This window comes from Hevea brasiliensis, chromosome 9, assembly GCF_030052815.1.
Source record: "Hevea brasiliensis isolate MT/VB/25A 57/8 chromosome 9, ASM3005281v1, whole genome shotgun sequence".
NCBI lineage: Eukaryota > Viridiplantae > Streptophyta > Magnoliopsida > Malpighiales > Euphorbiaceae > Hevea > Hevea brasiliensis.
In genome coordinates, this window is record NC_079501.1 from 16,536,057 (window position 1) to 16,597,004 (window position 60,948).

Below are 60,948 nucleotides of genomic sequence, written 5' to 3' on the forward strand. Positions count from 1 at the left end.
AATAATTTTTTGTAAGTTTAACAGTAATTTTTTTTATTATTGTTGTTAAATAATAATTTTATAAAAAAAATTACTGTTATATAATTTTTTGTAGCACTCTAATCTCCTTCTCTCTCTCTATTTTTCTATCAATATCTCTTTCTCTCAGCCTGTAGTGAAAGTAAATTCTAGTGCATTTTGATGTATTTTTTTAATTATTGATGCCATATTACAAATTGTTGTACTATAATTTTTTATGACACTTTAATCTCTCTCTCTCTCTCTCTCTCTCTCTCTCTCTCTCTCTCTCTCTCTCTCTCTCTCTCTCTCTCTCTCTCTCTCTCTCTCTCTCTCTCTCTCTCTCTCTGTGCCTATAGAGAAATTAAGGTGCAGTGAATGTTGAGATAAATTTTATTTTGAGCTAATTTTTTTTTATGTTGTGGAGAAATTGTAACTCTAATAAAATTTTTCTAATCATATAAATTTACCTCATATTTACTTTAAGTACTCTATAAATTTTTCTTAAAAAAATACGTAATATATTATCTATATTTTACCTAATTAGTTTTATCAAAAAATATAATACACATTAAAAAAAAATTACCTCAACAATTTTTTTTAGTTTTTATACTTTTAATTTTTTTCATTATTTACAACTTTTCAACTACATTTTATATTATTTTCACCTAATTTTTTTTCCCTTAGAAAATTTATGAATAATATTCAAAATAATAATATAATTTTTTTATTTTTTTATTATTTTATTACCTTCTTTACACATAAAATCATATTCTAAACATAATAATTTTTCAAATTTAAATTTTATTATTAATATTTTTTATTTTAACTAATACAAATTATTAACTACAATATTATATAATTATATAATATTTAATTTCACTACAAAATTTTAAAAATATTTTACTAATACATAAATTATTTTCTTTAATATGAAATTTATCATTACATATCATTCAAAAAAAAAAAAACACATAAATATATACAGTACAAATACCTTCAAATGTTGGAGAGAGCCGGTACTTCAAATGGTTGCTCAAAATATTATACAGTGAATAGTGCCGATGCATAAAACCAATGCAGAAAATAAGAAGAGTTGGGTTGGTATAAATAGTGCCACTAGATGCTATAATATTTAGAGACTGCCTGTCATTTAACTGACATTGTGATGGGGTGTTGACGCTCAGCAGCTAAGCGCTACCATTGGCAGGACCCAGCTGCTTGCCTCTTCTTTTTCAACAAGTGTGGAGATTCTTTAATATTCACTGTAGTTAGACTCTATCATAAGTAGCACCCAGTTGCCTGCTATCCACACTTTTCGAAAAGCAGGAGAATTTGGAATGTTCACATGGCAGCTAGACACTACCATGGGTAGCACCAAGCTGCCACACTTCTTTTTTTTTTTTTTTGGCATTTTTATTTTTTCTTAAAACGATACGCCTTTTTCACAAAACTAGAGAATCTACACTGTTCATTGCAGGTAGACTCTACTATGAGTAACACCTGGCTCCTCTGCCAAAAGAAAGTTTTTTATTACAAGTCAGTCCCTAGTCATTACTCATGATTAAGTCTGTCTATCTCTCTCCTCCACGTCATCAAAAATACCCCATTTTTTTTTTTGGCATTTTTATTTTTTCTTAAAACGATACGCCTTTTTCACAAAACTAGAGAATCTACACTGTTCATTGCAGGTAGACTCTACTATGAGTAACACCTGGCTCCTCTGCCAAAAGAAAGTTTTTTATTACAAGTCAGTCCCTAGTCATTACTCATGATTAAGTCTGTCTATCTCTCTCCTCCACGTCATCAAAAATACCCCATTTTGGTAAATAAATTTTCCCTCACCCCATTTTAGTAATTTAGTTTTTAAATCACACCCTCTAGGTAATTTCCCCATTTTATTTTTATTTACATAAGTTTTTACCAACACATTTTACTAAATAATATGAAAATCATAAAATAAATTTCATTTAAGATTAAAACATTACTATCTTAAAATTTCAAAATGCTAATAAGTTTTTTAAGAATTTATAATATAAATTCTTTTGAATTTATATATATTTTTAATAAAAATTAAATTTATATTACTTAAATTTGATTTTTACTTAGGTGACGTTTGATTGAACTTTTTAGAATAGTTGATAATTGTTATATATCCAACAATTATTCCATATGTATTTGATGAGATTTATGAATGTTGATAGCTGATTTTAGTATCAATTAGTTGTTTTTTTTGAGCTTTTTCTCTCCCATTGGTGTCTGATTTAGTTTTATTTTTATTAGATTGTATTACTCTTTTAAAATTTATTAATTATAAAATTTGTGTTCTTAAATTAATTTTTTATATCAATAAATTATTTAAATTATAAAAAATAATAGGTAAATTAAAAATATTATAAATAATAATTAAAGTTAATTTTTATATGATAAAAATATATATACATAAAAAATAATTCTATTTAGAATAATTATTTTTTAATATATTATATAATAAATTAATACTTATACGCCTGTTTTAATAATAAGATAATATATTATTTTTATTAATTATTTTTTAGGCTTTCTTTAAAAAAAAAAAAAAACATATAGGCGCTTTTTTTTTTTAAAAAAATCTGATCCATCGTTGATTTCCGCTTAACTGATTCGATGGTCGACCTCCGGCGGGTTTGAAAACCTCTGAAATATGAAATGGGCCATGCAAAATACCCGAATAACCCGTCTACAACTTAGCTTAGCATTGCTATGCTCAGGATCGCAGGCAGCCAACGAAACCATCCACTTCTGCATCATCACCATTGTTCTTTTAAGACTGATATACCACACAGTGAATAAAACAGATTTCTTGTTCTTACATTTTTTGCCTGCACTCTTGAAAGCGCTACTGCTTTCTTTATGGAAGTTTTGAACTATAAAGGTAGGATTTGAACTGATCTTCTTCATGATCTGTATTGAACATAAAATTAAAGTGGCATCGTATTGTTTAGCTTTGTATAAATTGAAGGCAAGACTAGTTAAAGTTTTGGTACTCCTTTATGACTCAAAGGTCACAAGTTTAAGTCATAGTAACAGTTTTTCTGCCAAAAAGCAGTGGTAATGACTCCTATAGCAGACGACTGTCACCTATCCCTCATAAAGCAGAAATGCCCGTGTATTGGGACACGCGTTGTTTATAAGGATGTGAATTATATTTACCAAACATCTAAGATTCATGAATCAGTTCAGGAAAAACTATTTAACCCAGTGTGTTAATTAACCACACTAGGAACTGATATATAGTGTCACAAGATGTGGCTTGAAAGCTTGGAATTTCCATGTTCAAGTGCTAACAAGTGAGGTTGGGGGTGTTGCCTGCATTTATAGCTCATATCCCAGCTTACTGCAAAATAGGATTGTTAATGTGAGAAGATTATGCATCTAATCAATCCCAGAATTTTTTTTGCTTTGAACTTAACCACGTTAAGTTAATACAGATGTTCTTATCATTGAGATTTTTAACTTCTGTCAAAACTATTTGATTTTGCTTCTTTATGCTTTATGTTCTTTGCGTAATCAACATGCACTATAGCAATTACCGGCCATATTTTACTGGCCATAGTGCCATCTGCTTGTAAGCATTAAGTATAGCCCATTTAATTAGCATAAGAGTGTCATCCTTTACAAGTTTATATGATTCTCCATGTTAGCATAATTACAGTAATTAGCATGATTATAGGAGATTTGTGTAGCATAATTATAGCAATTATTATTCTTATCTAAATTAGCTCATATTCTCATGTATAAATAGATGTAATATCTCTGTAAATAATACACAGACAAATACACAATCCTTTACTTCATTACTTGTATTCTTTCTTCTAACATGGTATCAGAGCCGTAAAACTTTTATTTCTAGTTTCTGGAGTCTCTTTTCTCTCTCTACAACCTGTTCTGGTTCATTCTTTCATTCCTATTATTATACCATTTTTTTTTCTCCTCATCTTGTTATCAATGGAGTTCTGGTTCATTCTTTCATTCCTATTATTATACCATTTTTTTTTCTCCTCATCTTGTTATCAATGGAGAAATATGATATTTCAAAACCTATTGCAACTGCTCTTGCAACTACTCGATCCTCACATCAGAAATCTGGCAATCAACTCTGTAAGAATTGTAATCAAATTGGTCATACTTTTGTATATTGTCCTACTATAGAATGCATATATTGTCATGGTTATGGTCATATTCTTGCACATTGTCCCACATGCCCTCCAAGATTAAAAGGAGGGCATTCTAAATTCAAAAATGTCTTAAAGCCTGGATCTTTCTCTGTCATTGCTGTTGTTGCTACTGAGTCTTCTACTGCCATCATCATGAGTGATCTTGAGGTACTATTCAAACTGGTTATCTCTTCTAATTCTCCTGCTGCCATGTCTGCCACTCCGGGTAATTCTTATTGGCTTTTTGACTCTCCATATTCTAATCATATGACCACTAATCTTAAATTCTTGTCTTCTGCAAAACCTGTACCTTCCTTACCACCAATCCATACTGCAAATGGTACTAAAATGAACATCACACATACTGGTCATGTGTCTATCTCAAAACTTCATCTCCTTGACAACTATTATATCCCTAATTTGGCACTCAATCTTATTTCTGTTGATCAGTTGTGTGAAAAAGGACTAAATGTTATTTTTTCTCCCCATGATGTCCAGGTACAGGATCCACAAACAGGACAGATTCTTGGGGAGGGTCGTAGAGTGGGTCGATTATTTGAGCTTGCATCTTTACATCTTCCTCAGATATTTGTGTCTGCAGCTACAATCCCTAATTCCTCCATTCATCAATGGCATCTTCGTCTTGGTCATGCTTCTGCCAGTAAAATTCAACCTTTAATTTCTCGTGGATTATTAGGATTTATTAAGTTTGAGTCATTTAATTGTTTAAATTGTCAGCTTGCAAAATAACCTACATTATCTTTTTCTCATAATAATACTACTTCAGACACTCATTTTGGTTTAATTCATTCTGACATTTGGGGTCCTTCCCCTATTTCTTTAATGAATATTTTTCGTTATTTTGTGATATTTATTGATGATTATTCTCGGTTTACTTGGATATATTTTTTGAAACATCGATCTAAGTTATCATAAATTTACATCACATTTGCAAAAATGATTAAAACTCAGTTCTCTTGTGACATTAAAATTCTTCGAACAGACAATGCCATGGAATATCGGGATTCTTCTTTACTTAAGTTTCTTAGTCAACAAGGCACCATTGTTCAACGTTCTTGTCCTCAGACCTCTCAATAGAATGGGCGAGCCGAACGCAAGCATCACCATATTCTTGATTCTGTATGTACTCTTCTTCTTTCTGCCTCATGTCCAGAAAAATTTTGGGGAGAAGCAGCTCTTCATGCTGTTTATACTATTAACCGTCTTCCTACCTTGGTTCTTCATAATTTATCTCCTTTTGAAAAGTTGTTTGGACAACATCCTGACTATTCCATACTTAAACCTTTTGGATGTGTTTCTTTTGTTCTTTTACAACCTCATGAACATAACAAATTAAAACCCCGTGCTTGTCTATGTTGTTTTTTTGGTTATGGTATTGAACACAAAGGTATCGTTGTTGGGATCCTCTTTCTAATAAGTTACGCATCTCTCGTCATGTTACCTTTTGGGATAATACTATGTTTTCTTCTCTTTCCAAATTTCATCACTCTGTTAATACTGACTCTCTATTTTTCACTGACTCCTCCAAAGAGCTGTTTCCAAGTCCTGATCCAAGTGATTGTGATGTGCTTAATATTAGCCTAACTACACCTGCCCCTGTTGAATCTGCACCAGTTGTTGATCCAGTACCTGCGCCTGCATCTCCTCCTAACACTACTCTTCGTCATTCTACTCGTGTAAGAGAAATTCCTCATTATCTTTCTGATTTTCACTGTTACTCTACTATTGCAACCCTTCATGAGCCTCGTTCTTATCGTGAGGCAAGTACTGACCCTCTTTAGCAGCAAGCTATGACTGCCGAACTTCAGGCTTTAGAGAAAACTCATACTTGGGATTTAGTTGATCTTCCACCAAACAAGACCCCTATTGGTTGCAAATGGATTTACAAAATCAAGACCCGTTCTGATGGAACTATTGAACGCTACAAAGCTCACTTAGTAGCCAAAGGGTACACTCAAGAGTATGGTATCGACTATGAAGAAACTTTTGCTTCAGTGGCTCGATTAACATCTATTCGCAGTCTCTTAGCTATTGCTGCAGTTCGTAAATGGAAACTTTTCCAGATGGATGTCAAAAATGCTTTTCTTCATGATGATTAACAGAAGAGGTCTATATGCATCCTCCTCCTGGTTATAATTCTCCTCATAAGGTTTGCAAACTTCGGCGAGCCTTATATGGATTAAAACAAGCTCCCAGGGCCTGGTTTGCTAAATTTAGTTCCACTCTTGCTCAACTTGGTTTTCTCTCTAGTCCACATGATTCTGTATTATTCACTCCCCGAACTGACAGTGGTATTATTATTCTGTTGCTTTATGTTGATGATATGATAATAACAGGAGATGATTCATCTGGTATTTCAGAGTTATAACATTATATCAATCAGCATTTTGAAATAAAAGACTTGGGTTCTCTCAGCTATTTTTTGGGTCTTGAAGTTTCTCAAAATTCTAATGGCTATTATCTATCTCAAGCCAAGTATGTATCTGACTTACTTTCTCGAGCAGGCATCACTGATAGCAAAACAATATCAACCCCATTGGAGCTTAATTGCAAACTTACACCTCTTAAAGGCACTCTTCTTAATGATCCTACTTTATATCGACAGCTTGTCGGGAGTTTTGTTTATTTCATAGTTACTCGACCTGATATTTCATATGTTGTTCATCTGGTCAGCCAGTTTATGTCTGCTTCTCGCTCAACTCATTTCTCTGCAGTACTTCGAATCCTTCGTTATATCAAAGACACTCTTTTTCATGGTTTGCACTTTTCTGCTACCTCCTCCCTAGTATTATCTGGCTACTCTGATGCTAATTGGGCTGGTGATCTGACAGATCGTCGCTCTATAACTGGTTATTATTTCTTCTTGGGTAATTCTCTTATCTCTTGGCATAGTAAAAAGCAAACTGTTGCTGCACGTTCTAGCACAGAATCTGAATATCATGCTCTTGCTGATGCTACATCTGAATTACTTTGGTTACGGTGGTTATTAACTGATTTGGGTGTCACTTATTCTTCTGCCACAATGCTTCATTGCGATAATAGAAGTGCCATACAGATTTCTCATAATGATGTATTTCATGAGCGTACCAAACACATCGAAATTGATTGTCATTTTGTATGTCATCATGTTGCTCATAGCACCATATGTTTGATTCCTGTCTCCTCTGTCAGCCAAACCGCTGATATATTTACCAAAATGCATCCTCCCGCTCGCTTTCAGGATCTCTTAAGCAAACTCAAGTTGGCACATGTGCTACCACCTTGAGTTTGAGGGGGGGGGGGGATGTTAGCATAATTACAACAATTAGCATGATTATAGGAGATTTGTGTAGCATAATTATAGCAATTATTATTCTTGTCTAAATTAGCTCATATTCTCATGTATAAATAGATGTAATATCTCTGTAAATAATACACAGATAAGTACACAATCATTTCCTTCATTACTTGTATTCTTTCTTCTAACACCCCATTTGTCTGATTTTCTCAAGACATTCTGAATGCGAAGCCGACATCTTGGTTTTGAATGTCACCAGTCAGAGGCAAAGAAGCGGAAAGCCCAGTTGCAGGAGGCTAAAGGAAAGAAAATTATCAAGAGAGTAGAGCACAAGATAGCTGCAGTGGCAAGAGAGAGAGCTTGGGCCCAAAGACTGGCAGAGCTACAGCAGCTCGAGGAAGAGAAGAAAAAATCAACGTTTTAGTTCTTTTTTGCTAGATTTAATATGCGTAAGCTAATGATGCTTTTCCCATTTTTAGTCTTAGCTTTTGTAAGTTTCTGATTTGGTTGTTTTTTCTCGACTATTGATCGGGTTAACAAGTAGTGATCTCAATGGTATTGTCTCAAATGAATTTGATTGCATTTCTTTGTGCACAATAAGTCTTGAACTTAGGCAGGAGTACAGGATTAGGAAAGCGCATTTTGCATCGATGGAGGTGCACTGGGTGAGTTTTTACTGGTTCCCTGTTCACCTCGTCTTCACAAAGTTAATGTAAACAAGATACGTTGCTACTTTCTTGGCAAAATGAATTTTTGTTATTTTGGCACTCACTGATTTGTGTCTTATTTGGATTTCTTTGTTGAATAAAAAAGAATGTCAATAATTTTGATTCAACAATTAACCTTTATTTATTTTTTTTTACTTACTTTAAAGGTAGAAAAGAATCAAAGGATTTTCATGTAATATTTGAAAACTCTGAAAATGGGAATTTGCCTTGTTTTCACCTACAGCAATTGAGTGTTTGCATTCAGGTATAAACCAAATTCTTTATTTATAGAAGGAAAAGAAATTGCAAATTGGCCTAGCAATAGTACAAGAGTTGACCGCTAAGCCCAACATATAATTGAAAGTTATTGCATGAGGGCGCAAGAGTACATTTCCTCTTTTTCCTCCATCTCCATCTAATAACAAAGCAAAGTGACCCTCCTTACTGCTTCAAACAAGCACAAATGTTAGATACAAATCATCCCCACTTGCAGTCAATTCTCATTTCTGTATACGCAGTGGCCTCCTACCTCATCTTCTGTATAGCCTTGTCCATCGTTTCGTTTCATTTCCTTTATATTCCCAATTCTACAAGGGTTAATCATCATCATCATTGGTGGTGGTTGAGTTTCTGCAGCTTTTGACTTTTATGGGAAGCTTCCTACTCATCTTCACCGTTGGAAAGTAGATAATGTTGTCCTTTTCAGCTGCCCATCTGCATAATTGACAAGCATATAATGACCAAAACTTGGTTTCAAATTTCAGAAATAATAGCTACCTGGTTTAATTCAGAGAGGAAAAATAAAGAAAAAATTTACTGGTATGTAGTGACTAGATGGTGAAGGAAGATTGATATTTCAAGCCTGGATAGTTCTAGTCCAGGGCACAGCCTCTGTCCTCCACCAAAAGGTGTAAAGCAGTTGTTGTTAACCGCTGCTCCTGTTTTCTGCAATGGAATGGTGTGAAAGTGAGTGATATAGTTCAACATTTATTGGATTAAATAAGGATAATTATGTTAATTTTTATTCACTCAAATCAACATTCAGTCAAAGATAGAGTTTTGGTAATGTCATTATCTTGGCTGAATTGCAAAATATGGCCAAAAACCAAGTCAATTGATCAATATAGAAGTAAATGATAATGACTAATTTAACTTAGGGTTTAGCGCACTGCAGACTTAATGAGTGTAGTGGTAAATATATCTATCAGTGTACGTAACCCAGATCCAAGTTCACATATACTGTTATAAAAAAAAAAAAAAAAATACTTTGAACACTTTGCTAGATAAGGACAATATAATTTTTTTTAACATAAAATTATTAACCTCCAATTGAATTCTAACTTGATACTTAATAAATTTTTAAGTAATCAATAAAAGGGTAGTTCAACACATGAGACATTTTCAATTTATAAATTTAAAAAAAAAAAGATGTACATAATTTTACCCATATTTTGTAAAGAGACTGTTTCCATAATAAATTTATAAGCAATTGATGTTAAAATATTTATAAAAGTTACCTCCCATCTCCAAGGATCAAAGTGAAAGGGGTTCTCATAATTTTCTTTGTCCATATGAACAGAAGTAAATGATGCTAAGACACACCATCCTTGTGGAATCAAATTGCCTGCAAAATCAACCACAAATAAGTTCTGTTTAATAAAAAAGAAAAGATCTGGTAAAATCTCTCAAGTCTCTCTCTTCTTCTTAATTACAGCAACTCAAAAAACATGAAATCAAGATTTGCTTTTCCATGCAGTTAAAGAAATAAAATCACATGTGAATTGGGTTAATTCTTGGAGTCTGTCTAGGAGCACGTATTAAAAAGAAAGAAAATGGTCCTAATTATTTTATATGTTATGAGTCAAACTCCATAAAATAAAAATAAATTGACACACACCTTTGATTTCTACATCCTTGAGAGCTTTCCTCCAAACCCCATTAATTATATTTGCCATTCTAAGAGTTTCACTGATCACCTAATACGTCAAAAATAATAACTAAGAAATCTATACACTTTTTTTTATTAAAAAAAAAAAAGCATGAAATGTTGAGATTTTGTACTTTAATAAATAATACCCTAATTTTCATCTTAATTATTAATTCACTTCTCACGTTTGAAGTGAAGACTTACATTTTGGGTAAATCGCACGAACATGTAGTCTGCCCAATCATAATCATCCCCAGATTCAGTCTTCTGCCTCTTCAATTCCATGTTCTCCTCCTGCATATATCATTAATAAATAAATAAAAATTCCATTTAGAAAAATTATTTAATATCAGATATTTCTTTCATGAATATGGTTAAATCATTTCTAAAATCATCAAATTACAAATTTTAAATCCTCAAATATGTATGTGTGTAAATTCTCGAAGGTAATACAAGTGATGGCGATGACACACGATGGCTACAGTGGTTTCAACCCTCACGACACGGAGTTAATGGGTGGTCCTCTGCCGACTGCCGCTCACATCCTAAATCGTACGCACAACTAAAGATCTATTTAATATTATTGTTAAAATTATTATTAAAAAAATTATTTTTTTTAAATATATTAATTAATAAATATTAAAAAATAATTTAAAATTAAATTTAATAAAATTTAAACATAAAAATATTAAAATAATAAAATTATTTTTTTTAATTATTCTTTTCAATAATATTTAAAATTACAACGATAATTTTAGACAACAGGCATTAAGTGGGGTTAATTATTCTTTTACACGTACTCATGTGTGCATGAAGAAAGCAACTTGTTGGAAAAAGTCAAATACTCTCACCATGTGTAATGGAGAGGACGTCCACACTGTCCCTTGTTCAAAATAATCCTAGCGGTTGGACAAAAGAAGCATAAAGCTTAATCGCGTGATGGATGGATAAATTACACCGACAGTATCCAAACTTATGGTATGCAATAATAAAGTACCTTTCCTTAATTTATAACAAAAAAATCTCATAATCTTTAATTTCCTCAACATAAAATTCCTCATAACTTATAATAACTAGTTTTCAAGTAGGAGTAAGCACTATTTGATTTGAACTGAATAAATCAAATTAAATTATCTTAATTCAGTAATTCAATTTGATTTTTAAGATAATTCAGTTTGGTTCGGTTCGATTTGATTTTGAAGAGAAAAAAATTAATTAAACCGAATCGAATCAAATTACTTTATTAATTTTTAAATTGATTTATTTTTATAGAAAATTTATGAATTATATGTAATTTTTTATATATAAATTATTTGATTTTATTGAATAATAGTTATTAGGTTCAAACTAAGGTCAAAATCATATCAAATAACTTAAAAATCAAATCTAAATTAAAAAATACATTAAAACTAAAAAACTGATCGGTTCAAACCGAACTGAATCGAAATAGAGTGATTCGGCTAGGTTTGATTTTTCATTTATTTCGATTCTGTTCGGTTTCTGAAATGTAGTAATTTAATTAATTCAGTTTTGATGATTCGATTCGATTCGATTAAATTCGGTTTGAATCGAATACTCAATCCTATTTCCTGGTAATCTTTACTTATGTGGCATTTGTTTTATTAAAAAATTATATTCTCTTTCTTAATTTGATGCTTATTAAAACAATTTTAAAAAAATTTAAAATATTATTTTATAATTAATTTCTCTCTCTACATTCTTTCTTTTTTGTTATTCTTTACCTTCTCTCTCACACTTATTCTCCTCATTTATCCCTCCTCTCTTGCAACTACTCACTTCCATAGAACCCATCTCAAAGATGAACCCACGCAAACTTGTTTTCACACAAAACACGAATGGCTCTTCAAGTGCCTAATGGCTCTTCAAGTGCCTCTTGGCACTCTCAATTATCCTAAGCACAAATAAAGAAAAACCCTCAAAGTTCTTTTTCAATCTCTCCATACTTGGTAAAGAAAGGCAGAACGCCAAGAGCACAAAATGCAATTCGCATGCTTCACACAAAGCCCAAGAGTACAGAATCACATCTTTAAGTTCTTTCTACAAGAGCATTGAAAGTTATCCTGTAACATAATCAAACTTTCACTTTATGCTTTTCCTCCTCTCTCCCCCAATCGCAAATTCAAGATTTCAATATCAAAATACTATTCTGATTGGGTCTCAGAAATGAAAAATTACTCCTTATGCCATTTTTACACTCCTAATCTCAAGTCCAAATTTCTTGCCCAAATACTCCAAACAACCTATGTACAGGCCATGTCTCTAATCTCAACAAGCTGTTGTTTTGTAGATTATTTTATATTGGTATCACTGTTAGTTGATTCAGTATTGAGGGGGCTGGATGGGTGTGAGTTGGTGAGGGACATGAGAGGTGAAAGAGGCAGCAAGCTAGATTGAAGATGAAGTTAGGTTGTGAAGGTTAGCCAAGGGTGCTATTTGGTCTTGGCACAAGTTGGTGAGAGTGGTCAGTGTTGAGGGAGCTGAGTAAGGTTTAAAACGTGTAAAGGGTTTTTGTGTAGGGGAAGAGGAGAGGCTGGATGTAACCGGAAAGGGAGAGGCATTTGGGAGAAAAAGAATAAGGGAGGACAGAGAGAAAGTGGAGAGAAATTAACTATAAAATATTTTTTCTAATAAATTAATTTTTAGTATCAAATTTAGAAAGTATAATTTTTTAATAAAATAAATGTCATGTGAACCAAAAATTATTAGAAAACAGGTTATGGGGGTTTTATATTAATAAAATTAAAAATCAAGTGATTTTCTATTATAAATTAAAGATGAGGTACCTTACTATTACAAATCCTTAAATTCGGGTTGGATCAGTATAATTTACCCTTTGATGGATAGATGACTTACTATGATTTGTTTTAGAGCGACGGGACAGTCACTGAGGAATTTCACAGCTAGGGTCATTGCCATGGGTACAGTCTCTTCTCCTGGGATCATCATCTCTACGATATTGTCGCAGATGGAGTCCAACGGTAGAGATTGTTTCTCATTTGTTTCACCATAGTCACGCAAAAGCAAGTCCACAGTATCTTTAATGTTACCCTTGTCATCTGATCTTTCCATGGCTATTTTCCTTTCCTCTACGATCTTCTTCACCATCTTCAATAACTTCTCCCTGGCCTGCATCACCAAACGAGCAATCCATTACAAAAACATAGCTAAATGGCACTCCGGGATTCAGGGTATTAAACCCTGAGTTCTTGCGCAACAAGAAGTTACCTTTAAAGATTTATACAGTCTAGTTCCCGGGAATTTGACTGGTAAACAGATTAACGCTTTGATGAATTCTTCGAATTCTTTCTTTAGAAATTCTAAATCATGGCCTGGACCAACGCTCATTAATACCTTAACCAAAACTTGGAAGGTAATCTGAGAAAATCCAAGAAAGCAAAAACTTGATTAGAGTTTATAATATAAATCATTTAAATGGATATAGGAATGGAGATAAAGATGGGGAGAGAGAGACCTTTTTCGTTTCTTCTTGGACGAGTATAATATCCAGGTCCTGCCAAGAAGACAAGGTGAGTTTGACAGCGTTTTCAATGTCTTTGGTAATTCTGGATTTGAACTGCGGCGATCTCAAGAAGCCGCCGATAAGTGCATGAAGTTTCTTGTGCAGATTTCCATTCATTTGAAGTATAGAAAACTCTCCAAGCAAATCCCTGACTGTTTTAGGATAAGCAGGGATGAACACATTGCCATGGTTTTGTAAAACCACTTTGTTCACTTCCGGATCTGTGGACACTATGATGGGTGTTCCAAGAATATGAGTTTTAAACACCTTCCCATATCTGTGAAAAAGAGAAAAAAATTCAGCCTTTTCATTGAATGAAAGAAAAAGGAAAATGTCATTTCAAGTAGGGAAGCTGATGAGAACAATGGAGATATATAAGGACTGTGGTTACTGACTGCCCAAGCAATTAGCCCTAGAGTTGCGGTGAGCAAGTAACCTAAATATGGCCTAGTCAGGTCAGGCCAGGCTTTACTTTGTTTTCTTTCTTTAACGGCTCAATTCTGTTTAAAAAATTTTTCTGAATTTAACATACAAATATATGAATTTTATATATTTAATAAATAAATTTTATATTTTGATTTACGGTAGACTGAGACATATCCATCGAGCGTTCAAGTTTTTGCTATGCATATATTGTCACATTCGTTTCTGATCAGCAGTAAATTAAAAAAAAATCATTTTCTTCTGGAAAACGTGGATCTTTATAAGGTAGGTTGGCTGCTTGCTAACAACTGCCTTGGAATATCAAGTTAATTATGTCTACCGTCTAAAATACTAGTTATGTCAATTAAATACAGTTACAGAAATTTAATACGACGATAAATGCATTTAAAAATATAAAATTATTATATTGTGATCGGTTTTGTTTCAACTATCAACATGGAGATTTGGTGCAATGGCTATATAATATATACACTAGTGAACAACTATGGCTAAACATGTTGGTCAAATATAACAGGAAAAATACCATTAATATCTGTGCATGACTAGTCTTATAAGTATAAAGATCTCATTCTCACTTCTTGACCAGCTAAGTGATTATCGAGATCCAGCAACCACATATATCTGCGGTAGATATAGAAGATAGAGATGCTTGAGCGTCAATTCTTTTACCTAACTGACTCCCCAAGACAATAATGTTGAAAATGAAGTATATAATAATCAAGCAATTTAATTAATTAATAATGACCTATACTCAAGTTAAATAAGCTTGAAAAACTTAGAACCTTAATTAATATTTACATATTTAAGAAAAATTAATTTCTTCATTGCACCATGCATGCGCATGGATCTACTAATTTATCTTAATATAATGACCATATCATCAACATTACCACGATCATTGATCTGTTCGATTAAATAACAAAAATAATGATCATATAAAACATTGATTAATTAATGATGATCAAAGTAATGCTGGTGATTGGTAATATATACATCCCATGTTTTGATATGAGAAAGAGAGGGAAAAGATAGCGAGCAATAGATGAAGAAGAAGAAGATTATGAGATCTTGGAAGGCCCAAAAGCAGAAGAAATTATTTAAAATGAGAGATAAACTTACAGTGATTTTCGTTTGTCCATGAAAGTAACAGGCTGAGAGGTGTAACCACAGGCAATAAACTCCAGAGTTTCACCAAGAAAAGGCCAACCCAAGTTTCCCTTTGGAATAATAGCTTGACATTTCTTTTCTATTTTCTTCTTCTCCTTGACGAAGAACCACCAACACCACCATCCCACGAGTAAAAGAAAACACATGAAAACCCAGGAATCCATATCTTTATTCTCATCTGAAAACCCTAGCAAAGACATGGATGAAGCAGAAACACCATGCAGGTGCAAAGAGATATGAGGGAAGAGAGGAAAAGTAAATAATTTCCTTGGAGGCTAGAGAAAAATAAAGAGGAGGGGAGACAGAAATCTAGAGTGGATCTGGAGCTTCAAAGTATCAGAGCTTTAATCTTCACACTGTTCATGCCTCAATCTTTATCAATTACCTGCCAAAGTGCCAATGTCAACTCCTAAATTTTTTTTTTTTTATTATATAACAAAAACTTAAAAGAGACTGAAATTACAAACAAGAGAGAAACAAAAGCTATATTTTGCAAAGCTTGAAAATAAAACAAAGAAATATGACTAGAGTCATGTCTAAGAATCTATCTCCACCACCTTAATTTGGAACTAGAGGCTACAACAGATTGTTTGAGAGACTTGGTTTCAGCCATGAAAGGAAGCGCACCTCAAACACCAAATATAATCGAGCAAATTTCAATAAGATCAAAAATTTTGAGTGAGCAGAAGTCAAGAATTATAGAAACCTAGCTTTGATATCATGAAATCAAAGTGTTTCTTTTTTTTTTTTTTTTCTGTTCTGTATTCTTTCTCTGATTTTTCAGAGTTCATATATTTAAGGTAAAATCTTGATTTTGACAGCTAGTTTAATCACCATACATAATTCTAACATTAATAAAAATTACCAACAGATTAGGAAGGTAAATGAACCATTTTCCCAACACAGATGAGCATATTACGTATATATACTTTCATTAGAACTTTTTCTTTTTAAATAACTCTGTCCTTCAGATTTTTTAATAACTCTAAACTTCATCAATTAAATTAATTTTTCACTTGCCTATTATTTTTTGAATTGAATCAAAATTGGCCCTTGGTTTAATTAAATTATGATAAATTTAGACATTATTTTATTTTAATTTCTAATAAAAAAAAATAAAGGATCTAATACAAATTTTTTAAAAAAGAAAAAATAATTTTTGAATCATGTCGATTTCAATACAGGTTTAAGGGGTTAGAACTCGTCCTTATACCCTAGTTCTGAACTAATTCACGAACCTTGATTTGACCTTGTTCACAATTCGGATCAACCGTAATTGGGTTTACTTTGTTTAATTAATAATTAGTTAAAAAATAAAGCTTAATTATATATAGTAATCATTTTTTTTTAGAAAATAATTATTTTCTTTATCGGTAGATTTCTTATCTTTAATTTTCTTATCCATCCTTTTACTAGATATGCCAATTATTAGGTGATAATAACAAATTTTCTTTAAGTAGCTATTAAAATTATAGAATTTCATTTTTAAAATTAGAAATTGTAATTTATAATTAATAGTAAACTTTCTATTAATTGCCAAGTTATTATTTGAATGAATGATATATAGAAATCATTTATTCTATCATAAAATATTAAACTATTAAGGAAATTTTTGGGAGGACCACCCATTTTTATTTCTATTTTTAGTTTTTAAATTTATAATTTTAAACAATTTATCAAACACTATTACTGAGGCATTCATTGCACACAATATTAGCAATGAAACCTGAAATTCATGTAAGTTATTGTAAATAAATTTGAATTAAATAAAAAAAATATTTCAATAAACTTATGTAGAAAGCTATTAATTACCCACCTTCAATGCATAGTGTAGTGTAGTATTAAATGGTTGACGTCCAAATATTCTTGAATCTCTAGAGCTGAAATAAATCAAATCAATAAAAGAATTAATGAGATTTTGAAGAATTTAACTAATTATTATATGACTTATTCAATATTCAACAAATGAGACTGAATAATTCATATTCACAGTATATATAATTATTTAAATAATATAGTATTTATGTTTACCTGCAATTACAAATCTTTTTTTTTTCTTTATTTCTCCTTACTTCTCCAATTACGTTTACACTTACATTTGTTTTTAGTTGGCTATTTAAGATTTCTTTTTTCATTTTATTTATCATAATTATACATTTCTATACTTGGTTAGTATAATTCTAATTACGTTAGGGTTTCCTTATATATAAATGACTGTTTAACGTTTTTACGTATATTTGATATATATGGTTACTGAAAAACAAGATACATTTGGATTTTCCATATATAGATATAAGTGTTTAAATGTTTCCATAATAATAATAATAATAATAATCTTACAAATAATCTTACTTATGCTATCTATAGATGGGAGTGAATATTAAAGAAATTAAAGGAAGGACAATAGAGATAATAAAATTCTTAATTATTTTATTTTTTAATTTTATTTATTTATTTTTTCACTTGCGCCTTCTTCATCTGCATGAAACTCGTTCATATTTCATTCCATGTTTTCGACGTCTCTGTAGTGACTCATCTGCTGGATGGATACCATTTGCTATGGCTGCACTTAAAAGGATTGTGGTCCTTTGCTTTCAATTATTGTGAATTTGTTGTATTATGTTGATCATGATTCATGAGGCAATCAACAAGAGGATCCCATGATAGAGACACAATGTGCTAGTGCTAAATTTTAAATTTTTCTTTAACTACTTCTAGTCACACATATAACTCCGCCTAAGTAGTTTGCGCTTAGCCGGTCCCAAGCCCGGATAAAGGAGGAGGGTTGCGGTAGGTGACAACCAGCGTAAAAATTTCGTCACACCCTATGATATGGATTCAAATGATATAAACGTTGGGGTGTCCTCTACTAACGACGCGCTACATCGGAGCCCGGGTGTAGTGATAAATATGCAAGGGTGTAGGGCGTTCAGAAAGCGGCAGCGCCATGCAGCGCCGGGTGTGGTGTTAAGTGAGCAAGGGTTCCCACATCATGGGCGGGTGTGGGTAAAGAAGTTAGTCCATAAGGCGGATAATAGAACAAATAGTGGAGCAGAACACAAGATAGACATAGAAAATAATAGAAGTTATCATAGAAGGAGACCCATTAGGAAGGATCAGGAGAGGAGGAGGATCTGGGTTGGTACTTGGATTGTTGGATCACTTACATGAAAATTAATGGAGCGTGTGGATACCTTGGAAAGGAGAAGGGTGAAAATTGCTTGCATTCAGGGAGACTAAATGGGTAGGAGAGAAAAGTAAGGAAGTGGGTAATTCAGGGTACAAATTGTGGTTTACCTGAAAGGAGAGAAACAAGAACTGAGTGGGTATAATCATAGACAGGACATTGAAAGACGCAGAGTAATGAAAAGAGTAGGAGATAGAATTATACTAGTAAAGCTAGTACTAGACGGAGAAACAACAAATATAGTTAGTGCTTATGCCCCACAAATAGGACTAGACGGTGAGAGTAAACAAAGGTTTTGGGAAGATATGGATGATTTAATGCAAAGCATACGAATGAAGAGAATGTTTTCATTGGTGGAGATTTGAATGGACATGTAAGTGATAGGTAAGGTTATGAGAATGTTCATGGAGGTTTTGGTTTTGTGATCGAAATGAGGAGGGAAAAAGCATCCTGGATTTTCTATGGCATACGACCTAATACTAGCAAATACCTACTTTATAAAAGAGAGTCACATTTAGTGACTTTCAAAAGTGGGCAACATAGAAGCCAAATTGACTTCCTCTTAACCGGAAGACAAATGAGCTCTATGCAAGGATTGCAAGGTCATTCCAGGAGAGGCCTTAACAAGTCAACATAGGTTGGTGGTCTTGGATGTCAAGTTTAGGAACAATTCAAGTAAGGTCAGAAGAAATAGTGTAGCTCGAACAAAGTGGTGGGAGTTCAAAGGAGTAAAGCAAGTGAAGTTCAAAATGAGCTTCTTGAGTCCAAGTATGGAAGCTAGATATGGAGGCCAATGATATGTGGATACAAATGGCATCAAAGATTAGAGAAGTAGCTAGAAAAGTACTTGGGAGTCTAAGGACATGGACCACCCTCAAAAGAGATGGTGGTGGAATGAGGAAGTACAAAAGCGTTGAAGAGAAAAAGGGAATGGTATAAGAAATTACCTAAATGTGACAATAATGAGGCATATGAACAGTACAAGATAGCAAAGAAAGAGGCAAAAAAGGCAGTTAGCCAAGCAATAGCACAGGCCTTTGAAAAGTTATATGAGAAACTTGGAACTAAAGAAGGGGAGAAAGATATTTATAGATTAGCAAGGAGTAGAGAAAGGAAATGTCAAGCTCTCAATCAAGTTAGGTGCATTAAGGATAAAGAAGGAAAAGTGTTGGTGAAAGATGAGGACATTAAAGAAAGATGGAGAAATTATTTTAATGATCTCTTTAATAATAGTCAAAATAGAAATAGTGTGAATATAGATTATATAACAATAGAAAAGAATATAAATTATACTAGAAGGATTAGATCTTTAGAAGTAAAGGAAGCATTTAAGAGAATGAAAGTAGGTAAAGCTGTGGACAGATGAAATACCAATTGAAGTGTGGAAGTATTTGGGAGATATGGGAGTGGCATGGTTAACTAAATTATTTAATAAGATTCTAAACTCAAAGAAAATGCGATGAATGGAGGAAGAGTATTTTAGTACCTATTTTTAAAAATAAGGAGACATACGAGTTGCTCAAACTATAGGGAATTAAACTCATGAGCCATACTATGAAGTTGTGGGAGAGAGTTGTGGAGCATCGACTACGTCATGATACTTCTATCTCTCTCAATCAATTTGGTTTCATGCACAGTCGTTCAACTATGGAAGCGATCTTTCTCATTAGAAGCTTGATGGAGAAATATAGAGATGGGAAGAAAGATCTACACATGGTTTTTATTGATTTGGAGAAGGCTTATGATAGTGTTCCAAGAGAGGTCTTATGGAATGCGTTAGAACAAAGAGGGTATCTATTAGGTATATACAAGTATTGAAAGATATGTATGAAGGAGCAACTACTATTGTGCGCACAGGGAGGGGACACAAGAGATTTTCCGATCTCAATTGGATTACACCAAGGATCGACCATAAGCCCTTACCTTTTTACATTAGTTTTAGATGAACTGAAACATATACAAGAGAGTATTCCTTGGTGCATGATGTTTGCGGATGATATTGTTCGATAGATGAGACACGAGAAGGAGTCAATAGGAAGCTAGAACTTTGGAGAAGTACTCTAGAGTCAAAGGGTTTTAAGTTAAGTAGAACGAAGGCAGAATACATGCATTGCAAGTTCGGTGAAGGCCAAGCGGTGATAGAGAAGGATTTAGTTTGAATAGAGTGGTACTGTCCAAAAGTAATCACTTTAAATATCTAGGCTCAGTCCTTCAAGTAGATGGGGGATGTGAGGAGGATGTTAGTCATAAGATTAAAGCCGGATGGTTGAAGTGGAGACGTGCCACGGGAGTTTTATGTGATCGTAAGATTCCCAATAAATTAAAAGGAAAATTTTACCGTCTGACCATACGATCGGCTATGCTATATGGTAGTGAGTGTTGGGCACTGAAAGAGTCGTATGCATCTAAGATAAGAGTTGCAGAGATGAGAATGTTAAGGTGGATGAGTGGCCATACTAGACTAGATAAAGTCCGTAATGAAAGTATTAGAGAAAAGGTAGGAGTGGTGCCAATTGAAGATAAGTTGAGAGAAGGGAGATTGAGGTGGTTTGGTCATGTGAAGCGTAGACATACGGAGGCTCCAGTTAGACAAGTAGAGCACATTAGGCTAGAGGATAGAAAGAAAAAAAGGGGTAAACCTAAATTGACTTAGAGGAGAGTAGTACAGCATGACTTAGAAGCATTACACATTTCTGAGGATTTAACCCAAAATCGTTCAGAGTGGAAAAAGCGAATCCATATAGCCGACCCCAAATTTTTGGGATAAAGGCTTAGTTGAGTTGAGTTGAGTTACTTCTAGTCACACATATCAAATGAAATTAATATTTAGGATCGTCATATTAGTTATTTCTTCTTATATATACATGAATTTCACTTGCAAATCATGCAAAATGAAGTGTCTGAATCGTACGGCTGTCGTTCCTAATAACGGAGAATTCGCAAGTCCAGCAAAATTCAATGCCTTAAGCAAGTACGTGAAAGATGAGGTAAAACCAATATGCTCTCCAACCAGAGGAAAGGGATATAAAAGAAATTCTGCATTACTCAATTCTAACTTATGTGTCCACATATCTCTCAACCACTACTAAAGTTTATGCCCTTAATAGGTCATCAAGTTCTGGTTTCCCCAGAGATGCAAGTAATCAGCTCCAGGAAACAACATAGTAATTCCTTTGTTGTCAATGGAGCTCCTAGTAAAAACAATTACTCAAAAAGAATATGAAGATAGATAAATTTACACTTACAAAAACTCTTGAGAAGGATTATATTCTTGAGAGCATTGAAAATTTTGCAGATGAAGCTAAAATACAAAAACTGTTTTGACTCTAAGCCATTCTGAAGATGCAGACGGTAGCCGGAATCTCAGAACTCATCTTTATTGCATGCTTTCACACCCGAATCATTTTCATGGCAAGTCCAACCTAACACATTACTCCCTCTCCAATCAGGTTAGGACTGCATGCAAAAGTTTGAATCTCCCAATATGAAATATAAATACCAAGCTAGAAGAAGCCATCTTCTGATATTTTCACTGAAAATGGAAAATAGCATGCTATGTTCACATGCAGCTAGGTTTTCATCAACTTGCACAGGCAACAGCATCTTGATCTACACTGTTGTAAAATAAGCTCAATTTACTGATAGCAAGAGCTTCCCCAAAAAGTGATGCACGCGTAGATTTCAATATACGAACTTCCACGTAATCTCCAATGATCGGATTCTGCTTGTTATTCAAATCCTCATTTCGATTTGGCACTGGCAGATTGGAAAATGAAACTCTATGGCCTCTATCACTCTTGCCAATGAGTTCTGTATCTGGAGCTCTTTTGTTCAGCCCTTCCACTAACACTAGTTGGATAGTTCCAATCTGGGAGTCGTAACACTGACCAGTACTCTCACGGAAAGCCTCGATAAGTTCAGTAAGCCTCCTTTGCTTGACTTCATCGGGAACATCATCAACATAGTTCCTGTGGGCATGGGTCTTCTCCCTCATGCTATATGCGAACATGTATGCCATATCATAGCCAACAGCCCTAATGAGACTTAGTGTGTCTTTGTGTTCCTCTTCTGTTTCTCCACAGAAACCTGTAAAAAGGAATCTAAGTATTAAGAAGGCAATATCAAAACAAAGATCCAACTCCACTTGAAATGCAAGGCCCATGTATGATATAGATTGCAAATGTAGGAGCAATTCTCATGTACATCTAAAATCTAAATCAAAATTGAAAAGCTGAAATGAATGTTGATGAACAAGGAAGACAGTTAAAATTGAGGATATTTTAGCTTCTCATCACATATTATATTAGTTGAGGTAGTTAACATAAACATGTGGGCATGGATAGACCCAGCCAAGGGCCGGTTTAGAACCAAAACGGAACCGGACAAGAACCAGTCAAACTCGTCTTTGACTCAAACCATAAATGAACCAAACCGGAATTGAACCAAAATCAAACCGGATGATTTTGGGCCGAACCGCCTTTTTTCATTTAAAAAATTAAAAAATTATCTGGAAAATGGACTGTTCGATTTGGATCTTGATCAAACCAGAACCGTGGGGGGTTCACGGTTCCGGTTCTGGTTCACCCTTTAAGGTGAACAGGAACTGGCCCAGTGGCCGGGTCTAGGCATGGACGGACACAAAGCACACAACAATACGATCACTAAGTAGAACTGCATGTAAAAAATAGCACATAAATATGAAGCATGCCTAGGGAAATAAATAAAACCTATAAGATCCCTGCAGGAACAGGTATGAATGACATTACTATGTGGGATGAAGACAAAATCAACACCAGATGTTTCAAAAGATCATTAGGTCATTATTACACGTTCACTAGAAAGCAAATCTGGAAATTTATCCCAGAAATTTCAAGTTAAAGAAAGAAGCAAAAGTAAAAAATTGAGGTCAATTATACTATTAAAATTGAATTACTTATTCCTTTGAACTTTTAAGTAAAACAACAAAAATTACACTGTTTTTGACTTTTATTCTTTTCAAGCCAGTCTCTCCATCATCTCTCTTTTTCTCTCTCTCTCTCTGTTTATCTTTGAAAGAGAGAAATCCTTCATTCTTGAACACCAGTTTCGTCTTATGTTTATTATCAGCTCTATATTTTTAATCTAAAACATGGATAAAATAGGCACAGAAGTATAGAAGAGGCAATATCTAAACAGTAACTGGGTCATGCATGCTTGATTCTAACATCCATAACCTGAAAATGGTAACCCGATGTTAGTGACATTGATTCCAACATCACAGATGAAAGTGGAACCAGTTATGGGGTTTGAAGGTAAAGAGTGCATGAAAGAATATACGGCATTGAGTGTGTAGATCTATCAGTGCCCAAAAAGTAGGAGTCAACAATGTCGTTTGATAAGATTTCGCAGGCAACAAATACTAGGTCTAAAACTGTCCCATCAGAGGAATTTATGTCTCGATACCCAGATCATCGAACATGAGAAACCTCAAGATTGGGAGATCAGAGTAAAAGGAATAGGCTAAAGAATCAGATATCACAGTGATAAAGGAGCATGATAGATTTGATGGGTGTGTGTGAGGCAGATTTCTCTCAGAGCTCCAAGCTGGACCAAATTGGGTCACCACTTGTTCTAGTAGCTTGGAAAGGAGAATAAGTCCAAAACACTGCTATTTGGGGCCTACCAAGAAATTTTCTGCCTCATTTTTTTACCCGCCAGCGTGCCACATGGACAACACATCAAGAATGGCACATACCCTCAATTTTTGTTAAAATTATTACCAAATCAAAAGTATAGGGAGGAACTTGAAAACAATTTTTAAAATTGGGTATGAAAAATTAGAAAAAGTTCATGATAAATAGGATGATTAGGCTTTTTGTATGTAACTATCTAGGCATACAAGCAATGCAAAACATAGATTCCAGTTTAAGATTAAGAGCAAATCAAAATTTGTATACGTATATATGATCTCTCTTACCACATATGAAATCACTGCTTATCCCAACATCTGGCATGATTCTTCTTATCTTTTGCACAAGATCTAAGTATACCTCTCTAGTATATCCCCGACGCATTCTCTCAAGTACTGTGCTACTCCCAGTTTGTGCAGGTAAATGAATATATTTGCAGATATTATATCTGTCTCGCATAACATACAATAAGTCATCTGGGAAGTCTTTAGGGTGGGGTGATGTGTATCTGAACCGCATCTCAGGAAATTCAGTGGAAAGCCGATCCAATAGATCGGAAAAACGCAACCCCACCTTCTTCACCTTGCACATGCTGGAAAAGCCTTCACTAAATTTCCAATTTGATCCTGGTTCAGCTTCTTTGTCAATCCCAGATGTATCATTATAGCTGTTCACATTCTGACCAAGAAGAGTTACCTCTTTCACTCCTTCCTTCCAGAGTTCTGCCACCTCCTTCACTATTGAATCCACTGGACGTGACCGCTCTCTGCCTCTAGTAAATGGAACAATGCAAAACGAGCACATATTATTGCAACCCCTCATCACTGAGACAAAAGCACTAATTGAATTCTTGGAGATTCGAACTGGACTAATATCAGCATAAGTCTCTTCAAGTGAAAGTAGAGTATTGATCCCCTTTTGGCCATAGTCTACCTCCTCCAGTAATCGTGGTAAATCTCTGTAGGCATCAGGTCCACAAACCACATCAACCATCTTATCTGCATCAAGTATCTTGTCCTTCAACCTCTCAGCCATACATCCCAAAACAACCACCTTTGGAGGACTAAGTGACTGTGACCTTCCAATAGCAACGTTGCTCTTCCAATGTCTCTTTAGAAACCAAAAGTAATTAAGTCTCTGCCACACTTTGTGCTCAGCATTGTCCCTTATAGCACAAGTATTGATGAATATGATCTCAGCATTTTCAGGAACATCTACAACTTCACTATATCCAGCATCCTTCATAATAGATAGGACAATCTCCATATCATTGATATTCATCTGACATCCATAAGTCTCATGATAAATACGGCCTCTTGGATGAATTTCAGACTCTGGAGAAACTTCTGCAGCTGGTACAAGGCTAGACAGAAGAAAAAAAGAAAGAAAAGTTAGGATATGAGTTCTAATTCACACAACGCACCGCATTACTGTTATAAAATGAAATTTTGGTCAGAGAACATTAAAAATCCAGCATATAAACCTTTCAGAGCATTATTAATTACAGTAGACGATCATGACAGAGGAAATACCTGGAAAGAGGGAGCCATTAATCTTGAAAAAAAATCAAACCCTATCAAATTTACCGAGCAAAACTGCTTCGAATTTTAGCTCAACGTCTATTGATCCATATGAGTGCCAATAAAATAAATACCTTCCAGAGCATGTTCTTTAGATTTTTACTTTCCAGGGTATGTTCTTTAGATTTTTGGCCCAATATAAACAAAGATACCGAAGGCGGGCAGGGCATATTATTTAAGCTAAGGGATGCTACGACTACAAAACAAAATTGCGCGCACCCATATGCACATATGCGTACACACACGTAACCAGGGAGCAATTTTTTTGCTTCCACAACATAATGCACACTAAAGATGAGTAGCAATAGATACAAGAACTGAACTTTATCAGTATTAACAAGCGAAAATCGCAAAATTTGAAACAACCAGCAGAATTCCCCAAACACAATCAAACCGAGCTATAGAAATATGAGTGAGAACTCACTTGGGCTGTGTTTGGGCAGCAGAGAGAGCAGCCTGTGCGACGAAGTGGTGAAGACCTAGAACGTCGGTCTTATTAGACAAAGAATGGTGAGAGTGAGACAAGCTTCTGGAGAGATGAAGAAATAAGCTCTTTGTTTTGAGAGTCCAGTGGGCGAAATTGCCGTGGCAACGGGAATCGTAAACTTGGGGGGTTTTGGAGAAGAGAAATCTGAAGCCTAAAAAGAAGCATCGACCTTGGATTTTGAGGGAGCGGTGAGGCTGGCTCAGGATAGGTGAGAGAGATGAGGGGAGAGAAGACGCCATTAGAAGAAAAGAGCCTCAGATGAGCGAGTTGCAGCTGGTCTTCATATGTGTTCTCGGTTGGATAGGGATCGGCGTCGGCCTGCGGACTCTAAACCTCCCAAAACGCACCGTTTTATCAACTTTCTTTTTTGGATCATTATTCTTTAATTTATTGATCCTTTAAATAATTGAAATAAGAAATAATTATTAAGTATTAAAAATATATGCAACAAAGGATAAAAATTAAATAAGAATAAAAAAATAACATATAATTAATATGATTAAAATATAAAATAATAATTAATAGTTAATAAACTAAATAAACATTACCTTTAATGTATGAGGATTATATATTTATATGTTATCCTTCCGAACTTTTCTCTCTTTTACAAGTTCTACAAATGAATTTTATTATTTAATAAAATTTAGATTAAATTTTATTTAGGGATTTGTGCATCCCTCAATTAAAAATTTTTTTTTATAAGAGAATTGAAGAAATTAAGGCTTAAGGGGTAATTTTTTTTAATTATTAAATAAATCAGACTAAACTCTAAATTAAATTTTTTAACTCAATATAATTATTGAACATTTTTATCATAAAATATAATATAATAAAATTTATAACTGAATAATAATAATAAAATATTACCAGGAAGCCCGTTCTCATATAGCCTGACCCTGGGTCCAAATCAGTGTATGGGGAAATTAATTATTGTATTTGCTAATTAGTTCATTTTGCTCATTAATTTTTTATTTTTATTTTCTCTCATCAAAATAATATCGAGTGATTAATCTATTTACCTTTCCATTTAAAAATAATCAAATCAAGTCAATAAATATATAATTATTTCTATATTATAAATTTTATTAGTAATCAAATAAAACATATCTGAATAAATTCGATTTGATTTAAAGAAATCTATTTTTTATTATTTTATTTTTTTCCTTCTTTAATTACTATCTAGAAAAAAAATGAAATAATTTAATTTTTCATCATGTAACGCATGACGTGTAACGCATGACGTGCAAACCTGTTTAAAACCAGCGCTCAAACAAAACAGGCGGCGACGCAAAATCACCTACCCAAATGCTATTGCGTAGTACAAGCTACAACTCTTAACTCTGATTCCAAAAGCCATCGTGATGATGGAGAAGTGCAGAGCAACTCGTCGCCTCTTCAGCCACTCCTTCAAATCACTTTTTAATCATCGATCAGTCTCCGATCACTCCACTCTCCGCTCCGCTTCAGGCAAAGATCGATTACCGATTTATTATTTTTCGTGTTTTGATTGATTTTGATCCTTATCCTATCGCAAATTGTGTAATCAATCTTTTCTTTGGCTTTTGGATTCAGTCTTTACGCATCACTTCAGTGATAATGGCCAACGCTGCATACCACTTTTCCAATTACAGAAGTCGGACTTGTTGGCTCGTGCGAGCTTCTCTAGGGATTATAAACAGACTTTCTGGCCTCCTTTGGGACGAGGCCTTGGAGGGATGATGTGCGCACTTCAGTTTAGAAGTTTTGGCTCGGCTGGGACTAAAATTCAGAGAAATCCGTCGTTTGCGACCTTGAATTCTGATGATGTAACTTATTTTAAGGGTGTGTTGGGTGAAAAAAATGTCGTTCAGGATGAAGATAGGTTGGAGTTTGTAAATGCAGATTGGATGCATAAATACAAAGGTTCAAGCAGGCTTCTTCTCCTACCTACGACCACTGACCAGGTTCATTTCTTCTTTTTCTTGGATTTCTGGATTATATATAGGTTCACGCTTCCTTCTTTTTTATTTGGATAAAGTTTTTGTTCTTTTGACTTTTGAGGTTGTACCGTTGAAACTTCATGCGGTTGATTTTCCTTTTAAGTTATTGTGCTCTCGATGTATTCGTGAACAATCGACAAAGTGGAATTATATGAGGTGGGTTTCCAGAGATAAAGAGTGTAGTAATGCCAAATTCACGAATTTTGCTATTGGATCAATCTCAACTGAGTAAATTTGTTTCCTTGGACGTTATATTTTGCATGGAAAACTGGGACATATAGTTAACGCATATTCCACAATTCTTGCCCCTTTGCATTTGTTTGGCTAACAAAAACCTAGGAAGCCCAAAAAGGGGGAAAAAAGAAGGAAATGAAATGAAATTATCCATCAAAATATATACTGTCTGTAGGAATTATTGGATCAATAATCATTTATTTGAAATTGGGTACTTACATTCACAATGCTTATTCATAGTTGGTCAGTTACGTTTTATCGCTGACTATGAGAAATGTTTGTTAATCGTGTGAATATAAGGGGTGAACTTTAGTTATGTTATGTCTTAAATTCATATTTTGTGCATTTTTAGCATGATGAAGTTGGCCTTCACTGAAAAAAAAAAAAATTCTAGATCTGCCACTGTAAAAGTGTTAAGGTGATATCTCTGTACTCATTTTATCTGCAGGTCTCTCAAATTCTTAAGTATTGTAATTCTAGGCATCTGGCTGTGGTTCCCCAAGGTGGAAATACTGGGCTTGTGGGTGGTAGTGTGCCAGTTTTTGACGAGGTGATGCCATTGTTTTATTTATTATTAACTGTTATTAGAGATTCCAAATAGCAAATGCACCCCGATTGCTTGGCTTGACACCCTTTTGAGATATATTGTGTCGAATGTTCTTTAAAATCTCATCATTTGATATTCTTGTTAAATTATTACACACTAGAATCAATGCAACTTTACTGTTTACTTAGTGGTATTTGTTGTTTCTTGTTTCTGTAAGTTGCAGAAGTAGATAATCAATTTAATTCAAGGCTAATCTATGGTGCAAACTGAACAATGTACTTAGATGTTGTCAAAATTTTTATCAAACAATGTAGGGGAGGAATGTTTCTGAGGATTTAACCCAAAATCGTTTAGAGTGGAGAAAGCGAATTCATATAGGCAACCCCAAAAATTTGGGATAAAGGCTTAGTTGAGTTGAGTTGAGTTTTAATGTAGGGGAGGAATGAAAATGGACTAGGGGTAGAACTAGCAAATTGCAGTTAGAACTTTAGCACATATACAAAGTAGGCAATAGGCATTGACTTTGTCATGGTGGAGTTGAGAAACTGGGATGAGGAGTAGGTTCTAGAAAAGGAAGGATACAACAACTTGGACATTTCAGTGTGTGGAGTTTAGATTTTTAATAATTTACTTGGATATGTGAGGAGCATTTTTGCTGCCTAAATTAGTCTCTAACATCTGAAAATCAATTGATTGAATCGAGTTTGTATATGATGAATTTGTGTTGGGCAAGTGAGGAGTTGACTGTCTTTGCAAGCTCTAAACATTTGTAGTTTAACTTAAGAATGTCAAGGTTTAAGCTTGATCATGGAAATGTCATCACAAGGTTCCCCGTAAAAACACTGTAACCTTAAATTCTAGTCCAAGTTCAGCTGCATGGTTTAATGTTACTCTTTCCTAATGGCTTGACTAAATTGTCACCAAATAAAAAATATTTTCTAGAAATCTGATTCTTGGACCTCATTTTTGACCTTTCTTGGCCAATACAGTCCATATATTTGTATGCAGCAATATTTGTCAGATAATATGGAATACTGCAAGCGCACATATGGACCTGCATATACAAAAGCATGCACATTTGCTCACATGGATAAGTGCATACTGGGCCTTGGAAAATGATGAGGCTGCCCCAAATTCAATTTAGCGCTGAAATTGTGACACAAAACTTATTTAAATATTTGTTTTTCCTTAAGTCACAAAATCCACACCACTGAATATGATTGCAGATAGATGTTCATTTGCATGCCGATGCGCACATAGGAGCATGCATATGTAACACAATCTACGCGTTATGTATAAAAATCATAATTCACAATATCCGGAAAACAACTCTTTTGTAATTTCATGACTGAAAAGCTAATTGATGATCTGTTCCACAGGTGATTATCAGTATGAGTTCAATGAATAACATTGTAGATTTTGACAAGGTAGGCATCTTATCCCATTATGTTATTCTTAGTTTGAGCTTCCTCCTTGAATGCACACGCATACCCACAAACTTATTTTACTTCTTCTAGTTGCGTGATTCTTGAATTACCTTTTTTCTTAAATTTATTTTTAGTTGCATTTCTTATATGCTCGCTTTTTTAGCTGTTGTTTTACTACTGTCTTTCAGATCCTTTTTTAAAAAAAAATATGTTTCGGTGATTTAATATTTACAATTTCATTTTCAGTGATTGTTAAATCAACATTACTATGCTTCCTGAAGTAATTATTTCATTCAATTTTTCAGGTTAGTGGTATGCTTGTTTGTGAAGCTGGATGCATATTGGAAAATCTGATATCTTTCCTGGATAACCAAGGGTAATTGTTCTAAACCTTTGTTTTCTTTTCTTTATCTGCAAAATACCAGAGATTATCATAGTACAACATAATATAACCAAAACTGAAGTTCAGTTGTTGATTTCCCTACTTATACACAATCATAGTTGTTACTTCAGTTCATCAGAAACCATTGATGATATTTCTTTATTGGGACAAGCAACAACAGTTAATAATTTTTGTGACAAGACTGTAATTTATCTCATTTTGGGTAATTAATTCTTTTGCAACTAAATGGTGTTTGACTTTCTTGTTTCTTAAGATCTTCAGCATGTCTTAAGGAATTTGTATTTCTTGAATCATGATATAATTCCAATTTTCACTGTGAAGAGAATGCTGTGTAGGTTAATTTTAAGTGAATTGTGATATCGATTCTTGTTCCTTTTGGTGTTTGTGGCAGTGAGTCTTTGTGATGTTATTTGATCCTTGTACCATGAAAAATAGTACTAATGCCAAATGGAAATTTGATATTTTGTTGGTGTTTTATTCAAGTAAATTATGCTTCCATTCAGATTTATTATGCCACTGGACTTAGGTGCAAAAGGAAGCTGCCAAATTGGTGGAAATGTTTCAACTAATGCTGGTGGTTTGCGCCTCATTCGTCATGGTTCACTGCACGGGAATGTACTTGGTGAGAAATTGCCTTTTCTAGTGAACTTTGATATGTAGAAAGTGGAAAGTCACTTTCTTTCAAATGTTCATATGATCTTGTCTATGTATGTGGCACTTTTGTGTTGAATGGGTAGTAATTTATATATTGATGTCAAGGCACTGAGGATGAGAGTTGCTGGTAGATTCTAATCTGCACTTCAGTGCAAGTATTTGGTGCTTGCATCTCTTGTAGTCATATTTATTTGAAGACATATTTTGGGCTTCTCTTATAGGTCTTGAGGCTGTTCTAGCAAATGGTAATGTGCTTGACATGCTTGGGACTTTACGGAAAGATAATACTGGTTATGACTTGAAGCATTTGTTTATAGGTATGTTCTCAAGACTTCAGTTGGTGTTTATATTTCAAAATTGCTTAGTCAATTTTATAGTGATGGTGCACTTTCCGTATTTCTGCTGTATTTGGTTAGGAAGTGAAGGGTCCTTGGGAATTGTAACTAAGGTGTCCATACTTACCCCCCCAAAGCTATCATCAGTGAATATAGCTTTTATTGCATGCAAAGATTATCTCAGCTGCCAGGTATGATTATTTCAGGCCAGTATAACTAGAGTTCCTCACTCTAAAATATGTTCTTTCTGGAATATAATGCTAACAATAAACCCACCTAAATCAACTAAGCCATAAATCCGATCTAGTTGGGGTTGGTTATATGCATCTTTTTCCACCCATCACACATGGTTTAGAATTACATCTTGACACAGCTGCAACATGTCTTCTAGCATCACTTTAGACATTAAGTGGAGAATTTTTCTTGCTCTATGCTTAGTTTAAGAGTGTATGTTATGGGCTAACTGTTGGATTCTTAGAAACTGCTTTTAGCAGCTTCTTGTGTGGATCAATCAGATGGGAAAATGGAACTCTGTGTAACAGTTAACAAAACTAATTACTTAGTCCTTCTACTTAAAAAAAAAAAAAATACTATTTATTCTCCTATTTTTAGTCCATTAAATGGTTTAGTCACTCATCAATTTTTCTGTTAATCAAAGAATTTTAGTACTCGTCAAACTACTATTTAATTCCTCTGTTTTAGTAAAACTAATTAGTTGATCTTTATATTTTGAAGATCATATTTATAGATGAAAAATAGAAATTTTGTTATGTGGAGACTAAATCTAAATTTACATTTTTTTTTAAATTGTTCAAGTATTTTTATTTAATTCTCTAGGCATCATTTTTGTGTTTCTCTATTGAGATTTAATTTTCTTAAATTATTGCCTTGATTACTTGGAGATTTAGATCAAGCAATACTTGGTCAATTATTGTTTCCGAATAGAAAAAATACAAAAATAATGGCCAAGGAATACTTGAACAAATTAAAAGAAACGTAAATTCATATTTAGCCTCCACACAATAAAATTTCTATTTTTCATCTAGGAATATGTTTTTTAAAATATTGTATTTTTGGAAATATAGAGACCAACAAATTAATTTCACTAAAATAAATGGATTAAATAGTAGTGTTTTTCAAAATACAAGAACTAACTAATTAGTTTCACTAAAATAAAATTACCAAATAGTAGTTTGACTAGTATTGAAATCCAGTGTCTAATAAAAAATTTGACAGATGGATTAAATAGTTTAACAGAAATAAAATAGATGGACTAAATAGTATATTTTTCAAAATACAGGAACCAAGTAGTTAGTTTCATTAAAATACAGGGATTAAATAATAATTATTCCTATTGCATATTTATCAAGTACCTTGATAACCCAAACAGTGAAAGCTATCAATATTATAATTTTTACCATATGCTAAGTATATTATCAAAAAATTTTAATTTGTTTATGCCCTTTTCTATAGAAGTTTTACGGCCTCAATGATATTAAATGTTAACCAATAATAAAATAAAAGATGAACATCAAAAAAAGAAACCTTATTCTGTGAAGCCAGCAATGATTGCGTAAGACTAAAATACTATAGCATTAGCACTTGTGAATTTCAGGGTGTTGGTTAAGAATTTAGGATTTTGTACAGGATGAATACTGCCAAATGGGTTTAGGAGCTTGAATTAAGACTTTTAAAGAGCTTGTATTATTTCCTTCACTGCTTAGCAGAACAGATGAAAAAATACATTATTGTTGTCTGGCATGAGCAAGTTTTAACTATAAATTCATATTATTATTATTTTAGTTATTTTTTTATAAAAGATTTTAGTTTGATAGAGAAAAAATTACTAGAAAAGCTTGCCTTTTTCAGTTTCTTGTTCCCTTCTTTATTCATCTGCTGCTTCTGATTGCATAAGACAGAAATACCTTAGCTTTATAGCTTGAGACATTAATTTCAGGGTGTTGGTTAAAAATTTAGGATTTAGTACAGGATAAATCTTTGTATTATCGATTTAGAATCTTTTATAAGACTTCCAAAGGACTTGTATAATTTCCTTCACTGCTTAGCAGAAGGTATGATTATTTTCTGTCAGAACCAAGGTTTAAGTAGAAAATTAGAAATTCGTATTATGATTTTTAAAAAAAATAAGTATGTATCTTTATAGAGAAGAACTCACTAGAAAAGCTTGCTTTTTGCAGTTTCTTGTTCCCTTAATTTATCCGCTGTTTCAGGGTAGAAAGTGTTCTTGTCACATTTCCTTAATTTCTGTTGTTTTTATCAGAGACTGCTATTGGAAGCAAAGAGGAAACTTGGAGAGATTCTGTCTGCTTTTGAATTTTGGGATAGTGAGGCAATGGATTTGGTAAGTATGTTCAATCAGTTTATAATTAGTGGCTGATGTGGCCCCCTTCCACAAACATATGAAACTATATATATGTCAGCTTTATTGTGATTGTTATTTGACATTCTTATAAAGTTGCTGTTATGGTTGTGAAGTTACATTGTTTAATATGGATATATAGTTTAATATTTGTTCATTTCTATATTGGTATCATTATTCATAGCTTGGCTGTTGGCATCATTATTCATAGCCTTCTGAAAAAAAGATAGAATAAAGCATTGCCAGAAACTTAAATGTTACTTTTGTTTTATTATAGCATCTTGGAACTGCCCTTTTGAATTAATCGAGCATTACGTGATTTGAAAAGGTTGGTGATTTTGAGCAAGATGCCATCTTATTATGGATCATGAGTTATTAAAAATGTTTGTATTTCATATGCTAATGATTGTCAAGAATTTTTAATTTACTACTACAATACTCGTGCATTACTGTATGTTTTTTAAATGTTACAATATTTGACAGAAGATTATTGAACACCAGCAAGCTTTACATTCCTACATGTTACATAATGTACTTGCACAGTTTATTTTTAATTTATAGTTTTTCAACTTTGTATCTCTTTATTTTTTCCCATTCATAAAGCTTGCAAGAGCCTTAATCAATCTTCTTTTCTTGTCTGCTGTTTACACCAAAACTCTTCCACTATTTTCGATAGAAACAATTTCGAGTTGCTGCTTCTTGAGGTTTTCTCTTTTTCTTTTTTCTTGGAGAAAAAAAAAATTTGGATTGCCGTTGCTGGGAGCAATTTCAAACTTTATGTTCTGTTATTAGGGTGTTTCATTAGGAGGAACTTCATCTTCTTTTTTAATCTTCCTTTCTTTTCCATAATTGTTATTGTTATCAGTCTGTTGGTTTGACTTGTTAGGCTTGTTAAAATTACAGTGAAAAGCTTGTTGTGTTTAAAAGATATATACAAATTATCAAGGATAAGACAAAAGAAATGCACTAATTACAAATTTAGATAGATATATAAGAGATGATGACAACTAGATTTTGGAAAGGGAGGATATTAGAGAAAAAAATTTGAGAAGTTACTTTAATGGACTCTTTAATCACCATAAAGAATCTAGCACTTAGTATTCTAATGAAAGAAATGAATGTTAGTTGTACTCAGAAAATTAGGATCTTAGAAATTAAGACTCTAAAGAATATGAAGATGGTAAAGCAAGTGGGTCCGATTGGATCCTTATTGAAGTTTGGAAATGTCTTCAAGTGATAGGACTTGGGAGTAGTGTGGTTGGCTAAATTGTTTAATAGATTTTGATATCAAAGAATATGCCAAAGGTGTAGAGGAGCGCCTAAGTCCTTATATAAGGGAGATTTCCAAGGTTGCTCAAGCTATAGAAGATTAAGCTCACATCTTAAGCACACAACTGAAAGAGGGCTGCTTGCACAGGAGAACGAAGGGGTTCCTTGTTGAAGAACTACTCATGCAAGATGCAACACAGACACACTCACATTAGAATAATGATCATAAAAGAGAGAAAAGCACTATAAAAGGAGTTTAATGTGGTTTGGCTATGTGCTTGCATCAATGGTGAGCCACTTACAAATTTTCACTATGAAGGAGAACATTAAAAGTGTCCAGTTTATAGAGATACTAGGCTGAGAAACTCAATGCCACTATTTTTGAACAACTTGGGTTGGTCCTTCTTTTTTTGCATTACAAATACATAAATAATGGAGAAATTGGATTCAATTGTCAAATGCTCCTATTGGAAATAGAGGTTGTTCTTTTACACTTAGGAATAGGAAAAGCTCACAATTTACAAAAACGTCCCTCATAATCAGAATTGCCCCAGTTTATCTAAATTGTACCATGCTCTCCTCAAGCTTTTGATGTGCATTATTTTCTCCAAAATATGAACCAAAACCCACAAACTCAACAAACCTCACCTTTTTCAGCTAGATGAATTGATATTATTATGCAATTTTGAAAGCTTGAGGCAGGCATGGATGACACAGATAAATCCAATCCATGGTGCTGGCCGCCCATCTGATTGGTTGGAATAACTTTCTAGCAATTATTGAGCTCATACTCATCAGTAAAAGGAACAAAATTGATGGCTGTTGAGTTTATGGTTATTGAGAGACAATGTGGGCTGACAGGACGGAGAGTAGAGATTGGGGTCCATTTCCATCATGAAATTATATCCTGATGGCAATCCATTTTTCTTTACAATGCATTAATGCATGGTAATTATTCCGAGAACTGTAACAACCATGCTTCCATTTAATGTATTTGTGTTATGTGTTGGACTGGTGCTCATGTGTTTTACTCATAATTTTCAAAGTCACTAATTGTCTTGGGTGGGTGAGGATATAACTTCAATTGTACCAGGATTTGTTACCCTGGTTCTAACTTTTTGATCCTTAAATGGCTTAACTTAAAAAAATTGTCTTTCCCATCACATTAAGAGATTTTGAAGGATATGCATTCTGTTGGTGTCTTGTCTTCTGTTTTGTTCTTGGTCTTGCTTATCATATTCTATCTAGCAGGTTCTAAACCATTTAGAAGGTGTTCGGAATCCATTGCCTCCCTCAGTGCACAACTTTTATGTTCTGATTGAGACAACAAGCAGTGACGAATCTTATGACAAGTAAAGTTCTTCACATTTCATGTCTCCTCTAAAATGAGTATGTTTTGCTCTTTTAGAATTCTGTTATAATCATAGAAAGAATTCTATGGCATTCAGCTCAGGTCCATCTTGGCTCCTTTGTGTGTCCTAAATGGATTTTTGAATTTCTTCTTTCCAGAAATTTGAGTATATGGTAATTGGTAAGACTGTTGTCTTACTAGACTTTTTCCATTTAACTTTGGTGATAGACTCAAAATCAAATTGGAAAAAGCTTATTAGAAACTGAGTGATATTTTAATTATCTTCTTGAAATACATCACTTGGCAATGCAGAACTGTGAGATGTGCTTGACTAATAAATTATAAAATTGATGTCTTTCCTTGAACAAAAGTTGCGTAGCCTTAACATTTGTTTGGCACCAATTTTGATAAGCCACCAACCATTATGCCAAATGACATCCTTTGTTTGTTTTGTCTTTGTGTGTAACTTCATCAATAGGTGAATTTTCTTTTGTTGTTGCCTTCTTATTAACTGATCCATATTTCTAAAATCTAAAATTTTATGTGATTGTTCAGAGAGAAGCTTGAGGCATTTCTACTTCGCTCAATGGAATCTGGTTTAATTTCTGATGGAGTTCTTGCACAAGACATAAACCAAGCTTCATCTTTTTGGCGTATACGTGAGGTTCCCACTTCTAGCACAATCGGTTAACCTATTACACTGTATTCTTTATGAGTTCTTATAAATGAGCTTATCTAAGCACTTCATCACTTTTTAGTCATGCTTATCATTTTACTGCAAATGCACCCACCTACTAGTCTGGATGTATGATATAAAAGGTTGAAATAAAAAAATAAAAAACAGAAATAACCAATTATTTATGCAAACAACAGTTTAAGAGGGTTTTTTTTCTTAACTTATAATCTGCTTTGACTAACTTATAAACTCTAAAAATAAATTTACCTATTTGTTTATAATTTTTTTGGACTCATAAGCTAAAAAAAATAAACCGGAGGGACCAGATTTTCATTTTGGTGCCTGTAAGTTATATTTATAAATTAGTTTGACCAAGTATTTTACTACGTTACCTTAAATTAATTTTTAAAATTTCACCACAGACCTTATTTAATATTCTTTTTAGTCATTATAATAATAAATATACATATAACGTATTTTTTACCAAACACATTAAGTACTTATCAATCACTTATAAGCACTTTAATAAAATACGTAACTATTTTAAATTTTAAATATTTATAAGCTCAAATTAGCTCATAAACACTAGATGCTTATAAGTTAATTTTTATAAGTCAAACATCCTCTAATTCACAAAATTCTAGCCATGATTTTTTCAATATGAAATATAAATCTTTTTTCATGATTCTTTGTTGGGTTTTATTTAAGCTAGTTATTAAGATGGACATTCTAGCTGCTCTCCCAACCTTAAGTTGTTTTTCTCTGAATTTGGTGGGTGTTTGGTTTAACTTATGAAAATCAACTTGTAAGCACCTAATGCTTATAAACTCATTTGAATTTATAAGCATTTAAAATTCTAAGCAGTTACGTATTTGGTTAAAATACTTATAAGTGACTGATAAGCAGTTGATGTGTTTGGTAAAAAATAGTTTATAAGTATATTTATTATCAAAATGAGTAAAAAAAATATTAAATGAGATATGTGGTAAAATTTTAAAAATTAAATGAGAATTATATGGTAAAATATTTGGTCAAACTAGCTTATAAGCACAGGACTTGTAAGAACCAAAATAAAAGGTTAGTCCCTCCTAGCTTTTTTTTTTTTTTTTTTTTAGATTATAAGCCCAAAAAATATTTTAAACAAACAGGTAAATTTATTTGTAGGGCTTATAAGCTGATTTAAGATAAACACCCTCTTAGTCTTTGATTGGTGCTACTCCTAGCTTATCATGAAAGGTTTCCCTTTTATTTCTACTATTCTTACCATTAATTAACTTTCGACCAATTAATAAATGGTGTGCAAAAATAGTGTCAAGAACTTCAGCAGAAAGGATTGCAATCACTATTCACTAGGCTATTAATATCAGTGTCAGATTGTGTCGTAATTTTAATGTTTGAATATGTGAATTTATATTCTTTATCACCAGAAATGATAATTTGGAAATAACATGGAGGCATAAAGATTAATTATCCATTAATTGGATTCTTTCATTTGGTCACAGGGTATACCAGAAGCATTGATGAGAGCTGGGCCTATATACAAATATGATCTATCATTGCCTGTTGAAAATATGTACAATCTTGTAGAGGAAATGCGAGTGAGGTTAGGTAAGAAAAACTATCATTAACTGATTCATTCTTCTTATTAAATTTTGAAATATTGCTTTTTATACTGTTACTATAAGTAGGGTTGGGTTAATGGTTATTGACTGGTAGACTTGGCCACTAGCTAGAACTGGTGGTTTGGCTAGCTTCATGGTTCGTTATGGTTCTGGTCCGAAACTCATTTCGGTTCAAAACGGTTTTGATTCAAAATTGTTCTGGTTCAAAATTGTTACAGTTCTAGTTCGACCCTATGTGTTATCAAATTAAGATAAATTTTTAGACATTGTTTATAAGTTAAATAATTTAGTTTCTAATGTAAAAAATTTTAAAAAACTCAAATATAAACTTAATATAAATTTTAGAAAAAAAAAAAAAGAAAGCCAGTTTTTGAATCAGGCCAGTTCTGGGTTTAGTTCGAGAGGGGGCTCCTTAACTCCAATTCAGGGTTTGACCTGAAGCAGTCCTGGTCCAGTTCAAGGGCCAAATTGGCCCTTGGCCGAGTTTATGGACTGGGTTTGCTGCATGTCCCATCTGATAATTTCAATGGAAGTACTGAAACTTAGAAGTGAATTCATTGAATGTAAGTCCATTCAGGGAAAGTTTTTTTTTTTTTTTTGGTGGGGGGAGGGTCACTGTTAAGGGGTGTGGAAGAGAAAAATGTGTTTCTTTTTATGTTGCATCTAAGGTTCTAATGGAATCTTTCATTAAATTTCTATTCCATTGGAATATATTGTTTGGAAAAGCTATATTCCTATTTATATTCTGGAATATGATTACAGGAATATTATTACTCTAAATTGACATCTATTTGTTGAAGGCAACTTTTTATTTTATGTACGTGTCATATTTCTCACCTTAGTCCCACATTTATCAGCTCAAAAGGCCAAAGTGGTTGGATATGGCCATCTGGGAGACGGCAATTTGCATCTTAATATTTCAGCCCCACAATATGACGATATGGTGATTTTGACTGTCCTACTTTAAGGAGTTATTTACACACACTAGTAATTTTCGTAGACTAAATTTCAATTGTGAATGCAGATTCTGGCACAGGTTGAACCCTATGTCTACGAGTGGACATCTAAACACCGTGGCAGTATAAGTGCAGAGCATGGCCTAGGACTTATGAAAGCCAATGAGATTTTTTACAGCAAGTCGCATGAAACCGTGCGTATTTTTTGAGTTGCAAAACATTAGGAATGCATATATCCTGGTTTTTTTAAGAGCATGAATTGTTTTATAAAATGTCTAAATTTCATTGAATCCACTTGAATAGGTGCAAGTGATGGCTTCGATCAAGAAGTTGCTGGACCCCAACGGAATACTTAACCCATATAAAGTTCTTCCGCACTCGCTCAGTACTCACTGATGAGGGAATGCACCTGAACTATGAATCCTTACTCATATTGTTTCTCCCTGGAAGACGATTTCAATGTAACTCGGGGTTAACGGTGTTTATTGAATAAGTTGACCTGTGAATGGTGACATCTGCAACTTAGAGAAAAGGTTTGCTGTGGGCAATATTTGACCAAGTTACATAACTGAAGGAAGAATATTGTTCTGATATTCTATGGTAAATTCAATGTACCTCACAAATAATTGAGAGACTTATGGAAGATGCAAATGCATCATATTGTATCCTAATGACACTGCTACCCCCGAAATCACATTTAATAAATAAATAAAAGAAAAGGAAGCTTTTTACTGGTGATGCGTTGCAGATCGTTTTTCTTTATTGGATGCTTTAACATGCTTCTTTTTTTTTTTTCTTTTTCTTGGCTTTGATCATAAAGAGTTAGACAATTTTCTAAAGCCAAAACTTACCTAAAAGTGCTAGATGTTGTGTGTTTTTTGTCAGATATGAATAATTATAAATTGGCTAACTAAAATGTTAAAGAAAAGAATAATTACAAAAATAAATCAGCTCAATATCTAGTTATATAAAATAAAAAAATGAATAAATTTATAAGGAATAAAAATATGTTCTTGGCGGTTGCTTTGGCATTAGATGCCCAAAGCCTGAAGATTTCCCACTGAACATTTGACATTTCCTCTAATCTTGGGCTAGAGAATATTCTAATCCTCAGCCTGGGGAACAAATCAAAGGGCATATGCCTTACTTTAAAAGATTAGATTAGTGCTTGCTTTGCTTGGCATTGGATAAATTATTTTTGGCTAAATTATTAGCACCATATAATGATATAAACAAAAGATATAATAAAAATTATAATAAATTAAATTTGAATGATTTTTAATATATCGTACATTATTTTTAATCTCTTAAATATCAAAAATGCTCCTAAACCCTTTATAGCTTTATTCTCCTCAACAATTAACCATGGTTGAACTCATCAGCTGTGAAGTTTGACTCTAAATCACACCACATGTAGTTGTCTTTATCTTTAATCACAAATCATAATCCTATTTCTAACTTTCTTAACTAAAAAATATATATATATTAATTACACAACTTTTTGTTTAATGGTAACTCGCAGTTTCCACTGATGTGGATACCATTTTTTTCAGCTTTTATGGAATTAATTATTTATAAAATTGATAAAAGATTGTATGAACAATTGAAAATCACTTTTAATAATATAATATTTACATTAAATCAAATAACTATAAAATTAATATATTATTTCGAAATTTACATAGAAATTATGCTAATTGTGAGAAAATTATTTTATATATAAGTATTTTTTTATAGAAAAATTATAATTATGTTAATTATAATCAAATTATTTTTTAGAATCATAATCCAATTTTGTTTCTAATTATAAATAATAATAAAAAATCCCTTATAAGAAAAATAATAAGCAAGGGGATGTGGGCACGTAGTGGGCAAAGGAGGTCACGCCCTCATAAACCGTCGCTGGTTCTGTTTGCCCCTCCCATCAACCACCTATCTCTCCCTATTGCTCTCTATCTCTCTCTGTCCGATCCTCTCCTCTCTCCCTCTCTCTTTCTCTCTCTCCCTCTCGCCGCCATTGTTATAGAGATTCAAAGCATGACCAGCTCCTCCGCCACCTCCCGCAAGGTTTTTCCTTTCTTTTTTTTTTTTTTAATCAGTAATTGTGGCCCTAATCGATTTTCAACTTTTGATTTTTGATGTCCTGATTTGACGATTTTGATGTCTTTAGGCACTGAGTAAGATTGCTTGCAATCGCCTTCAGAAAGAGCTGGTAGAGTGGCAGGTCAACCCTCCTGCTGGATTCAAACACAAAGCTACCGATAATCTTCAAAGGTTTCCTTCTTATTTAAGGAATTAAATCTTCCTTTTTTTAATTTTTTTTAAATCTCTGTTCAATTGCTTTTTTTGGTCTCCGTTTGGTTGCTGAGAAAACCAAAGGAAGGAAACAGATACAGAAACGAAAAAGCAGGATTTTTTGGCAGCCAGATGGTGCATTATTGATGTCATATATGCTTCAATTATTTTTTTGCGTCCCTAATTCATGCTTCTTCCCCCTTCCCTTTCTTTTGCTCTGTGGGCGTGTTTGGATTTCGAATTAAAGGTGGGTAATTGAAGTAAATGGAGCTCCTGGAACCCTCTACGCTAATGAGACCCACCAACTTCAAGTTGACTTCCCAGAGCACTACCCTATGGAAGCCCCTCAGGTTTGCATAATCACGTTAATGCCTGTATAGATTCATAATATGATGTTTGCCTTTTAATAACATGGTTTTTTTATGGCTGTGTTCTGGGTTAAACAGGTTATTTTTCTTCATCCGGCTCCACTGCACCCACATATTTACAGCAACGGCCATATTTGTTTAGGTAATATTAGGGGTTTTAATATTGTCTTTCGTGGCATACAACTTCTATTGTGTATCAATTGCATAATTTGTTTTTGCTCACTATATTTATCTCCAGTATCAATTAACGTTGGCCCGCTCTTGCCTGTAGGATTTGCAGTGTTTTTTTTTTCACTGGTCTATTACCATATTTGTTTGTTTGTTCTGAATTGATTGTGTTCACTCATCTGTTGAAAGTGATGGTCTTGTCTTAGCTCCATGTTGGTCACTTGCTTAGATTCTTTTTGTGTAATTTCTTTAACAAGATTTTCTGCTTCATAGATGTTCAATTTTATTTATATGTAGATATTTTAGTTTCCTAGTGTCCTTTGACTTTTGAACTTTTTTGTATGACAGGAAGTCCCTGACTGTTTCTAGGAAAATTTAGTTGATAAAGCTAAATTAGATCACTAAGACTTTGTATGTTGTGCAGAGAACCCATGACCACCACAGTATAGGTTCATTCTTGTGATTCTTTGTCGGAAGAAAATTAATTTTTTCCTATGAACTTAAATGCCAACAAATAGAGTCCAATTAATATCCAATGTTGCAACCAAATAGCAGAAAATAATTTGTTTTCTGGTAAAATGTTTTCCACAGAGATGCTATTTTCCATGAAACAAATGACACCTAAACCTTAGATTTTGCTGAGACTGGAGAAAACAATATTTCCATTCAATTAGTACTTTTGTACTTATTTAGATAAAAAATGGAAAAGTTGATGGAAAGAAATGAAGAACTTCCAAACATTGGTGCCTTCACCTTGCTGCATAATCATTCTTCTTTTCTTTTCTTTTCCTTGATGCATCCAACACCTAAAGCTTAGTTAAGTGTGTATGTTTCATCATTGAATGGAAGGGATCATAGGAACTGTAAGATTTTTTATTTTTTTTCTCTGCTGCTTCTTGGATAATTTGACAGCCCACCACACCCCAAAAAAAAAAAAAAAAAAAAACAGATCTTAAGCTAAGGAAAATTTGGACTCGCTTGTAGTCAGGGCCTTGTGTTGAATGATTTACTACTGCATTGATGACTTGCAGAATTCAATAGTGCATAGCTTTTGACTTCTATTTGAGTTGCAATGTATCTCTAGACTTGCCAGTTTCCAATTCTCCTTTTCTTACCCTAAATTACTTTGCCACTTTTGGCTGTCAATATTTAGATATCAAGTCAAGTAAAGTTTGTAGAATATGTGAAGACTAGAGACTTTGGTAATTGAGATGGTTGTCCACTTCCAATTTGTATACTTGTACTTATTATGGTACTTTTGCTTCTGCACCTCCTTTATCAATTTTTGTCAGTGCAAATGGTCATGTGTTGTCCAAAGAAATAAGGAAATTTCTCTAAGAGGTGATTATTTTGATCGATGACTTGTGTCAAGCTATTAATGGAACCAGATATTGTAGATGTAATAGCTTGGGAAGGGGTCCAAGCTTACAATTTTTTTTTTTACACCTGCCTCCATTGGCATGTATGAACATTTTTATTGTAAATTGATGTTACTTAATGAAGTTAGCTTCGAAAATATTTTTAAGTGATAGCTCATTCATTTGAGGTAGTGCAATTTTTTTATGGATTGTAGTAGTTGGGGAAAGGGCTTAAGCCTATCTTGCAGTACACCTACCCAGGGGTGAGCATCAGTCGGTTTAGTTCAGCCTGAAAAGCACCAAAACTGGATAAACCAAACCTATTAGGAGGATTAAAGTAAGAAGTAACTTTTATCAATGGTTATTGACTTCGTAATTTGGCTTGCATGTTCCACTGTATTATTTCATGTATTCGTGATTGCTTCAGATCAGAACCTGCAGTAAATTAACTTTGTAGCATAACTGATATTTGGTGTGTTACTGAGTGCAGATATATTATATGATTCATGGTCCCCTGCAATGACTGTTAGTTCTGTCTGTATCAGTATTCTGTCAATGCTGTCAAGCTCAACTGTGAAGGTTTGATCTCCTGATCAATTTGATTTTTAGTTTTTTACATGCTTAATGACATTCATTTTCTAGTTAAAATGGGGAACATGTTAGTGTTGTCAAGAGGCACCCTGGTGCTCACCTAGGTGCCCCGTCGAGGCGAAATCCAGGCACCTTGCCTGGAAGCCTCTAGGCGAGGCGCCTTCAACTAGGTGCTGCCTAGGCATCCAAGCGAGGCTGAGGCGAAGCGTCACCCGGTGCTCCCAGGCGAGAAAAAGGCAAGAAATTTAAAAAAAAAAAAAAGGGATTTGATAAAGAGAAAAGCTGACCTAATTTGTTTTAACCTTTTGGGATCCACACGATGACTAGAGAATTAAGATTTTGAGTTTGCATGACATAATAAATGAAATTGAACAATGCATCTAGAATTTGAAATTATATTATATGTTTTATGGTTTTTGCTTTAACATTTTGTACTATTAGAAGAATGCTTTTGATCTTAAAGCTTAAAACATATAATATATTATATGAAGTTTGACAATTTATTAATTGTGTAATATGTTAGACTTTTTTACATCGTATATTTAATTATTTATTATTTTAGAATAAATTAGCGCCACACTTCGCTTGGGCAAGAGCCTTGGGTGATGGAGGACCTTCTCGCCTCAAGGGCGCCCAGCGCATTTGACAAGACTGATGTTACTCATGTTGCAATTACCATTGTCCTTAAATGTGACCATGCAATATGTGCCTTTTTTTTTTTAGCATACAACATAGGCATCTGCAGTCATCTGTGTCTGTCTCTGTCTCTTGCCCCCCTAATATCATGCCCCTGATATCATGCTCAAACTCATTTTGCTTGCAGCAACGCCCTGAAGACAATGACCGCTATGTAAAGAACTGTAGAAATGGCAGATCTCCGAAGGAGACTAGGTGGTGGTTCCATGATGATAAAGTGTAATATCAGAGGTGTCCCCCTGCACATGAGTACAAAGGGGATGCATTCTGAAAATAATTTTAGTAGATGGCCTTTTTTCTTTTTTTTTTTTTTTTTTTTTTGAAAGGAAAACTAAAACATAAGGGGATGCATTCTGAAAACAAAATCATTCTGAATGTGCATGACCTCCTGTAAATGGCAATGCCTGGTGTGTAAAGGAAGAGGAACTATGTCTTTGGTAACAAACGAGGAACAAACTTGGTTCTCTGGTTAATTTACAAGGTCGATCGGTGGTGCTTTATAAGGCAGCATGTTATTGAAACATTAGATCCCTGTTTTATCATTTTCACTTTTTTTTTTCTTTTGGCTTCCGATTTTAGTTCGGCAGCATTGTGGACAAATTTTTTTTTACCTGTCATTGACAAAAAGCCACAAAATGCAATTCTGGTGTGCTATTACTTTACTGTGTCACTGAAAATTTATTGGATGTTTGTCATATCTGTTTCCTTTCCTTCCACATTTTCCACCTCATGGTTATGTGTATTATGGGTTTTACAGAAAATGTTATAAAAGAAACTTATGAAAGGAAGCATCAGTTTGAGTTTGTCAATTGTTGTAATCAGGATCATCTCGATAGGCTATGCAACTTTAGGACACAATTTCACGATACATGGGTTTTTATGTATTTTTGAGCATTAGCTTCTCCCACTCAACAAATCAGTGTAATAAGAAGGGTGTTTTTTTATCGCCGCTATGCTTGGTGGATGTGTCTGCTCTCAATTTTCGCAGTTCAGGTTTAGTATCCCTTTCCTTGGCTGGCATGTAACATATGCTGCATTGTATCATTCAGATCCCGAATTACGTGTAATGTATGCTAATAATATAGGATTAGCGTGCCAGAACTACAAGTAAAATGGATTAGGTTTTTAGCTCTCGTAAATTGGACATTAGATATGGTTGGACTTTTGCAGTCTGCACTCCATAATTGCAGTGAAAAGGCAGACATTAAGAATAGTGAAACCTGACTTCGTCTGATGGTCTAAGTCTGCTATGTATTATGACTTACGGAAATTTTTATTCTTGTTTCTTATGTCCCATGAACCTTATGATCTGCCTGTAATAACGCACACCTTTCGTAAGACTAGCATCAGTTGTCTGGTTCTTTTGATGGTAATTGGTAAAAGAAAGATGCCTTAACCTGTTGTATGTTGTAATACTACTTTGCGAGTTGAACCAAACCTGATATTTGTCCCAATTGACATTGAAAGCACAAACATTATTGGGACAGGCAATTCAAAAAGCAATGGAACTTTTTTGACAAAGTATGTGAGATCTGAGCAATTAATGCCGACTTCTCGCAGCTTAAATTGAAGGGAAAGGTTCTCAGGTAGACGCAGCCACCAGTTTTCGGTTTAAGGCTCAGGGTGATTGAAATTAAAATTGCGGGGGATTCTGGATTGATTTCAGTTAAATTCTGGGTGGATTTTGGTTTAATTCTTATTTGATCAAAGTCAAATATTGATTTTTTTTTTTAAATTGATTTTAACTTGGAATCAAACCAGCCAGTTTCCATTATACATCAGCTCTTGACCGGGACTATTCTGAGGTGTAAAAATTTGCCCTGCTGCGATGGGGCTTGCATTTGCTGCAGGAACAATAGGTGGGCGGCCATCCAGAAAATTTCAATTAGATTTTCCTCATAGGTCTAACTTTAGCTCAGTCATCCACAATGAAGTATCAATGTATCATCTCTAATATTATTGAGGAGGGAGAATTTAAAGTTTTGGCCTGACGTAAACGCAATGAGGTTTTTTTTTTATGTTAAATTAAAATTCGTATAAAAAAAATTAAAATTTCTGTGGTCAAGTAACTATAATGAAGTCCTTGTGAATATGATGGACATAATATTTCTTATAAAGCATGTTCTACTGGAATGCACACCAAATGATTAACTGCATAAATTGAGAAGCCTCCTTATTGAACCCTTTGATTAGAATGTAATTATGGTGGAGTTATGTTGGATAGGTAAGCAGGCAGATTGTTCTAATCAAATAGTCAAAATTCAAAGTTTGATGTTTGAATTTTATCCCCAGACCCCAAACTGACCGACCACCTTAGCAAATGACAGGTGCACAAATATTTCAATTATGTAGCTCTATCCATCGCATTGAGCATTATTGTTTGTCTTTCTTCTCTCTTCTCTCTCTCTCTCTCTCTCTCTCTCTCTCTCAGATTTGTGCAGAAGAAAGCTGAAAGAGGACAATGGAAGATTTAAATCACCATAGAATAAAAACAAATGGAATATTTTTGCATGTTGTAGAGAAAGGCACAGGACCTCTAGTGCTTCTCCTTCATGGTTTTCCAGAATTTTGGTATTCTTGGCGTCACCAGATCACCTTCCTGGTCAACCATGGCTACCATGTTGTTGCTCCTGATTTGAGAGGCTATGGAGACTCAGATTCTCCACTCTCCTACAATTCCTACACTCTTTTGCACCTTCTTGGTGATCTCGTAGGCATTATTGACCATTTTGGTGAACAGCAGGTCCTTCCTCTCTCTCTCTCTCTCCCTCCTTCTCTTCATATGCACACGATACGTTTTTAGTTCTTAACTGATTTAACTATTGATATCTGGGCAGGCTTTTTTGGTTGGACATGACTGGGGGGCTCTTCTTGCTTGGCATCTAAGCCTCCACAGGCCTGATAGAGTCAAAGGACTAATAGCCATTTCTGTTCCATACTACCAAAGAAATCCTGATGCCAAAGTTATTGAATCTTTTAGAAGAATATATGGAGATGGGCTTTACATATGCCAATTCCAGGTATTTACTCGTTATGTTTTTTCCATTGGAGGTTCCATGAAAATGAACTGAAACTTTTTGTTCTGGATTTTGTTCGAGTAGGAGCCTGGAAGAGCAGAGAAAGCATTTGCCAGATATGATTATTTGACTGTGATGAAGAAGTTTTTGTTGATAACTAAGACTGATAATTTAGTAGCTCCACTGGACATGGAAATCATCGACTATTTGCAGACACCAGCCGTGTTGCCTCCATGGATTACTGAAGAGGAATTACAGGTTTATGCAGACAAGTTTCAAGAAACTGGTTTCACTGGTCCTCTCAACTACTACCGAGCTATGGACATGTAAGTACTGCCATATTCTTCTCTTTGTACTTGGAATTTCACAACATATATGCATGCGATGCGATAGTAGCTACTCCGTCTTCTCCATGGTAATTCTTAAAAATGCAACAGGAATTGGGAGCTTTATGGGGCTTGGCAAGGATCAAAGATTAGTGTTCCATCAAAATTCATAGTTGGTGACAAAGACATTGGCTTTGATACTAATGGTACAAGAGAATATGTATTAGGAGACACTTTCAAAAGCCTTGTTCCAGATCTTCAAGTTGTCATTTTAGATGGTCACCATTTTATCCAGCAAGAGAAAGCTCAACAAGTCTCAGAAGAAATTCTTGCCTTCCTCCATAAACTCTCTGTAGATTAGTAGAATGTTGGGTCCAAAATCAGGGTTATGTCCTTTTCTATTTGATAATTGTATCCTTATGCGTACTCTACCTCTAATAAATTATACATAATGTGTTTGAAAACTTAAAAAATTTGCGAGAATCAATTTAATTATATTATAATATATCAAATTTAGAATTTAATTCGTTCAATTTTAAAAATAATCATCTTTAACCAATTGAATATGGCCTGATTTTATATAAAAAAAAATCAATTCATTTATTGTCTGCTATTCTTAGTTCCTATTTAAAATAAAACTCTCAATATAAATAAAAGTAAATACATTATTTTACTTTTTAATTATTTATCAATCTTCCTACTGTTAGGTAGCCACTCATTTATTAGTAAGCCAAGATAAAGAGTCTGTTCTGTAAGATTAGTTATTCTATTATCTATTTACTGTTAATCATTAGATATTAATTGTTAGTAGTTAACTGTTTATATAATGATTTAAAATATAATTGTTCAGTAAACGTATTAATATAAAAATAATAATACCATCTTTTTAACCCTAATCAAAATCCTCTACCAACCTCTAAAAGTTAGAAAGGGTAATATTTTATAAACTACTTTTTCAGCCTTTAAACACTAGTATAAAATACTATATCAACAAACAGTATAGACAAAAGGGGTAAGTGTTTTGACTAAACACTAAAATGCCACCTTAAAAACTATTGCTGAACAAGGTCAAAATCTACTTTTGAGTCATCTGGCAGGCAGAATTGTCCTAATGCAAAACGAATTGTATGTCAAACATCTTTTCATTAAACAAAGCTGACACATAATATTACCTTACTGCAAAGAATTATTTCTGAAGAGTGAAGAGCACTGCAACATTAAAGAGAAACTATTTCTGAAAAGCGCAATTGCAAGGACCAATCACGCTAAACCAATGCCCCACCATAACAAATCATTTAGTAGTTCTCATGCCCAAATCCAAACAATGAGAACCCCATTGGCAGTTGGTGCCATGAACCCTGTTACCAGGAAAGGCTCATGGTTAATATTGGGCATATGAGTAATAAGACAAGAAGCCACCTACCAATTACGTTGAATGTGCCATATAATTCTGCATATTCCAGACTTGCCCTTCAGAAAATTGTACGAGTATGAAGTCCCACAATCTGGAGAGGGTATAAAGAAAGTAAAATCAAATGCCTTTGCAAGGAAGCTTCATAGAAATATAAAAAACAGAATTAGAGGTGCTTAGAGAAAAACTGGTCACGTATCTTTACAACCACACCCCCCCTCCCCCCACCCAAAAAAAAAAAGAGCGATCATTTTCTCTAGATATTTTGTTTGGAAAATATACTCATCAATCATGAGAGATGGCTTGAGTACTCAATATCAACTGTTGTGGAAATGCTCACATCCTTACTGGTTCAAGAAGCAGGTTACCAAGAAGGGGTGAGCAAGAAGTTTTGGCTACTGAGCAATGAATTGAAATTGATGCAATGCTTCTTGAAGGATGCAGAAGCAAAGCAAGGAGGAAGTGAAATGACGCGCATCTGGGTATCTGAAATTAGAGACGTAACCAGTGATGCAAAGGAAGGGATAGAAACTGCATTTCCAAGCGGCAAAGTTGGAAGTTAACTGGTGCTCACCACCTGAAATAAGAAGGTTGCTTTGCATGCAGGAGCAGGAAGCATCCCCCATGAACCACAGATTTTAACAGAAGAAAAAAGTTTAGTGTTGCTCCAAAAGAAAGCATTCCCTGGAAACAACAGTGTGCCCCCAGAGTTGGAGAAGGTTGAAAGAGACATGGTGGTCAAATGTGCCTCTCTGGCAGTGACAGTTTTGGGAGGTTTATCCAGAAAAAGCACTAGAGGAAAAGTGAATTCAGTAATTTCAATCATAGGAAAGATGCACAAGCTTTACTCATTGTCTCTAGACTCTCTACTGCTTAAATCTGAGGAAGAAGCTTTCCCAACCCAAATGCAATTTCCTCACTGTGACCATCTCATGAAGTTTTGTTTGCAAGGGAAGATGAAGAAGCTGCCTCACCCATATGAATTCCCACCTAACCTCATTAAGCTAACCCTGTACAACTCCCACCTTCAGAAAGATTCAGTTAGTAAGCTGGAAACACTGCCAAACCTAAAATGCTTGTTTTAGGTGATGGATCCTACAACTGGAAGGAAATGGCACTTTCCTTTAAAGGTTGCCTTCAATTGCAAATTCTGCAGTTTCACCTTTTGGAAAAAAAAAAAAAAAAAAAGAGAACTAGTTAGTGAAGAAAGGCCAATACCAAAGCACAAGCATTTAGGATAAATCACTAAGAAATTACAAAGCATCCTAGAAGGATTAAAGCGTGTGACAACTTTAAAAGAACTAGATATTGTTGGAATGCCAGTTGATTTTGAATACAGGCTTCGAACTAAGGATTTTCCTGAATTCAGACAAGCACCTTTAATCAAATCCACCAACAGATATTTTAGCAATTGGCAAGTATACTGTTCTGTCTTTTCATTGAAGTTTTCTCGATAAATTTTTTAAGAATATCCACAAATACATGTGAGCACACCATTCTAAATACATACACACAGTATGCACAAGTGTCTATACTGTATACACAAATATGCATGCATGCACACAGATGTGCCTTTATGCATGCAAATGTGCAGGCCTACACAAAACACATGTATTTTTATTTTTTCAAGGGGTCAAAAAAAAACTATGACTAAATGTACATATATTAGAAGTTAAAAGAATCTCACTTTCTACATTTGGTATGGATTTTAGAGGTCTTGATAGCCATTACAATGTTGGTCATGAAGGACACTTCATATCAATGAAGATTCTGTAGATGCTGAAAGAAACAGATTGTGTTTCAAAGTTGTCCCTTACGTTATTTTTCTTCCTCCCACTGCACAGATAGTCTGAAGATTTGTGCTCAACCTAAAGTACAAAGTAAAAAGTATCAGATATTTATAAGATTGAGTAAACAAGTCTGTGTTACATCGATCACATTCTCAAAAAGATGTAAAACAAAAGTATGATGTGTTCTTCATTTGTGTGTGTGTGTGTGAGAGAGAGAGAGAAAGAGAGAGAGAGAGAAACAAAGAGATTATTATAAGCTTATAAGCATTCAGCCATTTCTATGTCTTGCATCAATAATGCAATACCTGACATGATGTAAGGACTTATGAATTCACTATTATTGAGCTTCCTTGAAAATCTATCCTTGCAGTGAGTGAGGCCCTTGGAATTTAGGTGTTACATGACACAAGTCAGACTCTGTGTCTCGCATCAATTGAACAAACAAATAATAAAGCAATACCTGGCATGATGTAAGGACGATGTCACCATTACTGAGCTTCCTGGAAGATCTATTCTCTTTGTGATGACTTAGGCCTCTTGGAAGTTAAGTGGTGTATGACAAAAGTCAGACTAATTGTAATGCACTGTTTACTACTTATCTATTTTCCAGTTTCTTTCTCACATCAATAACGTCTTTCTCAATGGCAAAGTGATATCAAGAAAGATACAGTTTATGAAACCTCCATTATTCCCAAAAAAGAATGATTATATCATTTTTCCTCTATTTCCACTGAAGAACCCACAAGCAATCCACTGTTTAATGTCAAAAACAAAATGAAGGTAAGCATATGTGGATAATTGTTACATAATTCTGTGAGACTCATATGCACTGTAATCCTTGTCTTTTTCAACCACAATTTACTTGTGATTGACTCTAGCTACAAAAAGAATGTGAACAAAATTGAGAATCAGACAAAGCTAGTCATTCCTTCTTGTCAATTTCAGCAATTTCAGGACATTCTCATACACAATAAATGTTATTGAAGCTGCAGGAACATTTTTCAGAAGGTTTGGTGTGATGCCCTTGTAAAAACCTCGAAAACCCTCAAACCTGAAAGCCCCAACAGAAAACAATATAAACATGAGAGTAGATAAAATTAAAATAGACATTTATGATCAAAGTAACATCAGAATCTTCATAAAAGCAAGTCCATCATTTAACAACATAGGCACAAGAGAGTGATAGCATTTTCACATATTCTAGCGTTCATAAGAAAATTAATCCAACTTCAATAGTCTGGATTGGAGTGGTCCTTGGTGCTTGAGTACTTAGTGAGGCCAACTTCAATAGTTTGGATTGGAATGATCCTATTCCTAAGTGCTTCAGTACTTAAGCCATTTTATAGTTTGACTAAATCCAACTTATCATGATTTCTCTTTTTTCATTTATGAAAAATAATTACTTTGTTATTCATCAACAGAGACCATATGGCATCATGCACGAAAGCACTTAAGAACGAGCCACAATAACTTCTCTTCGTTCCTAACAAATGCAGACCATATTTAGAGCTGAATTTATTCCAACTGAGCACCAAGGACCTTTTGCCTCAATGGCAACACTTCCAGAGCATCAAGGGGAGGTCACAAGTTGAAACCCACAATAGGTGAATGGAATTAAGCATCTGTCTGTCAATGGCCAAAAATGGGTTATGCTCACCGTGCAGTTTCCTTCATAACATGCCAGCTATCCGTATACTTCGGAAATCCATCTGTACCAGGTCGTTGCTGCAGAAGCGGAAATATATATATGAACAATAATATTAGTCCTCCAAAAACAAAAAGGGTCCATCAATATTAAGGGAATATAGTTAGTCTCCCTTGCCTGTAAACTTTGTTAATAGCTTGTTCTGCCATTTTGAAAAAGTGAAATATTTTGAAATGAATGACATATAGAAAGAGAATAGGATTTCTCTCAAATGGACAGCCCGATGGTAAAGGCTTGGGGCCTCCATCAAAAGGTGTCAGGTTCTAATCCCACATAGTAGGGTGGGAAAGGTTACTAGAAGATGAGAGCTACCCCCTCTCGTGTAGCTTATTTAATATTTTGGTATTACCCAAGAAAGAGAGAGAGAGAGAGAGAGAGAGAGAGAGAGAGAGAGAGAGAGAGAGAGTAGCATTTAACAGAAGTTTTACCTGCAACCGAGCTCGAATAACCTGAAAGAGAGTAGATGAATCATCCAAATTCATTAGAATTTGTACTAAACTAAAAGGTTAACAACTAATGTGTGCCTTACATTACACCACAATTAAGAATGCCTACCTGAAATGGGTATGTCAAAATAATGGCAGCAACTTTAGAAGACCCCCCAAGCATGGCATAATCGACTGAATTCTGTGCACAAAATATTAGTTAATTCCAGAAGTTACATGCAGCAAATAAACAAGAAGAATTTGTTACTTTCATGAAAGAATCAGAGTTGAAGTCCAATGCCTGTGTTGAAAAGCGTTATTAAATGAATACAAAATAAAAAAGGGAAAGCAATCATTAAAAGCTACCCCATCATAATTGACAATTTCAGTCACAAGGTTCTGTCTGCCTTTGTTTAACTCACTGTACCCATATAGACAATGCCAACAGAGCTTTCATATCATAGATTGCTTCAAAAAAAAAAAAAAAAAAAATTAAGCTTCACTCATTACTTGCAATAATTGCTATTTGCCTTTTTGCTATTGCACTTTATAATAAAAAGGAGGGAAAGGAGAAGAATAAAAAAAAAGTAACTTTTGCCAGTTAACCAAAAGAAGCCTTGTAGTAAATATCAAGATATATAATTTGTAACATGGAGCGACAAACAATTAAGACTCTTTTCTTGTTCTCTTATTTGCGTGCTGGAACATCAAGATATGAACACCACTTGTGCCAATTAGTATCACACTAATGTGAAGATCTCAATAAATAAATGTCCCATTCATGTATTGTCCATTCTATGAATTTTTCCACATATCACGTATGGCAACCAAAGATATTAAATATTTAACCTTATCCCAAATCCCATCTCCTCCAGTATTTCTACTCTCAAGCATGACAAGAATGTCTCGAACAGATTCAAGTTCTTACCAAAATGTTTACACATTTGCACCCTTGGATGCCCAAAACACTCATACACACACAAAAACACATGCTAACACCAACATCATGTCATTGCATAATTTTCTCTTCATCAACTGGTGAAAAAATTTCCTCGGACGCAGTAGGAATATGTAGGCTTTGATTAGAAATAATTCCCCAGACAGCCAAAAAGCACCCTTTGGAAAAACTATTTGGTGACTATACAGCATTTTGATATCAACTATGGAGAACTCCCAAAATTCAAATGAATATCAGTTGTAATACGTACCAACAGATCAGCATCTGTAGTTTTATGATTCCTTTTGCTTTCTTTAGACTTATAATCAACAATAACTTTTCGAAGTTCCTCATATGCTGTGAACTGAATAGCCCCATGAGAAACCTGCTGAAGCAGCATAAACAACAACTCATGAAAATGAACATATAAAACATGGCTGATACAGATCATCTGAACATTCATGCATATCCTTGTATGTCTAGGTACTCTGAAACACTTCTGCACACTGCCCCTCAGTTTCCTCCCATGTGTGTGTTTGTGTGTTTCAGCAAGTTGTCTTAACATGCTAGATCAATAAAAATTCCCTAAAAAGTTTCTCTTCTTTTGGGCGAATAGCTACAAGTCATTTTTTTTTTTACAGCATGAAAGATGGATGACAGACTGTTCCATGTTCTGCAGCAAGTCATTGGAATAATAAGCCATAGCTGGATTCCAACAATAAGGATAATTATGACTGACAAGTGTCAGGAAGATTTCAACTTATAAAGCAATATAACAGAGAAGCATCCGTTCTAATCACCATAAATGAAAGAAAATCACCAATTCATATAAGCAAACACATCAAGCTGTATCTATTAAAGTACAAAATAATTATTTTTAAAGGCAAGGAGTAATAAGAAGAAAAAGTAGATAAAAATCAATAACTAACCAGGAAAAGAGCAGGAACAATTCCTTTATAAAGTGCACTCCATCCTTCCTCTCTCATTATGGTTTTCAAGGCATCTGAAATTTGATTAGACAAAACAAAATTGCTTGGATTATAAGCAACAATTGAGAAGCATATATATAAGTACCAGTAAAAAAAAGTTCGTCTTAAAAGAAAAGGTCAATGATGTCTAATTAACATGTCTAATTGAAGTTTATATTAATAAAATATGCTTCCAATCTCAATTGATAAGCCCAACAAGTACACAAAAGTATAGGTCTGAAAAGAGAAATCTTCATCTAAAACAACGTGAAATTACTCATAGTTTTTGTAGTCAATTATGTCAAAGGGGCAAAATATCATCTAAATGGCTGACAAGCAGTTCTAAGGAAAAAAAGAAGTGTAGGATCACTCATGTAATATAGGAACCAAGTACACCACCCAAAATCAATCTTAGGAAAGGGGCTACTTTTTAAGATCAAAGAATCAACATGATGATTGAAGTTTGGGGCATGATATAAATAAAGAAATTTAATAAACTACAAATATTTGGAGTCAAAGTTCATACGACTCACTAGGAAAAGGATATCTCAGAAAGCATATTAATAGCAAGTTAATGTAAGATGCAGAGCAGACCGTAAAGCCCAGAATAACGTTGAGTTTGATGCAGGGGAGTCTGAAGCTGCAACCTTGTCTTTACAAGCCAAATGGGATTCGTACACAAGCAAACCTGAAAAAAAAGGTAGCAAATATTAATAGGTTAACCCTTTTTGTTTGATGAAGAAATGAAAATAGACTGTCTATCTTCTACAAGCAGGAATTGAAAACAAGCAGAGCCGTTCCAGGAAGGAGAATATCTTGACAAATCAACTCTTAAATGAAAAAAAAAAAAAAAAAAAAGATCGAAGAGTCGAATACCATTTAACACTAATCTTCTGTTTTTCCCCTTTCCTTTTTGGTACACTTTAGACATTAATAGATGCATATCTGTATTTCATATTAACTCTATGTCAATCCTAAAGGGTTCCTCTTGCTCTTCTCTTATCCCCCAAATATCACCAAACCCAATTTTTTAGCACATTTGGTTATATATTTTGATGTAGATATGGAGCATAAATTCCCTGTATTTCTCCTAAATCATATCATTGAAGATTCATGTACTCACTAAAGCTCCAGCTTCTGCAGCAGATGCAAGATGAAGACCAGGGCTCAACTTCTCATCCCTGTTCTTAGAATACCTTTGTTTGGCTCTGCCATAACTAAAATAGAAAAATAAAACAAACACCTGTAAGTTAAAAAATTAATATGGCAAATATAATCCTTCCATGTAGAAAGATGTGACTGGACCTGACTCTATTGCTACAGTTGAGCCACTAAACCATCTATACTTCTGTGTGAGGTTTAAACGATCACAGAATTAGGAATTTTAAATTATTAATTGATGAACGGTGAGGAGCAATGAGCACGTTGGTCATCAATTTAAAGAGTGTTGTCCTTCATGGAAAGGGAAAAGAGATACAATCCCTGTGCAATTCTTCAGCAACAGAATGGAAGTCCTAACATGCTGTTCCAAATATAAGCAACAGAACCGGAAGGCAGCTGGAAAAAAGGCCTTCTGATGGAAGATTTACCAATGATGTCTTGTAAGTTGTAAAGAAGATAAGAAAAATAACACATCATTAACAAGCACTCAATCTATGTAATATTTGTAAAATTTTAATATTTCAAAAAGAAGAAGACAGTAACTCTGGTAGAAAAGAATATGCATCAGGTAAGCATAATATATAAATAATCCCCATACACACACACACACACACACATTGTTTCAATCTCAGAATGCATTCTAAACCAGATAAGACATATGGTCTAAGTAAAACTGAGGACCAAACATTAAAAATGCTATGCCCAATCACACAATCATCAAAATTGACACTTACAAGAAAAAATATAAACCCCATGAAACTGTTGAACCAAGAACTGAAGGAAAGAAGCCTGCATAAAGCCCTTTCAAACCCTGCAACAAAAGACAAGATGGTTGTTTTACAAAATTTGTTCACACAAGAAGTACGATAAGAATAAGTTTTCCATGCCAAAGAAAATCTTTGCTTTTACATCAGTAGCAGGGATAGGATAGCGTGGCAGTTCCATCCAGTGTAAAACACCAAACATCCCCATCAAATGAGTCAACCTATATGCCAACCCTAGAAGCTTCACTGCAAAAGGCTATTTTCTTGAACAATTCTCTACCTTCTTTTACTAAACATTGAAAATGTCCCGGGTCTGAATGTGTACAAACCTCAAGCAAGTAACCTAGAGTACTAGCAAGCCAAAAGTGAATGACGATCCATATAATTCTATTTCTGACAGAAACTTGCTATCATGATATCAATGATCGACAAAAAGAAATAGTGTAACAATGCAATCTTAATCTGATATAAAGATTTCTTGAATTGCTAAGATGAATTCAATACTCAATTATTAAATAATGATAGTTGATTTGCTCAGGACCTTAGCCCACATTTCACTTGTAGAAAGAATGAGAATAAAATATATAAGTTTACAGTTTCATTGCAGACCCCGCATTGTTTTCTAATAACCAAAAAGCCTAGAACCAGAAGCAAACATGATGATGATGACAGTTCAAGAAAAACTCATTGCCCAATTTTCACATATCTTTTTAAGTCTGTCATCCCAATTCCTAGTATTTAGTAGTTTCATAAAAGGTTTTGGATAGATGCAATATGGAAAATTATAAAACAATAAAAAAAAAGAAAAAAAAAATCTTCTTTACCTCTATTCTTTGGAAACATGATACCCTCAAAATAATCAAAGTCTATATATGCCTAAATAATTTTCTGCATCTCATTCATCTGAGGCATATGCTGTCAGATGATATGCGGTTGAAGTGTGGTCAGTTTCAATTTTTTTTTTTTTATGTGTAGAGAAAATGAACTTGGCATAATTCCACCTAAAAACTAGGTCGGTGGTTTGCCTAAATCTTATGTTTAGCTTAAATACCTTATCCCAAACTAATCCTGGGATAACACAACCCCAGGCATAAATATCCAGGCTCTAATAATGTAAAGAAAATGGACTGGCCTAACTCCATCCCAAAAAAGCTAGCTAAAGGGAGGTTTGTCCAAATCTTATATTTAGATCAAATAACTTGTTCCAAATGAGACAACATTATGTGCACAGAGAACATAATCAGTCGCTCATCATTCAGTACATCAAGCATTTCCCTTTTCTATTCAGCAGCTTGTACAGTGTGATTTTGTTTCTCATGCAGTTGAACTTGCGCAGAAAATTAACTCAATAAAAGGCCATATATAAATGAAATTTGGAATGGAAAGCAAAAAAAAAAAAGAAAATCATAAATTTCAGAAGCGGAAGCAAGGGGTACCTCTAAGCGAGCAATGGCAAAAATAGCATGGGCAGTATTCTTGTAGATTGGAAGATTGGAGACTCGGCCATCGTTAACTATTCAATCATTTACTCAAAGTTCAAAACAAGCAAGGACAACTCAACATTGAACATAATATTAAAAAAAAAAAAAAAACCTTGAAACCTAGTTCGGACGACATCCAAAGGATGCGTAGCAGCGACGGTGGCGAAGCCAGCTACGGCGCCTGCGATGGCGTTCTCCCATTGCCACTTTGACTGTGACTGAGACTGAGACGCTGACATTCCCTTGTCCGGCGAGGCAGCGATTTCTTCTGCGCAGCCTTTCTCGCGGCCTTCAGAATGACGGAACATTAATAGCAAGCCCAAAACGTTGTCGTTGACCAAGTGTCCTTCACATATTTTACGTGATTCACTGTAACCAGAGTTAAGTAAGATAATCCCAGAATCTCTATGGTTTATTTGTTTATTTTTTTAACTGTAACAGAATCTGGATTAATTATTTAAATAATGTAATTTTAAAAATTATTTACTATTATAATATAAAATTTAAACTATTTACTAAAATAATATAGTATAATAAAATTATAATTAAAATAATAATTTTATGACCATTTTATCACATCAATTGATCAATTAAATTTATGTACATTTAACCTCTTTGCATTTTATTTCCTTAATTTCTTTTTAATTTTTTTTAGTCATTATTTAGGTTATTTATGATTTCTCACTCTAGTTTAAATATAATTTCAGATATTTTAACTGTCCGAACAGACATTAGTCACAGAAATAATAGAATACACAGACTAGCTAAAATGAGGGTGTTACATGTATAGTGCATAGCTACACAATGAAAAATGAAAACAAGGAAATTTCAACATATGCATAAATTCTCAAGGCTAATCCACCTCTATCTTTGGCCCAAGTATTTCTAGTAGAAAATCTGCAAAAAGAGCAATCCAAGAATGACTTTCTTGAAGAAACAAAATAGGTTGAATTAAAACTTCTTCCTTCTACACTGAGGTATGCATTTTTGAACTCTAATCCTAAACATCCCGGAGATTTCAAAAGTAATATTACTATAATATTGTAAAAGAGAGATTGTAAAGATGTTGAGAATTTATTTCCTCTGCTCAAACATGCCTAGAGTAAATACTGTCCATCCCCATTGCTCACTTGCTAGCTTTAAAAGTCAATTATAAATACATAAAAATTGTGATATAAAAATTTTTAATCATTAGTATATAAAATTATAAATACAAAATTCTAATTAGAATGTATGTATATGTTTATTAAATTATTGTATATTATAAATTCATATTATGTGAAAAATTTTCATTAATTTAAAACAAAGTAAAATTTTCCTATTGAGATAAAATTATCATATTTTATAAAATAAAAATTATAATATTATAAATAAGTTTAAAGCACAATAAAAATAAAAATAAAATAATTACACATTATAAAAATGTAAATAAAAGGGTATTGTAATACTCCTAA

General features: G+C 33.8%; 6 protein-coding genes across 8 annotated transcripts; 3 read left to right on the plus strand and 3 right to left on the minus strand.

Annotated features, from left to right (window-relative positions):
• Positions 1 to 8,476: 8,476 nt before the first annotated feature.
• LOC110639585 (3-epi-6-deoxocathasterone 23-monooxygenase CYP90C1) lies at positions 8,477 to 15,632 on the minus strand. Its single transcript, XM_021790593.2, is given in 10 exon segments — positions 8,477 to 8,838; positions 8,840 to 8,912; positions 9,016 to 9,143; positions 9,716 to 9,822; positions 10,096 to 10,174; positions 10,330 to 10,419; positions 13,000 to 13,272; positions 13,372 to 13,521; positions 13,619 to 13,943; positions 15,230 to 15,632. Coding segments are annotated over 10 exon segments (1,620 nt in total). The 5' UTR covers positions 15,478 to 15,632; the 3' UTR covers positions 8,477 to 8,691.
• Positions 15,633 to 21,484: 5,852 nt separating this feature from the next.
• On the minus strand, positions 21,485 to 26,506 carry LOC110639578 (CDK5RAP1-like protein). Its single transcript, XM_021790579.2, has 3 exons — positions 26,138 to 26,506; positions 24,421 to 25,496; positions 21,485 to 22,550 (listed from the first exon to the last, which is right to left on the minus strand). Exons 1-3 carry the CDS (start codon positions 26,437 to 26,439, stop codon positions 22,045 to 22,047), a joined length of 1,884 nt encoding a protein of 627 aa, XP_021646271.2. The 5' UTR covers positions 26,440 to 26,506; the 3' UTR covers positions 21,485 to 22,044.
• A 961-nt stretch (positions 26,507 to 27,467) lies between these two features.
• LOC110639579 (D-2-hydroxyglutarate dehydrogenase, mitochondrial) lies at positions 27,468 to 40,769 on the plus strand. The gene is made up of 15 exons (XM_021790581.2): positions 27,468 to 27,667; positions 27,773 to 28,143; positions 28,862 to 28,963; positions 30,340 to 30,387; positions 30,693 to 30,763; positions 31,294 to 31,412; positions 31,666 to 31,761; positions 31,861 to 31,970; positions 34,061 to 34,141; positions 36,680 to 36,780; positions 37,335 to 37,443; positions 38,958 to 39,063; positions 39,935 to 40,020; positions 40,102 to 40,227; positions 40,337 to 40,769. Exons 1-15 carry the CDS (start codon positions 27,562 to 27,564, stop codon positions 40,427 to 40,429), a joined length of 1,725 nt encoding a protein of 574 aa, XP_021646273.2. The 5' UTR covers positions 27,468 to 27,561; the 3' UTR covers positions 40,430 to 40,769.
• A 1,103-nt stretch (positions 40,770 to 41,872) lies between these two features.
• On the plus strand, positions 41,873 to 46,035 carry LOC110639582 (probable ubiquitin-conjugating enzyme E2 16). Its single transcript, XM_021790585.2, has 6 exons — positions 41,873 to 42,100; positions 42,204 to 42,307; positions 42,576 to 42,678; positions 42,775 to 42,838; positions 44,713 to 44,801; positions 45,637 to 46,035. The coding sequence occupies exons 1-6, from the start codon at positions 41,888 to 41,890 to the stop codon at positions 45,730 to 45,732; spliced, it is 669 nt and encodes a 222-aa protein (XP_021646277.2). The 5' UTR covers positions 41,873 to 41,887; the 3' UTR covers positions 45,733 to 46,035.
• Positions 46,036 to 47,874: 1,839 nt separating this feature from the next.
• Positions 47,875 to 49,278, plus strand: LOC110639564 (uncharacterized). The gene is made up of 4 exons (XM_021790567.2): positions 47,875 to 48,252; positions 48,347 to 48,529; positions 48,611 to 48,852; positions 48,964 to 49,278. The coding sequence occupies exons 1-4, from the start codon at positions 47,971 to 47,973 to the stop codon at positions 49,211 to 49,213; spliced, it is 957 nt and encodes a 318-aa protein (XP_021646259.2). The 5' UTR covers positions 47,875 to 47,970; the 3' UTR covers positions 49,214 to 49,278.
• Positions 49,279 to 52,738: 3,460 nt separating this feature from the next.
• LOC110639586 (folate transporter 1, chloroplastic) lies at positions 52,739 to 59,825 on the minus strand. Of its 3 annotated transcripts, none has more exons than XM_021790597.2 (11): positions 59,607 to 59,825; positions 59,450 to 59,526; positions 57,984 to 58,060; positions 57,212 to 57,305; positions 56,683 to 56,776; positions 56,050 to 56,123; positions 55,392 to 55,508; positions 54,314 to 54,385; positions 54,187 to 54,207; positions 53,711 to 53,778; positions 52,739 to 53,104 (listed from the first exon to the last, which is right to left on the minus strand). In XM_021790597.2, exons 1-11 carry the CDS (start codon positions 59,800 to 59,802, stop codon positions 52,972 to 52,974), a joined length of 1,023 nt encoding a protein of 340 aa, XP_021646289.2. In that variant the 5' UTR covers positions 59,803 to 59,825; the 3' UTR covers positions 52,739 to 52,971. The 3 variants fall into 3 exon arrangements, with proteins under 3 accessions (XP_021646289.2, XP_021646292.2, XP_021646293.2); XM_021790600.2 differs by having other exon boundaries at positions 55,392 to 55,505; positions 59,607 to 59,824; XM_021790601.2 differs by having other exon boundaries at positions 59,615 to 59,764.
• Positions 59,826 to 60,948: the final 1,123 nt, after the last annotated feature.

Coding starts and splice junctions, on each gene's coding strand:
- LOC110639582 (XM_021790585.2), top strand. CDS start 41,888: ATGTGGGCACGTAGTGGGCAAAGGAGGTCACGCCCTCATAAACCGTCG. Junction 42,101..42,203: donor CCTCCGCCACCTCCCGCAAG/GTTTTTCCTTTC, acceptor TGATGTCTTTAG/GCACTGAGTAAGATTGCTTG. Junction 42,679..42,774: donor ACCCTATGGAAGCCCCTCAG/GTTTGCATAATC, acceptor TGGGTTAAACAG/GTTATTTTTCTTCATCCGGC.
- LOC110639586 (XM_021790597.2), bottom strand. CDS start 59,802: ATGTTCCGTCATTCTGAAGGCCGCGAGAAAGGCTGCGCAGAAGAAATC. Junction 56,124..56,682: donor ACGTTATTCTGGGCTTTACG/GTCTGCTCTGCA, acceptor ATCAAATTTCAG/ATGCCTTGAAAACCATAATG. Junction 54,386..55,391: donor CTACAGATGCTGATCTGTTG/GTACGTATTACA, acceptor TTTTGTGCACAG/AATTCAGTCGATTATGCCAT.
- LOC110639564 (XM_021790567.2), top strand. CDS start 47,971: ATGGAAGATTTAAATCACCATAGAATAAAAACAAATGGAATATTTTTG. Junction 48,253..48,346: donor ACCATTTTGGTGAACAGCAG/GTCCTTCCTCTC, acceptor ATATCTGGGCAG/GCTTTTTTGGTTGGACATGA. Junction 48,530..48,610: donor TTTACATATGCCAATTCCAG/GTATTTACTCGT, acceptor TTGTTCGAGTAG/GAGCCTGGAAGAGCAGAGAA.
- LOC110639579 (XM_021790581.2), top strand. CDS start 27,562: ATGATGGAGAAGTGCAGAGCAACTCGTCGCCTCTTCAGCCACTCCTTC. Junction 28,144..28,861: donor TACCTACGACCACTGACCAG/GTTCATTTCTTC, acceptor TTTTATCTGCAG/GTCTCTCAAATTCTTAAGTA. Junction 28,964..30,339: donor GTGTGCCAGTTTTTGACGAG/GTGATGCCATTG, acceptor TCTGTTCCACAG/GTGATTATCAGTATGAGTTC.
- LOC110639578 (XM_021790579.2), bottom strand. CDS start 26,439: ATGGCGTCTTCTCTCCCCTCATCTCTCTCACCTATCCTGAGCCAGCCT. Junction 25,497..26,137: donor GCTGCCCAAACACAGCCCAA/GTGAGTTCTCAC, acceptor TCTTCTGTCTAG/CCTTGTACCAGCTGCAGAAG. Junction 22,551..24,420: donor AAGCAGTGATTTCATATGTG/GTAAGAGAGATC, acceptor TCCTTTTTACAG/GTTTCTGTGGAGAAACAGAA.